At 45.9% G+C, this 72,089-nt stretch overlaps 1 protein-coding gene across 1 annotated transcript; it reads right to left on the bottom strand.

Moving 5' to 3' along the window:
- Nucleotides 1-1,162: 1,162 nt before the first annotated feature.
- LOC149346427 (cytochrome P450 2J2-like) lies at nucleotides 1,163-58,776 on the bottom strand. The gene is made up of 9 exons (XM_089541326.1): nucleotides 58,511-58,776; nucleotides 43,476-43,733; nucleotides 41,289-41,413; nucleotides 40,757-40,863; nucleotides 39,459-39,763; nucleotides 34,642-34,754; nucleotides 23,366-23,672; nucleotides 9,966-10,156; nucleotides 1,163-1,341 (listed from the first exon to the last, which is right to left on the bottom strand). Exons 2-9 carry the CDS (start codon nucleotides 43,709-43,711, stop codon nucleotides 1,163-1,165), a joined length of 1,563 nt encoding a protein of 520 aa, XP_089397452.1. The 5' UTR covers nucleotides 43,712-43,733; nucleotides 58,511-58,776.
- Nucleotides 58,777-72,089: the final 13,313 nt, after the last annotated feature.

Genomic DNA, 72,089 nt, shown 5'->3' on the forward strand with positions numbered 1-72,089 from the left:
AAAAGTGCACTGAAGAGGAATCTGAACTCGTCTTTTTGCTGCGGGAACTCGATCTACACGTTCCGAGCATTCTTAGAAACTTCGAATTATTACTGTGTGCAGCCAATTGTCCTAATTTAAATCGGATTAAGGTACGGCTCCCGTCTTTTTTTTTTTTAATTCGCCGCTGCCGGTGGGAGGAGGCGACCAACGCTTGAGTGCCTTTAAGGCAGTCGCGTGGCGGCTTTGCTTTCGCTTTTATTTTGTTTTTTAGTCGTTTGTGAATAAATGGATCGTTTCAGAGACTACATAGCTGCAAATTAGGCCCACGGAAATAAAAGTACGCGCGGACTCTTCGCTTTAGCCAATCACTACGTATCACTCCACCGATGGCAGAGCGGCAAGCCACCACGGGACTGTTTAAAAAGTTGGTCGACTCCTCCCACCGTCTGCGGGGAATTAAAGAAAAAGGCGGGAGCCGGGACGTTTAATAGGATTTAAATTAGGGAAATTGGCCGCACAGGGCAATTATTTGAAGTTTCTAAGAAAGCTCTGAACGCGTGGATAGAGTTGCAGTGGTAAAAATACGAGGTCAGATTCTTCTTCAGTGCACTTTTAAGAGTCGGTTCAATCATACCTCTCTCTAGCAATAAAACTCTTTTATCATTAGCATCCAAGGAAAAACTCTGCTTCACGAACTCAGCAGTCTCCGCACAAAGCGGTAGCAGTACCTTTTTCTTTGCTGTTCTTGTATCTCTAATCATAATACAGTAAATATATCAACGCTCAACATTACCTTTCAGTGAAAATGAAAAATAAACAATGAGCCATCTAGATATACGTTTACGGGGAAATTAGCTGCCTGCTTTCTCCTCGAAGTTATCACCTAAGTCTCAAAACAATGTCAACACCGCAGTGATAATGGTGACACTCTCTTGCGCAAAAGTAGTTGAGCTTTCGCTTGCAGAGAGAATGTTTGCACGAACTTATAACAGAAAGAGATCTGTGACGTGTAAATTGTATTGCATGAGATAAAACGAGGCTCTTGCGGCATCTTTATTATGTCTTAATGAAATGGCGCTTCAAAATTGCGGTCTTCTAGCGAGATGGCTCATGTGGTGCTTTTCGTTGAAAGGAGCTTTATGACGACAGAGCTTCCGCAATCTTCTGTGGGGAAAAAGTATTACGCCCGTGGAATGCAGCGGAACATGTGACGACCTGGCTGCATGATGACGCCTTCACGGACGCTGGTGTCGAATTCGCACCCAGGCTGCGGACGAACGCAGAACTTCTGTAGTATGCTTGTCAGGAACAAGTAGATCTCCACCGGAGCTATAGCTTCACCAGGACACATTCTTTTCCCTAGACGAATGCAAAAATAACGCCATTACTTTCTGGTACAGAGAGGCTGGTCAGATGGTTCTTGATAATCACAAAGTGAACAGGGGAGAGAAAACTTCAGAGTGCTTGCCGACGTTGGCAAGCGCCCTGTGGTTTTCCCTCCCTTGTTCACTTTGTGATTGTCATTACTTTCTGTTCGCTTTGTAGCATTGCACTAGGACGCTTGCGTGGCACTGCCTGCTTTTAAACTGTTTTTAAAATGATAATGATGATAATAAACGCGATATTAATTACGCACAGAAAAGGGGCAGCTTGCGCACAGTCTTTCCCACAGTAGAACCCTTTTTGTCCTGTCCCTCTGCAAGTGATGTCAAGCTCACCTCTGCGTAAGCGAAGTCAGCGCGAACACAAAAATGTCTAGCCACATCAAATGTAGCTGCGTTTTATCCGTTGTCGTCATCGTATGTAATCTATTTTGTACTCCGCTTTTTACGCTCGGCGGCAGTGGTGCTGAGAATTCTGAGCCGCTGCCTTCAGATGTCATTCCTTTTTCTCTGTACTTCCTAATGCTCGACATCTCTAGCACTTCCGCATAGTCGTGCAATGGAGTCTGATGAACCAAGATAAATAAAGGCTCCGCTACGACACCAACGGCAGCTCTACGAAACAGCATAAGCTGGTGAGAAAGAACTCGAATGCATCTCTGTAACTGGTAAGCGGGCAACTGCTGTGACACGTCAAGATGCGAGAGTAGCAAACGACGCCAAGCATGCTCATGAGCACGAAAAAGAGAAATGGCGGCACAGAAACTACCCAAAAGCAGCAATTGAAGCAGAGCGCGCTGCCCGGTTAAGTAAAGTATATTGTGGCGGAGGCTCTCCAAGCCGGAAAGCTGACGCGCGTGGTTAAACTCGAATAGACATCCCTTATGACACTATTATGCTCCTTGGCCTCCATAGTTTATGGAAAACAAAGACACAATTCAACAATGCCGAAGTAGTTGTGAGATCTCCTCGCGAGCATTTCATTGAAGATGTCATACGTCTGAGGGAAGTGTATCAGGCTCTGCCTGATCAGCCAACTTGGTTAAATGTGTTGGATGACTTGGTTGAACTGAAAAAATTTTACCTGCCGTGTGAATGCAAATCTTGCTGACATGTTTTCCTTCTTTGTACCCGTTGTGAAAATGCAATAGAGAGAAAAAAAGAAGGAAGCCTAGACAGGATTGTGTTCGGCAGCTGAAAGGCCTGGCTCCTTCCCGAGGAAGGCTGCCACCATCGGTGAACGGTCCTAGAATATGCTGCGCGTTTCCGGTGAAGGTTTTCGTGCTTACACCCACCCTCGACAACGGCATATACTACAGTTGTCCTACTTAGCAAGCTCTTTTTAAAAAATTGCCCATGATTACGTTACTTCCTAATGCGAGATTTGAGAGCAGCTCATTACCTGTTTCAGCTTTTCGATGGACTGAGGCAAAGAATTCGAGCAAGACAAGTTTGTACAAGTACAGACAACTTGTTATTTTTCACACATATTCCTCCTTCAAGAAACACTCCACTAACAGTTCTTGATTGTCATGAAGGAAGCCTTGCCGTCGGAGAAATAGATGGACATATGCTCGACTTGCTGCACCAATGCTTGGTTCTCAAAGACGAGGTGTGCGCAATTATTGCGCCGAGGTTGTCACAGCTGTGGGAGCCGTTACGAGCCAGAGGAACGGGTTATTCTCCCGCATAAGTGGTAGGAAATTCCCGCCAGTCTTTATATCTACATTAAAGTCCTCACTCACCCTGCCACCCTGGCTGGTGGCAGCGTTTCTGGCACAACCCTGTCAATGCCAAAGCATGCAGCGCACATCTGTCGCTACCGCCACGTAGCTTAAAGTACGAGTGAGGTGTCCACTGTTCGAAGAGGGCAGTTATGTGCCTTCCCTCTGGTTAAGGTGTCCACCTAGATGTGTGAGACAGATACTGCGCATTTTCTTTCCTCAAAAGCCAATTTACAAATTTTACCCTCTGCTTCCCAAGCCCCCGCTCTATTGGTTTCGCAGCTGTGGGAGACAGAGACTGCGCATTTCTTTTCCGCAAAAAATACCGAAAACACTTTGGAAATTCTAGAGTGTGCTTGGCGAAAGCCTTGTGGTCAACCAACTGCAGCTTCCCCGAACCGGTTGGCGCGAAATCACTGGCCCCTTCGGAGCCATGCGTCTCACTCACTCGACTGCAACGAGACGTGTGGCGAAGGGGCGGCAGTGTAGCTGCCACCGCAGACGCGCGTGCGCTCGTTCTACCGCAACTGTGTGACGTCGCGGTTGCTATGCACAGCTGTGCCCCCCACTGGCGCTTCGATTTCTAAGGAGGGGAGGAGGTTGCGCTTTTACTTTCTGCTTTCCAAGCTCCCGGACAGCGGCGACGGCAACGGCTACGGCGACGCCTCGAAACGCTGAAACGGGCGCCTAAGAGCTCCGCTCTAAAAAGCATACTAATATAGAAAAGGGCTAATCTTTAGAGAAACTACCACACCAGAGTGTAGTGCCCGTTTTGTTGCGAAAGCAGCACTACGCGAGTCACCGATCCATTTCGCGGAGCTGAGGAAAGGCCATACCGCGCAAGCACGAGGAGCAGCGACGTCACACGGCGCACAGCTGGCGCGCAGCCGCCGTCGCTGCGCGGGTGACTCAGAGGTGCCGCTGCAGCGCTCGCCAGTTGCGCATGCGCAGTAGCGGTGCATAGCTAGCGTTCCGGGGCCATCACCGCTGCCGCGCGCTCTCAATCCCCTCTTTCTGCCTCTCTCCTCGCTGCTTTCGCAGTCCTCCAGGTTTAACCAGAGCTAAATAACTGCTAATTTCTTTTTCTCCGGTTGATCTCTCCAAGTTTTTATTACACATGTGTACCTTGATGATTTACGAGGAAGAGGATTCATCTGGCGGTTATCATAAAGTTTCATCTATTATTCATGCGTTCCAGCCGTGCACTTCATCGAAAAGGCGTCGGTTAGATAATTAACATGCGAAAGAGAAGTTTTGATTTGTGTAAACAAAGTTGATTGCCCTAATTTTGAAGACATAAGTCGTTCGCATGATATGCTAGAGTACGTAAAGTTCACATTCCTTTTCGAATTCCAGAGCATGTGCGGGCGGGCAGTCTAATTCTCTCTCTCTGCCAAGAATGGCTTCCCTTAGCGAAAAATAATACGTTTGAAATATGTGCTTGGAGATTTATATTGGAATTGTAAAGATATTTTGTATTCACAAACAGAATAAAAATGTGTAGGAAATAGGTTCCTGAAATTGAATGCTTGGTGTTTGAAATATATACGTTAAATTTGCCAAATATAGCACACTTAAAGCATACATCGAGCACGTTTCAAATATGTGAAAAAATATGTATGCGGTTTTAGCGCCTTGTAAATATATTAAAAGTGTACTTTCGTAAATATGAAATTAATTCGTCCGACGTATACTTCAATTCTAATAAACGGACAGTCATTTAAATGTATTTCCAGCACACTTGTAGCTGCCTTAGAACAGTCTATTGCTCGAAATCGCCTTTCGAGAATGGCACTTGCGTGTTGGCAATGTATTTGAAGTGAACTTTCGTAAATACGCTATTAGTTGGTCAAATGTTTAGGGGAATCCCCCAAGGTTGAGTAGATTTGTAATAAGGGAGTAATTTGACCAACAGTGTTCCCACTTCGAGTTATTGATCAATTCGCTCTCGCCCTACCATAAGCTTGCCGTCCCGGTTAGCTCATTTGGTAGAGCGACTGCTCCGGTGAAGCGGTGGTCCCGGGTTCGAACCCCGGACCAGGACGAATTTTTCTTTAACTACGAAGTTTCTGAGAAAGCTGTATAGCTTTCCTTTGTAGCCGTGTGGCTGCGCTCGGGTAGATGCCAATGAGTAATTACTTCCTCATTACAAATACGCTATTATTTCGACCAAAGTATACCTAAATTCTAACAAATTAGCAGACCGCGTAAACACATTTGCACCACACTTCTAGCTACGGTGTAACAATCTAGGGCTCGAAAGGACGTTTCGAGGAAGTGAGAACTGTCCCTTTCGTGTCGTCCTTTCGTGTATGGTAACTTCTAGCAGGAAGTCAATCACCACCTATTTACATTGCGAGTGGAGAACGTGATAGCATGATACAGGCAAAGGGGCCTTGGACACTTCCGGGCCCGAATATTCCAGCGAAAAGGACCGCAACTGGCTAGGCGGACCGGCTCCCTTTGACACCCGTGTACTTCTTGGTTGACAGTTCGACTCCTGACTTATGCTTGACGCAAGTTTCGACTAGCAGACCGGTACTAGATGGCCTCCTCATTCGGACGTGACCAGTACAGCACTTGTGCGAAAATTTGGGGGCTCACAGTCTTTGCACAAAAAACTCCTCACCGGGCAAGATAATGCGTCGTCTCTAGGCGGGTATATATAAGGCAAGCGAAGTATGGCACTTGTCGGAGCACTTCTTGTTTGCTGCGTCACTTTCTGTAGGAATTTGATAAGTGGAGACGTCTTTCCGGCTCAAATTCCGTCACGTGACATTGAAATGTCATAGACTTCCTGATTGCTGGTAACTACGCGTCTTATCAGGAATGGGTTGCTTTTCGCTCATAGCCGGGTCAGTTATTAGTTCTCGTGTTGAGAACATTAACACGTCTCGTCACTGGCAAACTTTTTTTAAGCCGAACTGCATACATTTTAATGTGTTCGATGTATATTTTAGTCTACATTTAATGTAATTTAATGCATTTAATGTATATTTTTAGTATATTTCAATGCTTTATAAATATACTAAGCGATCACAAGTGCATTTTTGCCTTATTTGCAAGCAAGTTTTAAATATTCCAAGTGTACTTAGAAAGCATTCGTATTAGAGTTTAAGCATAGGGACAAACAATAAGAAATAAATATAAAATTAATATAGTATGTTCCAAACGCATTCTTAGCATATTCATTCTTCGCTAAGAGAATTCAGATGAACCGATATCCCGGCGAGAATCTGGAGGTCATTCATCTTGATTTCATGCACTATCGAGCCATAACTGCTTCCTATATATCGCTTTTAAATTTACAGCATGTAACGATAGAGCGGTTTGAAATGAGATTGATACGAATGCCTGGTCGCTGAGAAGAAAAGCTGCGGGAAATTTGTCTATTGTGGTGAAAATACCAAAGTCAGGTACAAGTGAAGAATGCAGCGGTGAATACCCCTGAAAAGTGGCCCTGCAGCCAACTCCGTCGACTGGTTTCCATGACGTCGCGGTTCAAATGTAGAGAAGCTAGGCCGGAAAGAATAGGTGGCGTGCGATTTAGCCTGCTTAGGCAATTGCAAATTAGGTGTGCTAGCACATCGGTTTTTCGCTTCAATTTCAGTTCAAGGCACGGTTTTCAAGGTCAAGTAGGCGTCAGACAAAAATCAGTGAAATCAATGAGTGGGGGCCTCAATACTAGCGCACAAAAGCTGGTGGGGACGCTTAAGCTGTGCATTAAAGGCGATGACGTCCATGGTTTAACGCCCATATAGGCGGAATCGGTCAGTCTCCTCTTTACGTTTATAAATCGCTGGGAGTCCTCATACGGCTTCTGGCGCCATGGTGTGGGTGTTAAGCGACTCGCCATTGTACTGCGATGGGAGGGGGCGCCACCGGTGGTATCCGTGAGATCCAGGTTGCTCCCTGCCGTGCAACCTTTTGCGACTAATAGTTAATTAAAGGGCCGCTTGTCACGGTGCGCAGGTTTTGATGACGTCACAAGGTTACTTGACATAGGTGGCCAGCGTGCCACATAGGTCAAGAGTAGCCAGAGACTGGCGAAATCGATGAGGGGGCGCCTTAGTGCCACGAGGAGCGGGTTGTTCGCTGTTTGTAATAGGGGTGCGAAGGGCTGGAGGGCGGAATTTGAATAGAAGGTGCATTGGTCGCTAGTTGTCGGAAGCGCACTCTGCACGGCATGGGGACAAAGGATGGTTTCCTTTCCTGCCTAGCCTCTGCTGCATTGCAACCGCGAAGCCATGGGAACCTGCCAGAAACACTGGCAGGAGATCTTCCTTCGAGAGGCACCCGACTGTGTAGACAGTGACAAAAAGGTGTAGAAGAAGGACGTCGGGGATGGCGTCGAGGTCGGCGAGGAAGCGCGGCGATCAAAACCAATACGATCTGCGCGATAGCAATCCCACAACTGCTTCTTCTTTTTTTTTATTCCAGAAGCAAAGGGGTCCATCTTCTTATTCACAATGCCCCCCCCCCCCCCCCCCCCCCCCCCGAGAAAAAAGGGAGCCATCCTGGCGACTTAAGGGGACGGAGATACAATGGGGTCGTAGAACGGCTTAAGGCGCTGCACATGTATAGTTTCACGGCCACGGTGCCGAAAATCAGAAGGTGGCGTAAGAGGCTCAACGATGTAATTGACTGGCGAAGTGCGCTCGACGACACGATAGGGCCCATGGTACTTGGAGAGCAGTTTTGTTGAGAGGCCGGGGCTGCCGGACGGAACCCATAGCCACACGAGTGAGCCGGGCTCGAAGTGTAGTGCATTCTTCTGATTGGTGTCATGGTGATGTTTTTCGCGCTTCTGGGAGTCGGTCGTGAACGACCGGGCAATCTGGCGGCATTCTTCGGCGTGCTGTGCAGCTTTGGTAACTGTGGTACATTCAAACGCATCAGGGTTGTAGGGGAGCACAGTATCAAGGGGAGCCGATGGATGCCGACCGTAAAGCAAAAAGAAAGGAGAGAAACCCGTGCTGGATTGCGTGGCAGTGGTTATGCATAGGTGACATGAGGTAGGATAATGTCCCAGTTGGTGTGATCGGATCCGACGTACTTCGCGAACATGCCACCGAGGGTGCGATTAAATCGTTCAGTAGGACCATTTGTTTGCGGGTGGTAGGCGGTGCAAGTGCGGTGAATGATTTTGCACTGAGCGAGCAGGGCTTGAACGACGTCAGATAAGAAAGCACGGCCTCTGTCGCTGAACAATTCGCGAGGAGCACCGTGACGGAGAATGAAGTTCGTCAATAAGAAACCGGCCGCATCACGGGATGTTGAAGCTGGGAGCGCGGTGGTTTCGGCATATCTTGTCAGATGGTCGACCGCGACAAAGACCCAGCGATTGCCGGCAGCTGTATACGGAAGAGGGGCGTAGAGGTCAAGGCCATTGCGGTCGAAGGGATGAAGCAGACATATGAGAGGCTGCAACTCACCAGCCGAACGGTGAGAGGCAGGTTTTCGGCGCTGACAAGGCAGGCACGATCGAACGTACCGAAGAACCCAGTTGTACATACCGCGCCAATAGTAGCGAAGACGGATTCTAGTGTACGTCTTGAAAACTCCGGCGTGACCGCACTGCGGATCGGCGTGGACAGCTGTACATATTTCGGTCCGTAGATGGCGCGGGACCACGAGGAGCCGTTCCCGTCCACTTGAATTGTAGTTGCGCCGGTAAAGGAGGTTATTCCGAATCTCATAGTGGGAAGCTTGGCGGCAAAGGGCGCGTGAACGGGTAATCTTGGAATGGTGGGAGAGGTAGTCAATAAGAGAGGCGATCCATGGGTCCTTTCATTGTTCGGCGGGCATGTCGCTGACGTCGAGCGTAAACGCCGCGGGGTCCAAAACGTAGAGGCTGGCAAGGTCGGCTGGAAGCGGGGAGCGAGACAAAGCGTCGGCGTCTGTATGCTTGCGACAAGATCGGTGAGCGACACGGATATCATGTTCATGGAGGCGAAGAGCCCATCGTGCCAACCGGCCGGAGGGATCTTTCAGCGATGAAAGCCAGCAAAGGGCATGATGGTCAGTGACCATCAGTGACCCCGCACCTCCACCAAATGTAGCACTAGGACGTCGGGGGCGGCGTCGAGGTTGGCGATGGAGCGGGGCGATCAAGACCAACCCGATGCGCGATGGCAATCCCACCACTGCTTCTTCTTCGTCGGCGTCTAGCGAAGGGGTCCATCTTCTTCTTCACAAGGGTCAGATGCGACGCCCAGAAATGCAAACACTATAAGAAAGTGTGCGAAAATCTTTGATGCCGTCTGAACGCGTAAACTAACAATTACTCGGTCTTTATTGGCAGCTGTATTTTGGCCAGTTATCAATTCCAAACACAGTGGCAGGGCTGCATATTACATTATGCCTGACGTTCCATGTAAAATTACTTCATGGTTTGCTTTTCAATCGAAGAAATTGTATAGGGGACATATCTAAGAAACTCTAATTCATACGACTACCACAGGGAAAAGGCATTTTGCTGTTACGCAATATCCTTGACACTGGTCTGAAGAGCGATGTCCGTTGTTTCTCAAGAAGTAGGGTTTGCACGCAGAGTAGCAAAACTAAACAGAGCTATTAGCAAGAACTTGTCAGCAAAATGTCCCCTCACCCAATCCCATAAACACGACGGCAAGTTTAAATAACGGCAATCATTACACACACAGCAAAAAGATATCAACATGCCAGCAGTAAGTAGTACGTCATATCTGTGGTGTACGCTTCGAGCAATTATGAGAAACACTGCACATGCACAACCTTCATGAAGAGAAATTTTCAGACTTGAAAAATGACTTCCTGATTGCAGAAGACTTTCCCGCCGAACTAGAAAAGCGTTCTGTTCACAATGCCTACAAGTGCGAGTGAAAGTCCTACTTGCCTACAGAAAACGGGACCACTTTTTTCAACATCTCCAAGGCCAGTGATCCGTCCGTATTTAAAAAACGAGCAGGATCAAACTTCTCCGGCTCAGTCCAGTCCTCAGGATTGTTGTGGACTGCCCATATGTTGGCGACGACGGTGGATCCTTTTCCTACAAAGTAACCTCCTATCACTACATCTTGACTTGCCCTGCAAATTAATGAACCTTGCATTAATACACAATGTCATCCTTTGTTTTTCAGGATGCGGCATTTGGCGAGCTTTATGCCAGAATTTTTGTTTTTGTAGGGGGGGGGGTGGATGGAGGGAGGGGTCATGAATGAGGCCGCCACTCAATTTATAGCTGCTAGAAAAGAAAATAATTACCAGGCGAGAAAGTTATAAAAATTTGAAACCTCTTTAGTATGATGACTTCATTTCCCGAGTAAAACATTGTAGTGGTACGTTTCTTTTTTGTTTACCAGAATAAAATTCGGTATAAAAGCCACCAGCAGTACCAAAAGAAACCACGTACAAAAAGCCAAATGCTGGACACTCCCAAGCAAGTTTGCGTTAAAAAAATTAGCTCAGGTTTAGCTTTGGATAAACCCGGTAGGTTGCGTAAGCGCATCGCAAAGCGGGCCCGTCTAGCAACATCCTGAGCTCGCCGTTTAGCAAGCCGCTGTTCACGCTCTTCATCGGTCTCTTGGGCCCGCTGTTGCTTCCTGGCTGCTGCAAGGTGGCGTAGCTTCTCTTTCTGCTTACCGGGTAGCATGTCGAATGAATCCAGCAAGCAACCGAACGCGCTTTATACCCATTCTTCCCCCTCTCCCTCAAATCTGGCGAGAGAGCAGCGCAACAGCGCCTCCACTCTATAGCGACGGCAGCTGCAGCGCGGCGTGCCTACCGCCGCGACCACCCGACGGCTTGAAGGGGGGGGGGGGGGGGGGGGGGCATCCGCAGCCGGTCTTGTTGCTATGGCAACGACACTCCATCTGTAGCGCGCCGTGCCTACCGCCACGATCACCCGACGGCTTGAAGTAGGGGGCCCATCTGTGGTTGCTCTGAAGGTCAAACGTGCCTACCGCCGTGGCCACGCGAAGAGGCTGAGACCTGGCGTAATATTGATTACGTAATAAAATCTAATTTGAGACAAATTACGTGACATGCTTTTCTGAATGCTTTATGGCACGAGTTGTGCTTGTGAATCTGTGTTTTTTAAATACTTAGTATTACTGCGATCACTTGTTAAAAGTCAGTACTCTGGTACTAGGTTATGTCCCACCATCCACAATACTTTCGCCCACTGCCCGGCCATTTATACCCCAGATCTACCTTCACCGTCCAGAAGCCGCCACCCACCGCTAACAGATATATTCCTACTCTAATAAAGCCTAACCCACAGCCAAACGACCTCTCCGCTCTCCAGACGCCTTCACCCTCGAGATGGCCACGCGGAAATGGAATGTAAAAGCGATGACGAAAATGTAACTCAGGGGCGGAACGGGATGGCCAACACTGTTGCAGTGAAGAGTACATACAAACAATTACAACCGATTAGTATGCTTACGCAGGTTGCTTACTTTTTTTTTGTAAATATTACATTTAAAAAACAATGGGGCCACTAAAAGAATGTACGGGCGAGTAATGCAAAACACTCCTTATTTTCCAATTCTAGCCAATTCCATTCTAATGATATTTCAAATCTGTTTTCATTTTGTTCAAAAGCTATTCACACTGTATTCTGTACATTTTCATTTGGTGGAGTTGCAAGTTCGCGCACCGACTATTACTCTAGGCACTCCGCGTTTTCCGGCCTTTGATAAAATCAGACAGTCTCTACCACTCGCTAGTTTTGTAATGCAGCCAGTTTTTGGACGACGCAGGATTTTGGTGTCAATCAGCCAATTATTGCTTTCGCATTAATAAACGGTGGTGTTCACAGTGGAAGATTAAACAAGGTATTTACTAGTTCGTGTGCTTCACTCTTCTTTTACCTTCTGTAACAGATTTTTCCCTTGCTGGTTTCTAATTTCTGCAGGCAAGAATTTTTTCTTCTAATTATTGTAATATACAGGCATTTGAAAACCTCACGACCGTTACCTCGAAAACTGGCCATATCAAGCTTTTGAAGTGCCTTATAATGTGTAATTTATTGAGCATATTATTAAGAAAATACCTGAAAATAATAAGACAAATACAGTACCTACAATGGCGCTTCCTGCTCATCAAAAAACAAAAGTCAGGGCCACTGCGTGCGTCCTTTATGGGTTCGTTCTTGTGCCTAGGGTTGTTTTCAGTCGACATGTAAACTCACCGCAGCCCGCGACAACTTTTCCCGGCCTTGGAGCGCTAGCTAAGGAGCCACACACAGCAATAAAGTTCTCCCTTGATCTTTTTATTTACTTTCATAGTTTAGTCTAAGTTGCGTCGGAAAACTGATGGAGAAAATGGCTCACGTCCGTTTTAGCTGGGACCTGGCGAACAGGAGAATTTGTCCTGCGACCACGTCTGGTTTTCAAAAAGGACGCAGCAGCATTGACAACGTTATTGCCCTTGCCAATTGGGTCAAACGTAGCAAAGCAGTGCGGTCTAGGACCATTGCTGTGTTTCTTGATGTGAAGGGAGCCTTTGATAACGTCACACATGAGGCAATTCACTTAGCTTTAGAATCAATTGGCATTAGCGGACGAATGCATAACTGGCATCGGGACTATGTTCAAGATCGATTTTTATGTCAACAAGTGGAGGTAACACAGCTCTGCATCAAATATCCCGCGGAGTACCTCAGTGGCGATACTAAGTCCCACCCTTTCCAATATCTAACTTGTTGGCTTAGAAAAATGCTTGCCAACACAGTTGAAATCTCCCTTCATACAGATGACATCTGTGTATGTTGTTCCCGACGCAATAGGCGCATTGTGCATGGCCTACTACAGAGGGAAATAGGCTGCATTGATTCATTCTTAAGCAAGCGCGGTCTCGCAGAGTCGTCAGATAAAAGCTCAGCAATTGCATTTTCAAGGTGTGATTTTTCGCGCTACGTGCTGAAAGTTGCTGATAGTCCTATACCGTATGTCACAAGCCATAAATTTCTGGGGGTAACGCTTGACAGGTGGCTGTCATGGTCCCCTCATGTGCAACAGCTGAAAATGAAGCGGTGCTCTTACGCCTCTATCTTTTCTATTCTCTCCACTAGCAGAAAAGGCTGTTCTACAACTTCATTACTACGACTGTATGGAGCGCTCTGTGAAGGTCTTCTGCGCTACAGTCTCCCAGCTCTTGAGGGTATTTCGCAAACAAATATTAAAATCCTCGAAGCTATGCAAGCTAAAGCCTTGTGAATCTGTCTCGGCCTTCCCAAAAAGACCTACATAGTGGTACTCTAGCAGAGAGCTGGCGTCTATCTGCATGAGTACTTTTAATCCAGGAGGTCCTTCGTGCCCAGGTGCGGTCTGTGGCTCGTGTACCTAACCATCCACTCTCTGAGTACCGCATAGGGGAAGTTTCTGACATTCTCCCATCACAGCACCAGTGTCCTGTCACAACCTCCACCGCAGCTTGGAGGGACGCAGCATGGCAAATCAAGACCACAATCCCTGGCATTAAAACAAAAACAAACACCCCTCATCCTGCACTTAAACACTTTGCACTTGAGAGCACTTATGATTGCTACAGTGTGTACCGCCACATCTACACTGATGGCTCTGTCACGTCCTTATCATCAACGATTGGCGTCTGGATTCCGCCAACGTGCACCACAATTTCAGCGACACTCAGTCACCACACTTCGACTACTGCTACCGAGCTGGCTGCTCTGCGTGCTGCATTTACTTACACTCTATAACAACCACCAACAGCGTGGGTTATCTTCAGTGACTCTCGCTCTGCACTAGAATTGATAAAGTCCTCAGGAAGCCTTCAGGAGCAGGTCGTCGATGACTTGAACAGACTACACACCGAGGCCCGTGAGCCACGTCGCCGTCTTGTGCTTCAGTGGTTACCCGGTCACTGCGGCCTCGCAGGCAATGATCGTGCTGACGGTGCAGCGAGGTCGGCGCATGGCGACACCTTCTTGTTCCTACCCATACCCTTTTCTCGTAGTGATGGCGCGAGACTTCTGGCTACTAAATCTTGGCAGATGCAACGCTCTTTGTGGTGTTATCCGCGGCGTCAATACAGATCCCTCCTCCAATCGACCCAACTTGTGAATTCCGCATGTCACGGAATTTAGATAGACGTGATTGTAATTGCCCGCACCGAATTTGTCTGAACGCTGCATTTACCAAATTCTATCTTTACAGAATTGATATATCAAGTAGCCTCTGTGCTTGACATGTCGTGTGCGCGAGGATCTTCAGCCCTTGATCTGCCGCTGCCAAATCTTTAATACCCATGCAAGGCACTGTTAAGTGCTTTAGGACTTCGTCAGAACAGCCCCGTGCACATGGAGCATGTCCTTGAACCCTGGATTGATGCGACTTTAGCTGCGCGAGAGACAAAGGCATTTTTAGTGTTTCTAAGGGCCACGGGTTTAGTGGACATACTTTAATAATCATGTGTGATTGTGAGTGCGTGAGTGTTGAGTATTCTTGATGTTACCATTCTTCCCTTTTTCTCTCTTTTTCACCCTCTTCTTTCAGCCTAATCTGAAATAGCATACCAGGCTCATAACCAGCAGAACTCTCAATTATTCATTAAAGTGTCTCTTTCTCTCTCTGAAAGTTTAGTACAATATCAACACAAGTTATTTAGGGCATATTTCTAACACAGCTGCTAACTCTCAACGTTCGATACGAAGTAAAAAACACTTTTCTTGAATACAATGAATTTGCTAGGCACGTTTTGTTGAACCAACTTAGATGGCCCGAGCTTCGTTGGCATCAGAGTGAAGGCACGTGTTGGAAGCAACGCGCCTGAAGACAAACCACAATGTTTAAAGAATTTTAATGCTGATGCGCTCCAGATTTAGGCATCGGCTTGTAATGACCTCAGCGAGTTAACATGGGAGGGTTTCTTGGCTCTGATATTAAAACTGTATCTTTTTAATGGGCTTTTCACCTTTTCATTAAATTTTTTTTATTTCAAAGACTGAGATACCGCAAGAATGGAGCGCGCCAAATGTACTTCCAATTAGCGCCAAGTACCAGTAACCATTAGTTGCATCAAGTTGCTAGAGCACGCTGTTGTCAACTCATGTGTTTATTTTTTTGGATGAAAACTAAACCTTGTTGAGCCACAAATACGAATTTATGAAGCAGTCAACTCGTGTCTGTGGTTGATTGTTTGCCAGGATTGCTTGATGTATCCTGGAAATTGATTTGTTGTCTTTAGGATTTAATGTACTGTTCTACATGATCTCATAGGCCAGATGGGAAGATGCTTTAATATCAGGGCAAGGGATGACTTCCTGAACGTAGATATAGGGTCTGGAGGTAATCTCGCAGACCACTGCAACCAGCCTCGCCACAAGTGTAAACCTATATTAGGTAATACATGGTTCCTAGCAACGTCAAAAAACATAACAGAAAGCGACGTCATTGAGGCTTACTTTATTGCTAAGGCAGGAGACACTTGCGTAAGCACGCCCTCACTTTCACTGCACGAAAAAGAAATGTGCTTCCTTGACCATGCCTAAGAATTCCCGTTTTTGCATTATCGCCTGCCACTTCCTGTCTACTCATGAAGTTTTCTTATGTTTGCCGGTGCGCATACTTCTGCTCAGGCTTTTGGCGCGGCTTATAAGTTGTAATCGTAGAAATTGTGTTTTGCTTGTGGACTAATAGTTTTCTGTCTGTGTTTACCGCTTTGCCCTCCTAACATTGACAAGTTTTTGCTTCTCTTTTAGGTTGTATTCGTTTGTTTTTAGCCGCTTTTTGTGGCATCTGCAGGATTGTAGGAAGTTTTTGCTGATTTCAGTTTCGTACTCTCCTTGTGCTTCGCTTGCTTGGGCCCATTTCGGCTCGCTCTTTGTTGCTGTTTAAGGGTTCTTGACACCGCCCCTTGGCCACGATGTTGTTTGCACGCGTTTTTTCCTTGGGGTTTTTTTATGCTGGTTATAGCGCTTTTTGATGTAATCTTTTTATAAAGTTTTTCGCCCCCCCTTTTTTCATAGTTGGTTTGTGTCGGCCGCCCTTTGATGACTGTGCTTTATGTTGTATTCTTTGGCCCCCTGACTGTCACATGGTTTTTGGCATGTATTGCCACCTGGTGTTCTCGGGTGGCGCTGAAGTGTCTTCGAAGACGTTGAAGTGTCTCGCGCGGGCTGGCGGGCTGCTTGCTGTATTCTGCCGGTTAGCGACCTGTCGCCCTATTTTCCGTTACATTTTTGGTGGAGGTGCGGGGTAAAGATCCCCGTATATGTCTCATACTCCTCCGGATACCGTGGGCTCCAGTCCTTCGCTAGTGGACACCCCCGTGCACCGTGCTAGCCGGAGAAACCAAGGCCTACCTCCCGAACACGGGCTTTTGGAGTCTGCCAGAGCACCCACCCATCGACCTGCCATGCCAGCTGCAGCCTATTACACCTAGCAGAATCCGCGACTGCCCAAACCATTCCACGGCAGTCAGCTCGAAGACGTTGAAGACTGGCTTCTCGAGTTTGAACGCGTGGCCTCATTCAACCAGTGGGACGACGCCGCCAAGCTTCGAAACGTCTTCTTTAGTCTCGAGAATGGTGCGCGTACCTGGTACGAAAACCGAGCAGACGCCCTAACATCATGGCACGAGTTCCGCCGACGCCTGCTGGAGACCTACACCAGCACGGATCGTCGAGAACGGGCTCAACGGACTTTGCAGTCTCGCATTCAGATGCCGAATGAGACTGTAAGCATGTACGTGGAGGATATGACTCGGCTCTTCCGGCGAGCTGACCCGGCCACGCCCGAAGATAAAAAGGTGCGCCAACTCATGCGCGGCGTTAAGGAGCAACTTTTCGCTGGCCTCGTGCGCAGTCCACCTGGGACTGTTGCTGAGTTTATCACGGAAGCGGTCACGATGGAGAAGATGCTCTGCGGCGGTCTACCACCTACGACCGGCCGGTAGTCGCCGCTTCCCTTACAGAGCCGCTTCCGGCCTTCGGGGCTAACCCTGGTCTTCTCCGTGACCTGATCCGCTCCGTTGTGCGCGAAGAGCTCCAGGCGCTTTTCGGTGCTCCCCTGCCGACGGCCGGCTCTCTCGCTAGCCTCGTCCGCGAAGAGGTTCAAGCCTTGAGACCTTCATTCCCGTCCGTTGACCCGCCGCCTTTACCCACGGAGTGCCGTCGTCCAACGTATGCAACGTCCTGCGCCCTCTTCGGCGCAGTTTCCTCCGTCCAATCAAGGCTCCCTGTTTTCCGCACACCCCGACACGTACTACATGGACAATCGACGATCACCCCAGCGGAAGACGGACCTGTGGCGTGCTCCAGATCGGCGGCGTCTCTGCTTTCACTGCGGGGAACCCGGTCATCTGTATCGCCAGTGCCCGTATCGACAGCTTGGGCTGCAGGGGTTCCCTATCGACATGCCCCGTCCACCAAGAGGTCAACGACCCCGGGAGATCGAGGACTACGTAGCCCAGCAGCGCATGGCGACAATTCCCCAGCGGCAGTCTCGGTCTCCATCACCACGCCGACATTCGCCACAGCCCCAAAGCTCCTCCTGGATGGCGCAGAGACGGTCGCCAAGTCCCCGCCGGGAAAACTAAAGAGAGCGACCTCAGGGGGCGAGGCCGCTGGCAATCGATGCGAACAAGACCCCCCGACAACGCGAACAGCGACCGACCGCGATTTAAAGGCAACGACTGCAGTATCTGAACTCGGAGATCGATTCTCGTTGGATATACCCGTGCTTCTCGATGGCTATAAGGTTAGTGCTTTGGTGGACACTGGCGCTGATTTCTCGATTTTAAGCGGAAAGCTAGCGGCGCTTCTTAAAAAAGTAATGACGCCATGGTCCGGCACGTAGATTCGCACGGCTGGCGGACATGTCGTAACTCCGCTTGGCCTATGCACAGCAAGAGTCCAAATTCGCAGCTCCACATTTGTTGTCAGCTGCCTAGTTCTACCTGACTGCTCCCGTGACTGTATCCTTGGCGTTGATTTTCTCCGAGAGTATGGAGCTATTATTGACCTCCGAAAGCGCACTGTCACATTTTCTACCGAGAAAGCTGATGTTTACTCCGAGGACTGTCCACGCCGCGCCGCCCTTCGAATATCCGCCGAGAGCGTTTGGATTCCGCCACGCGCCAGTGTTTTTGTGAGTGTTCACTGCGACGGACTACGTGAAGGGACAGCGGTCGCAGACGGCAACCTGTCCCTCTTGCTCACCCACGGCATCTGCTCAGCGCGAAGTCTCATCCATCTCCGCGACGGCTGTTCTGAGCTCCTGGTGACTAACTTCTCTAACGAGCCCCGGCACCTTTTTCGTGCTACTGCCATCGCATTCGCCGACCCCTTAGCGGAGGTTTCTGAATGTTTCGCGTTCGAAGCTGTTAGACCTGTGCGCCCATCCCTTGACATCAGCCCCGACCTTTCGGTGACTCAACAGCGAGAACTACGTGCCCTCCTACTCGAATACGCTACCTGTTTCGCTTCTTCGTCGAAAGTCCGGCAGACGGCTCTTCTCAAGCACCGCATCATTACGCCTGACGATGCCCGCCCCATCCATCAGCAGCCGTACCGTATCTCACCGAAGGAGCGTGAGGCGATCCAAACGCAGGTGAAGGAGATGCTTTCAGATGGAATCATTCAACCTTCCAGCAGGCCCTGGTCTTCACCTGTCGTGCTGGTGAAGAAAAGGATGGGACACTCCGCTTCTGCGTGGATTATCGAAAACTGAACAACATCACTAAAAAAGACGTCTACCCGCTGCCTCGTATCGACGACTCGCTCGACAGACTTCGTCGCGCCCAGTACTTCTCCTCCATTGATTTAAAGAGTGGGTACTGGCAGATAGAGGTCGACGAGCGGGACCGCGAAAAAACGGCGTTCGTGACACCCGACGGTCTGTACGAATTTAAAGTGCTACCTTTTGGGCTATGTTCAGCGCCGGAAACTTTCCAGCGGATGATGGATACCGTTCTCGCTGGACTAAAATGGCAAACTTGTTTGGTTTATCTCGATGATGTCGTCGTATTTCACGAAACCTTTGCCGAACACCTTGAACGCCTGAGGACAGTATTAGATGCCCTCCGATCGGCCGACTTAACGCTAAAGCCAGAGAAGTGCCATTTTGGGTACAAAGAGTTGAAGTTTCTCGGTCACCTCGTGAGTGCCGATGGCGTTAAGCCCGACCCCGAGAAAACTGCTGCCGTCGCCAACTTTACTGTTCCTGCAACAAAGAAAAGTGTGCAACGTTTTTTGGGTCTGTGCGCATATTACCGCCGCTTCATCGCCGACTTTTCAAAGATTGCCGCACCCCTGTACCACCTCACGCGCAATGATACACAGTTCGTGTGGGCTGCCGAGCAGCAGGAGGCTTTTGCCGAGCTGCGCAGACGACTGCTAACAACCCCTGTTCTTGCGCACTTTGATGAAGAGGCTGAAACCGAAGTCCACACCGACGCGAGCAACGTCGGCCTCGGCGCCGTACTCGTCCAACACCAAGGTGGCGTGGAAAGGGTCATCGCGTATGCAAGCCGCACGCTTTCTCGCGCTGAAACAAACTATTCGACCACAGAAAAAGAATGCCTTGCGGTTGTGTGGGCAACCATGAAATTTCGTCCGTACCTCTACGGCCGCCCGTTCAAAGTAGTTACCGACCACCATTCGTTGTGCTGGCTTGCCAATCTTCGCGACCCATCGGGGCGCCTAGCCCGATGGAGCCACCGCCTCCAAGAATTCGACTACACCATTGTGCACAAATCTGGCCAGACGCACGAAGACGCTGCCGCACTCTCTCGCGCACCCGTCGGGTTAGCGGATGATAGCATAGAGGACGAGAGTGGTTTTATTGGAGTTGTCAGCGACTTAGACCTAATGACCCGACAGCGAGCTGACCCAGACCTGCGACCTATCATTGATTATCTGGAGGGCCGAGCTTCTGTCCTACCCCGACAATTTTCTAGAAACCTGCCGGCCTTCTGTCTCCGGAACGGCATTTTGTTTAAGAAAAACTCCAGCACTGTTGACCGAGCGCACCTCCTCGTCGTTCCGGCAGATCTCCGCGCCGATATCCTTCTTGCTTGTCACGATGAGCCGACCTCCGGCCACTTGGGCTTTGCCCGCACACTTGCATGCGTGCGCCAGGCGTATTATTGGCTCAAACTTTCTCACGCCGTCCAGCGTTACGTCAGAGGCTGCCGCGATTGCCAACGTCGTAAGGCGCCTCCTCTCAAGCCAGCGGGCTTGCTCCAACCTATTGAACCGCCTCGGACGCCGTTTGATCAAGTCGGCATCGATCTTCTGGGCCCATTCCCTGTGTCATCGGCCGGCCATAAATGGATCATAGTCGCGCCCGACTATTTAACAAGGTATGCGGAAACCAAGGCGGTGCAGCGCGGTACGTCATCTGAGATCGCCCAGTTTTTTATGCAAGAAATCGTGCTGCGTCATGGCGCACCTTCCCACGTAATCACTGATCGAGGTACGGCGTTTACGGCACAGCTCATGCGCGACGTGTTCGAGCTCAGTCACACGAACCATCGCAAAACCACTGCCTATCACGCACAGACGAACGGGCTCACAGAGAGACTCAACAGAACGATCGCCGACATGATCGCAATGTACATAGACTCGCAGCACAAAACCTGGAACGAGATTCTCCCGTACGTCACATACGCTTACAACACGGCCACCCAGGAGACGATCCGATTTACACCATTTCGTCTGGTCTACGGACGTGACGTTCAGACGATGCTGGATGCAATGCTTCCATGCTGCACTGATGACCACCCACTCACGCCAGACGCCGAGCAGTTCGCTCAGGGCGCCGAGGAAGCACGTCAACTTGCCCGCATTCACATTCAGCGGCAGCAGAGCACGGATGCGCGCCGCTACAACCTCCGTCATCGGCACGTCGAATACCATCCGGGTGACCAAGTTTGGGTGTGGACCCCGGTACGCCGCCCAGGCTTGTCTGAAAAACTGATGTGCCGTTACTTTGGACCGTACCGAGTTTTGCGCCGCGTCAGCGAAGTTACCTACGAAGTTCTTCCTGACGGGACTGTGCAGCCTCAGCGTCGTCCACCCCGCTCTGAGGTTGTGCACGTTGTCCGCATGAAACCCTACTTCACGCGGTAATGGGTAGTATGCTCAGTGTTCCGCTAGTTTTCGCGTGGGACACCTTCGCCCACCTCCCTTGTACATTTTTATGTGCTTGTGCTGTTTTTTTTCTCTTTCCACTGCCCGTACTGCAACCCCGCTTTTATGTTTTTTCTATTTTTGGGAGGGGGAGTAATGCCACCTGGTGTTCTCGGGTGGCGCTGAAGTGTCTTCGAAGACGTTGAAATGTCTCGCGCGGGCTGGCGGGCTGCTTGCTGTATTCTGGCGGTTAGCGACCTGTCGCCCTATTTTCCTTTACAATATTGTGCTGGGTTTTCCTCGAAAATAAACAGTTGTTAGCCAGCGCCCTTTCTGTCGTCTTTGTTTCTTCGCTTGTCTCCGTCTTTTTCGCGCTGCTCATTTAGAATTATATCCCACCAACTCGCCCAAACGCAAATTTTGAGGCGAGCATTCGCAGATAACCTTGCTGGTGAGTCGGGTGACCTAGATTGCTTAGCGTATTTTGTCGCTAGCTGGCATTGTTGTTGTAGCAATAAATACCTTGTTTGCGTCAGCCAGAGTGTCCTACCTTTGTTCCCTCAGAGCAAAGCCCGCCGTGGTCGGAGTGCGTTCGGTAACGTACGCGATCGCGGGGTAGGGTCCGGCGGCAGTGAACTGTGTCAGCCGCGGTTAAACGGGGAGAATATATTTATCTCCCGTATTAAAATCCCTCTATCTGACAGCCTAACAGGGGACCTGCTCTTGGAACATTCGACGGCTGTCTGTTTGGTTTGCGGAACGCTCTTTGTCCGGAGTTGACAAGTGCTAGACCTAGCGTGAATTTTGATCGCTAGGACCTGCGGCATGCTTTCTTGAGTAGGAGGTGTGTTGTGCTGGAGCGTGTTTTTGAACTTTTCGACATGTTCATTAAATTTTATCGCCTGGAGTTTCTTCAGAAAAGCACGAGAACCACTCGGTCCGCGTCGAGAGGACGCGAGGCCTAGCGCCCGCGGAGTTGCCTAGCCCGAGGCGAGTGAGTACGGAAGCCACGTGGGTGGTCCGAGTTTTCTGTACATATTGCTCTCTACTGTCTCTGTTCCGACTGTGGGATTAGCGGCTCCAGGAGCTGGATGGCATGGCGCCATGGTGCTGCTACGAGCTCGCTGGTACTGTAGCTCGGCACAGGGCGCTCCGACACCGTCCAATACAGTGGGCGCCACCGCTCAGAGGCTGCTTTGAGCAGTGAGCAGTGTAGGACCACCCCACACAGCTGATGTCTCCTCGCGGCTGCGCGCACGTACCCATTTTCGGGTCTTCATTTGTTCACGGTCGTCGAGTGGTAGTTAGGCCTATGGCTATTAGGAGCTGTCTGTACCACGTCGGAAGTGACACGACCACCGGACCGTGGTGTTGAGAGGGCGCGCACTTTGCTGCCCACCCGTTTTGTAACCTCGCATGAACTGAGCACTCTCGTTCAACTAATTACATAAATGGCACGCTACAAGCAGCTGCTGCAGGTCCCCAAACACGGCTCAGTTCAACCACACACTTGACATAGCACGACCCTCTCTCCTTGCATTCCGCCATTAATTTGTGTCAACTTCTGAAGCCACTCATCATCTGTGGGTGGAGTCGGTGCGTGTGCGATTCAAGAGTGTGTCTCGGAAAAATTGTGTACCTTTCACTAGTGCATGCCGGGGCGGAGAGATAAGAGCTCATGTTTTTATGTTATGTGTGTACATGCACTTGCATTTTGAAACTTGAAGAAAATTTCATTATCATCCACATGAGATGAAAGCTTCTTATATTTGTACCCGCCTTGGTTTAAGGGTAGAATTTTGGTGATCTGCATTTTTTTTCTGATGAGGTTATTGGATAATGCAATTTATATTCTCAGCTAGATTGAGTAGTCTAAAATTAGGGCAGGTGCAAATATGCAACTAAGCCCATCACGGCCACGGCGGCTGAATTTCGATGAAGGCGGAATTCTAGAGGTCCGTGTGCTGTGCGACGTCAGTGCACGTTAAAGAACCCCAGGTGGTCGGAATTTCCGGAGCCCTTCACTACGGCGTCCCTCATAGCCTGAGTTGCTTTGGGATGTTGAAACCCAATAAACCAAACCAAACCAAACCAAACCTAAGCAACTGCGCTCATTGTCAGCATCGATAAGGTTTAGTGCCCCATAAAATCACGTTCTGCTACTGCGGCCCCAAAGGATTTCCTGATTTCATACTTACCACCTGGGTAGCCCCAGTGGGAGCACCGTGTGCAAGCGATGCGACTCCCAGATGACTGCCATGGTATAGGGTGTAGAGTAGCGATCTTCCCACGTTAGCTGCCGTTCGCTGCCGGCGACGGCGTCGATTTCCCTTTGGATGCGTGCTTGCATTGCGTCTACATTGGCGGCCATGCGCAGAAGTAGGCGCGTCAGGAATGCGGACACGGTCACAGTTCCAGCGAGGAGCAGGGCAGTGGTATTGCCCATGAGATCCAGGGCTGCACCATTATCCAACCGGTTTGCAATTTTACCTTCACGGAAGGTTTCTGAAAAGTAGGTAAAGATACATGTAGGTAAAGATACATCATCAAAAAAATACAGTGCTTAAAATAAGCGATGTAAAATTAAGCAACTCACACAGCGCTAACGCGGAGAAGTGTGCAGAAGAAATGGGCTGAACAAAAATGGTAATTTAGGCTAGTAGGGTAGAATGCATCACATTTTGTCATCATGTCTTGTGTGCTGTGGTTTCTTTAGCGATAGATCTGTACCGAATAGCCCAAGTCATAATTTTAGCAGGGCATGTCCAACATTGTCAAACAAAATTTTTGAATATCGGAAAAATGTAAGGCAAAGTGATGAAAGTATTGGATCTAATTCTTCATTTTTCGGATATGTAGCAAAATCTTTCTTTTAAAGTTTTTCCATCGCTCTAATCGAGGCGTTAAGACTGCCATAGAAAACCTACGGGAACGCTTTTCACGATAGCAAAAACGTTCATAACGAACAAAATGCAAGCCTATCGACGGCAGATTTGTCGATATAGTGATTGTTATAGTAAAATCTACAATATATTAAAAAATTGCGTCCTTATACACTTTGGCGTTAAACAATTTTTGACCAGAATTATTTGGTGAAAATGGATAAAGACCGAATTTTCGGTGAAATTCCTTGCGCGAAGGTTATTTACAAAATTTTCCCCATAGCACAGCACAAGCAGCGACCAGAATGTGACAAAGTTTTGGTCCGCTGACTTTCACAGGGATGTTGAAAAACTAATTTTATTAAAAAATGTACTACTTCACCTCTTATTCAACCGCATTTTTGATTAGCGCTTTGCGTTGAAGGAAGTGGTGGCTGCATATTTAAACAAAAATGTCTCGTTCTTTCTGTACCAGTAAATGCATTCTTCGCGCTGCATACTTGTCTTATTCTTCCTCTTGTGGCGCTTACTAAACCAGGCTGTGATAACTTAGCTATGTCAGTCGTCTTTATTTACTGTTTTTTGAAGCGGTGTCTTATTTTTCCTCAAATCTTTTGTGGCGCTTAATAAACCAGGCTGTGATAACTAAGCTATTTCAGTCGTCTTTATTTACTGTTTTTTGAAGCGGTGTCTTATTCTTCCTCAAATCTTTTGTGGCGCTTACTAAACCAGGCTGTGATAACTTAGCTATTTCAGCCGTCTTTATTTACTGTTTTTTTAAGCGGTGCCTAGACGCGAAAGCCACCATTGAAAACGGAACACACATGGCAGATGGCTTCTTAAAAATTGACAGGAGTGCGTAAGGTAATAAGTTAACTTTTTATTTTTTTATTTCACGCGAAACTAAAGGAATTGCAGCTTCACTGCGAAAGCATTACTAGTCCCATTACTACAAAAGCCAGCGGCGTTTGTGTACTCGCAGATGGCGCAGAAAATCCTAACGATGGCAACAAAAATAGGGTGACGTCATTAAGCGGCCGCATGACGCTTAGAGCAAAGCGAACACTACCACTTCAGAGAATTTTGTACATGTCGTTCGTCTATATGTTGTTACCACTGGCCGACCTTCATGTGGCGCCAGTTCTCTCGAGATTCGTGCCGAATTTGCGACGGGACAGTTTCTGATAGAGCGTTCCTGGTGCTGGTGTCATATGATTTCTCTTGACACATAGCCTACACATGCTAGTCAAGTTTGTGGCTAGCTTGCGACAGGGAGTTAAACCACTGACATATGCCACTTTAATTACATGAATTCATAGAGTTATCGAGAAATTGTGATGCAATCGCCTGTACAGCTTTCCAGGTGGTGTCATACGCGCGCGCGCGCGTGTGTGGGTGGTGTCATACTTAGAACAAAAAGCACACAAAACTCATCGTCTGAAATAAACTCGGATCTTAAGCAGCAACCGAGCGTTTACATGTTGCCTCCAAGACATGGTTTCGTATTCCCACACATAAGGAGTCTTAAGTGTCTGTGCCTAATATTAGTCACTAAGAAATAACACTTCGGCACGTGGCAGTTCACAGAACATCCGCCAAAGTAGAGAAGCTTTAGTAAAGGATTGGTTGAACATTTCTTTTAGTTTACACACAGCGAGTTTCCTTTCCGTAAAGTATCAAATAAGCTTCGAATGGCTTTGCATTTTGATTCCATTTTAAATTTCGGTAGCTACACTCAGCTCAGCTGGATGGAAACTTTCCTTGTCAGCCGGAATCGACGAGATAAACACTAAACTACTAAAAACCCAAATGTATTAGTGCAGTGTGTCTTGAAGTTTTGTTTTCGCAATCACTCTCTACAGGTCTCATTCCGGAAAACTGGAAAGTTGGAAGGTCGTTCCACTCTACAAATCAGGTGACAAAAATTCTTCCTAAACTACCGTCCTATTTCTCTAACTAGCGTCCCCTGGAAGATCATGGAACATGTCATATGCTCTCAGGTAATGGACTTCTTAGGCGCTAACAATTTCTTCCATCCATACCAGCAGGGTTTCCGCAAGGGGTATTATGAAACAAAACTAGCCATGTTCCTCAACGACTTACATGTCGACCTGGACGATAACCTTCAAGTGGACGCCATCTTTCTGGATTACGCTAAAGCATTTGATAAAGTTCCACATCAACGAATAATACAAACAATTTCTATTCTAAACCTACATCCTATACTCCGTTTCATACATAGCTGTCAACGCAGCCAAGGCTACGGCGCCTGTTCGCGCTCCTCGTCCGCATCGTAATGTAGTGCGTCGAAAGTGACAAGAGTAATGAACTCAAAATTAAAGTTATTTTTGGTTAATATTGCAGCATAATAATAATGGTGTTTTATTTTGCAAAAAGATTGCTTTTTCTTTAATGTTCTTCAAAACAGAGTGCCTTAGTTTTCTGGTTTTTTTCGGCTCCTCCTGTATCAGGTTTTCGCAGCTAGGCCGGCCGGTGATGTCTTCCGCGTTCGTCTTTCGGTTTCCGAGTATGGAGAAAATGGCAACGCTATCGCCTACTATCGCTATCGCTATCCACGCCCTCTACTTTGGCTCTTTTGGCGTCATGCAGGTCTCTTTCGCTAAAGGCATTCCATTGAGGACGAAGCGTTCGATGGCCTGTGCAGCGGAATCTCTGCTCAGGGCCTAAAAATGCAGAGCTTTCAACAATCCCCATCTCGCCGCACTAGCTCACTCCCATAACACACCGAATCCGACATCTAATACAAAACATTACTACGACCGGAAGGACTTCAAAGAATTTTCCTTGTGACAACAGCTCAAAGAGGAGACCCGAGTCAGACGCTCCTCACTTTAAAGCCGCCGAGTACACCGATCAATACAAGGTTGCCGCTAGCCGAGGCTGCTCCGAATAATCGACACCACACTGAATTCTATCACCACACAATGATTCATTGTGTGCCGCATGCTAAAAAGTCGTTCAGTACCCGAGAAAAGCACTTCGCAATCACGTCCGTCGCCAATACACTACACTGCCTTTTCCCTTCGAGACAAGTAAACAGCGCTGTGTTTTTCAAAGTAGGGATTAGAGTTTGACAGTTTCGAGTTTCTACCTAATGAATCTTTTAAGAAAAATAAAAAAAGTAATAAAAAAAACCACCCGAGCCGGGAGTCGAACCTAGGCCCTTTGTAAAATGAACAGAAAGGCGCGCGCTTCGTACCACTCAGCCACGACGCGAGGCGGACGGATATATTTTGCTTGTTTTTTGCAGCGGACTACTTTCGTACCTTTGGCAGCGTTGACAGCTATGTATGAAACGGAGTATAACGTGCTAAACTGGATCAAGGCCTTCTTAACAAATCGCTTTCAGTCAGTGATTGTAAATAACCAGTCTTCCAACCCTCTCCCTGTAACATCCGGCGTCCCTCAAGGCTCCGTTTTTGCACCCGTATTGCTTTTAATATATATTAACGATCTCCCACAGTATGTATCCTGCCAGATTCGAATGTTCGCGTACGATTGCGTAATGTACCGCCAAGTAACAAACATAACTAATCAAGAAGATCTCGAGCAGGACCTTAACCAAATTGAACAGTGTTGTGTAAATTGGCTCATGACCCTGAACCCTAGCAGATGCAAGCTTCTTTCCATTACCCGTCGCAAAAAGAGTCATGCCTTTCAATTCAAAATCGCTAACGAGTCCGTAGAATCTGCATCATCTTTCAAGTACTTAGGCTTCACATTATCTAATGACCTAACATGGAATGCACATGTTGCTAACGTGTTATCATCTGCTAACAAAATTCTGGGATTTCTTAAACGTCACCTTCGCCTCACCTCACATCACGTGAAATTGCTCGCCTACAAGTCGCTCATTAGACCTAAACTTGAATATCGATGACGCGCATCATGTTAACCTCGTAAACGATCTAGAAGTCGTTCAAAACCGCGCTACAAGGTTCATTCATTCTTCTTACTTCTACGACGTCAGTGTTTCAGCCCTAAAAACTAAATCAGCACTATCGCCTCTTTCCGTTCACCGTCGCATAGCCACGCTATCACTGTACCACAAGTTCTATTACTCATCACTTAACCGTGCCCCTTACATCGTACTATCGCGCTCAATATGAGTTGCAACGCGCGGTCATCGACCGGGGCTCGTTCCGTGGTGTGCCTCCTCCAAACAGTCGCTCGGATTCCTGGGAAAACTGCTGTTCCAGGAAACAACAGCACCCCCGCTCAGGGGAAAAAGTTTCTCCCAGAATTCCGAGCGACTGTTTGGAGGAGGCACACCACGGAACGAGCCCCGGTCGATGACCGCGCGTTGCAACTCATATTGAGCGCGATAGTACATTTCTCACCGCACTGACCACACGCTTCAAGTTTTTCGCACACGTGCCCGAACTGTAACTTTTTCAGCCTCCTTCTTCCCACCTGGAGCTAAAGATTGGAACGGCCTTCCCCAGCACATCGTCGACATCATCTGTCCTTTATCATTTGCTCTCAACATAAACAACATTTTGTGTACATGATCACAAATTGCATTGTCTTGTACCTTTTCCGCTCATTCCACCCCTTATGTAATAACGCACCAGCGGTCTTTAAGGTAATAAAATGAAATGAAATGAAATTTGTGGCCGGAAACGCGGCCGTAAATCGGAGAGTGCAGGTGGACAAAAATCTGCCTGCTGCACCTGGATGCAGCAGCACCATGCGGTAACAGCAAAGAAACAAACCATACGCAGCTTACCAGAGGGTATTGAGAGCAAATCTCTGATGACTAACTACAGAAATGTTGGTTGAAAGCAAAAGCCTGGCACAAAGTTCAGTGGAAGCACACAAAAGGCGAATGGTTATTTAATTCATGTCTCGTGCAAGTATGCAATGACAATAGCTCGAAAAAGAGAGAACAAAGGATCGAATGAACGCGTTATAGCTGCGTGAGAGGAGTGAGTAGCGTGTTAAATGGACGGGCGTCTACTTGGGCTGTGATTTTAAGACAATGTCGCAGAAAGACGGACTGAATCGCGGTGCTCTGTTCGAACTGCAGTCACGCTAGGAAGACGCTACAAGAATACACAGTGGCGAAATGGACGACATCGATCAGTGTGCTTTGTGGCAGATATCTTCACGGTCTGTCACTCCAGATCAACGACAACTAGATAGCAAATGATTACATGTGTCCGCAGGTCACAGCAGGAGAGGCCAGCGACGAGAAAAACTAGGCCGGTGTAGGGTGTACCAACAGTCTCGGCCATGTCAGCTGGAGAGCTAATGAATTGGCATAGAATATGCGGATATAGCCTGGAACCCACATCAAAACATTTTAATCAACAAATTAGAGCGCATTCAAAGACTAGCAGTAAGGTTTGTTTACTCTAAGTATTTGCGCCAAACTAGCACTTCCAGTCTAATAATTCAATCAAATTTACAAAGCCTGTTATAGCGAAGAATTTTTTTTTTTTTTATGGGGTTTAACGTCCCAAAGCGACTAAGGCTATGAGAGACGCCGTAGTGAAGGGCTCCGGAAATTTCGACCACCTGGGGTTCTTTAACGTGCACTGACATCGCACAGTACACGGGCCTCTAAAATTTCTCCTCCAAAGAAATTCTAGCCGCCGCGGCCGGGATCGAACCCGCGTCTTTCGGGCCAGCAGCCGAGCACCATAACCGCTGAGCCACCGCGGCGGCTATAGCGAAGAATCATTTCAAGATTAAGTTTTTTAGTTCCAACTTCTTCACGGCCACTTCAAGAAAACAAATTCACAATACTTACTCCCTGCTTTCAAACGCTCGTCTAGAACTAACCGTAGTACAACAGTTTGTCAACCAGTCATCCGTGTAAATATCCACAAGTACTCTGTTTCCAGATGCGATATCCTATTGGAATAAATTACCTGAAGATGCGGTGAAGTGCAGTCCATGAAATTATTTATTAATTTTACTGAAAAAAATTTACTTTTCTGTTTAGTTCTCCTCTATTCTTTTTGTGTTTGGATCAGAGAACATGTCTGTTTTTTTTTGTATTTTTTTTACTCTGTTGGACCGCAGTGATGCATTCAAACACACCTGCATGGGCCGTAAAAGGGCCGGAAGTGTGTTTAAATAAATAAATAAATACCCAAATAAATAAATACACAAATAAATAAATAAATAAACAAGATTTTGGCCTCAAGACATAAGCGCTTTTACATTTCTTTTATAAAATACACGCAAAACAGAGCCTTTGTTACATATGATCTGCCTTCGGCGCTCACTGAAATTAAACGCTTTCCGTATCAAAAGGGTGGAAATTTGGGAATTTGTAGGTATACTCGCTATGAAGGCGGGCCCATTTATTAGCGAGTAGGCTTAATGAATATGCGCAGTTTAATGAATATGCGCAGGAAGGATTTAGGTATTTTCAGAATGCATAGTGACCGGATGTAGTTGCGTGCGCAGTGGCTTAAAATAGATAGCAACATACTTTATATTGTAGAACGCGCATGAAATGATGGGGAAGAGTCTATGGAGTGCAATGTCAATTAAATGGTTGGCTGCCGAGCATTGCTCAAGACGGCCGACGACACATGTACGCCTCGCTCGTATGAAGCTGTTTCGTTAATTTTCTTAAATAAAAGCGCCTGCAAAGTATTTTATTGAACAACAGTTATTCAAGATCCACTATAAGTTAAAGTGAAGGGTGCGGCACGGTGTGCGAAAACAGCCGAATCGGTTGCAGTAACTGGACAGGCTCTCAATATTTTGTTATGAATGCGTTCACAATAATCAGTTTTTCTTTCAGAGTTAGCGCGTTGCATAAGAAAATTTTCTGTGCTTCAAATGTCACGACACTCCTCTCCTTAGCCAAGCACCGTTTACTTTACATCTTAAGTCAAGTAATGAACTAGACTTGGCTTGCACTACGTAACAGCACAAAAAATGAGTCTCGAAACATTGCTGTCACCATCACCTGCAAACTCTGTAGCAGCCCTAATTCTGCAGCAGCCTTTCTAAATATACATTCAGCTAATATAATATCTGTCTGTGAAACAGGCCTTACATGAAGCTACCAGCATATACAAAAGTCGCCACTAACAACTCGTATGGAAGCAGAGCAGCCGTGGCGGCGTGACTGTGGGCGGAGAGATGTACAGACGTCTGTGGCCATTGTTATCATGCAACCGGTGAAGCGTAATGACGTGGTCCTCCCGACGATTTCGATTTGGCGTGCTCTGACAAAGTAGCCACCCGGCATATGCAATGCCTTATGGCCTAGAGCGTGCCGAAACTTCGAAGAACGCTAAACTCCATAAAAAAGGGGGCGCCAAGGAATCGCTAATAGAACGAGGACAACCTTAGACTTCAATGAACCAAATGATCAGGCAGGCTTTCTTAAAGGGCACTCGTCAATAGACCATACTCACACTTTCAATATGGAGATAGAGAAATGCTGAGGATATAACCATCCCTTGTATATAGCCTTCATAGATGACGAGAAAGCATTTGACTTTGTCGAAACCTGAGCAGTCATGCAGGCAATGCGGATTCGGGGTGTATTAGCTGAGCTGAGCATTATGTAAAAATACTGCAAGGTATCTATAGGGGCTGCAGAACCACCATAGCCCTAGATAAAATCAGAAATAAAATTACAATAACGAAGGATGTCAGGCATATATACTCAACCTCGCCGGTGCTGTTCACACCTGCTTACAGCAGGTATTCTGAGGCCTGGATTGGGTATAGTGGGGGTGCGAATTAATGGAGAATACTTAAGTAACCTGCGATTCGCTGATGACACTGTGGCGCTAAGTGAATCACGGGATGAACTGTATGATCAGTTACTTAGAGGGCGAGAGCAGAACACTGCGTTTAAAAATAATATGCAAAAAACTAAAGTAACGTTCAGCAGTTCGGAAGGAAACGACAATTATGATTTGTAGCGAGGCGCTGGAAGAGGTAAAGGAATACGTCTACTTAGACAGATAGTAACCGCGGATGAGAATCACGAGGGTGAAATAAATAGAAAAATAAGAATGGGGTGGAACGCATTTGACAGGCTTTCTCAGATAATGAATGGCAGTTTACTAATATGCCTCAAGAGAAACTTATATAATAGCTGCGATTTGCAGGTAGTCAACTATGTGGCAGGAACATGGAGGTTAACGAAAAGTGTTCAGCTTAAACGATGGAAAGCAAGCTATGGAAAGTAAAACGAGAGGTCTAAAGTTAATTGTAAAACATTCAGGCGCTAGCAAACAACGACATAGAGGGGACACAGCGCTTACTCGCAACTACAAGAATTTTTATTCAGAAGCTTCTATATATACAACAAAAACCAAAACAAACCCAGAGCAATCACACGCCACATGCCAACTAGCTCAGCTTTCTGCTCTGTTGCAACTTATGTCTAAAGTTAAGACAGAAAGAGCGCCGAGTTGGTCAGAGAACAAGCGCAGGTTTAATGATATCCTAGGCGAAATCAAGGAAAGATAACCGCTGGTCCTTAATGGTGACTGAGTGGATTCTAAGAGAAGGCAAGCGTAGCAGGTGGCGGCAGAAACTTATAAGGATGGAGGATACTAAGAAGTTTGCGAGGATAGGGTGCTCGCAGCTAGCACCGGACAGGGTTAATTGCAAAAAATATGAGGCCTTTGCCCTCCAGTGGGCGCGGTAAGGCTGGTTATGATGATAATATATCGGTAACGCAAGTGAATTGGCGTAGCCTCTATGAATGACGGACCCCAAGCAATAGCTTTTCCTGTCGCGTCAGCTGATCGCGATGCGGTTTATATCACTCATGTGGCGGTCCCTGTTAACTACATATTGCAGGTACGGAGCAGTACGTCCACTCCTTGACAGAGCCACTGAATCCGGCAAAAAGCCCCCACGCCACATCAGCGTTCGGAACACTTCTTCTTCGGGCGGGGAAAGCCTAGCACGCCGCTGACGAAGAAAAGTATCCATCGTTCCTTGTGCTCTTAAGCGCAGATGTCCGGTCAAGACCACCGATTTTGGCGGAGCGGTCGCAACTGCTTCACGGAGCTATCTTGGCTGGCTGAGTGCTCCCGATCTTCCATTGGAACAGGTGATCCGTGACCCGGTACTGCCATTGGAATAGCCTTGCACCAAAAAAAGCAGAAAAAGTTGATCCGGAAGCACTCCGAATCGGCGATTGGAATTCATCATAAACTTTAATTGATGACGGCAGCACCATTTCATCGTTTCCCCTATGTTTGCTCTCGGAGCATTTTGCAGCAACGCTTTTATATATGGCTGCGATCACTCGAGGCTATGATATTGCGCATGCACCGATTGCTCACGATGGGCGGATTTCATTAACCCTACGTCCGCATGAGATTAGACGACACGTTGTAGACATGTGTGGCTGGCTTGTGGAAACGGCACTAATTTAGAAACTGAAGTCGAGTAGTTAGAAACTATCCAAACGAGAACATAAACCGGTTGAAAACAACGATACGTTCCACGGCACCCAAGGACAATGCGTACAACAGGAAACTAGCTCATTCGAATGTGGTACCCATACACTGCACACCATGTAACTGAGTATTCTTCCTTGGCGCCTTGATGTGCTTGTACTACGGAATTCTGTTTTGTTCTTTCTTGTGTCGCTCTAAAGAAGCATGTGTAGTTCTGGCTATCACTTGTCGTTGTTAGGCAATGAAGAAACATATTACTTTGTCCGGATGGACGAAGCTTTCCTCATGTATACGCCTTCATAGAGCTTGAGGCTATGTGTAAGTTACGTTGCGCACAAATAGCAGCCTCGTCATAGTCTGGAAAGCATGCGCCGTCGGTCTGGAAAGCAGGGAAATTTCTGAATTCACCAGGTGTGTCCACTATCCAGTATTTGTTCAAATTGTACGCCTGTTATTGGACAAACACGATCCCTCTATTGTGTACTGGCAGCCTTAATTACATATACGTCATAGAGAACAGGATCTATAGACGGTGATCCTGGTGATGAACGACCTGCACGGCTGCCCTGCAAAGTCATGCGGAAAAGATGCATCGAGCTCTTCCCTTATATCTTGGCCTTCAATTTTTTCTCGCATTTTGCCGACAGAACGGTAACCAACTGGAACCTGTTTCTGGGTGACCTCTCTGAATTTTATTTTCTTTCTGTCTTTTATTAGAACCCGCATTCACCTTAAATTACATGTACAGAAGCAAATTCCTCTATTTGCGCATACATCACTTGCAATTTTGAGCATCATGTTTGCCTAACTATAATTTAAAGAATTGTGCGGTGCTTGTTAACCACAGCCCGCATTAGCCCTTCTAGCCCTTTGATGCACAATAGAGTACAGCAGCGCTTTTTGTGAGTGTTGCATACCAAATAAAGATAACTGTGACTGTATTTTCTGGTTTGAAGGCATTCATCTTTGGAAATCCACTCGAATGACTGAAAACGGTTTGTAAAGTTCATCCGGTAGCACGGAATGACGCTCTGTTCGAGGCGGTAAATTGGCTTGGTGGGCATTTGAACCTTATAATAGAGCAATAAAGAAAAATTCCTCGCCATATGAGAGACATGGCCCGAGAAAGTCAATCAAGTCTTTCAAATGCTTGTAGTGATGCGCTCCACTTACGCGTGCGATTGATGTTGCCATGGTTCTGGAGTTCCCGGTTTCGTCGCAGGTACATCTCTGCATAACTGGCTTTGCCAACGCTCATATCTTCCAGGAGCCTCAGGATGTGTTCTCTGAAAGGGATGAAGCAGGTGTTTCTTAAGAATGCCAGGGCTTGTAAAAAACATGGAGAGGTTTAGCTGTATTGAATTATGCGGTAATTAAAATGGGAAAACTTCTACATTTACAATAAGATTTGCCGGGCTTGTTCGTTCATGCTGAAATATGGGTTAACTGCACGAAAGGGTAAGACAACAGGCAGAAACACATCGTTCCGCACTTTTGTGTGTCGTATGTGTTTCATCTTATTGTCTTACCATTTCGCGCTGTTAACCCTTAGTTCTAATTTTTTAAAGGAGAAAGTGATCGTGCGTAAGAGAAGAGTGCGACACAGGCTACACCACTCGAGCTTGGATACATGTTCACAAAAGCTAGTGCACTCAGATGCTGCAGCGGCGGCAGCACCGTCAAAAGGCACTTCAAACTATGAGCAAACACTTGCGGATGCCTGATATCGCTAGAACGCTTTTAAGTAGCCTCTGCGGTGGCTGAGCGGTTACGGTACTCGGCTGCTGACCAGGAAGGCGCGAGTTTGATCTCGGCCGCTCCGGTCGCATTTCGATGGAGGCGAAATGTTAACAGGCCCCTGTGGTGTGCGATGTCAGAGGGCGAGATAATGAAGAGGGAAGGGAGAGATGTTAAACAGAAGTGTGTATTGGTTGGCTACCGTGCACTCGTTAAGAGGGGTGACGTGATTGTGAAGGGAAAGAGAGAGGGAGCGATGGGAACAGTCACAATTGGTTCCTCAAGCCTGTCGCTCTCTGGAAGCCAAACAGTCCCTTGTAGGCCTCGAGGGCAGTCGATTGCTGTGGCCACGGTTCCAGAAACCTATCTGCAAACTTGTGAGGATCGAGGCGGTCTAGGCCACAACGCAGTGTATTTCTTTCAGCCCCCAAAGAAGGGCCCTCACGTAGAAAATGTACCATTGTCTCCTTGCAGCCACATCTTTCACAAGCAGGCCTGTCGGCCTTCCCAATCCGGAACGAGTATTCCTTCGTAAATTAAACAACGAGACATAGATGGCGTAGCAATGTTGCTTCGCGATGCGGTATATTGCGGGGAAGCCGAAGGCGTAGTCCAGGATCCAATGCTCTGAGGCGACGGTTAAAAAACTGGTCAGTGTTCCACGCAGAAAGTGTATACACTTTCTTAGAGCTTATAAGCTCTAGCGCCAACCTGTCTAGGCCACACGCTGCGCCAACTCTTGATATAGGAATACCGACTTGAATTGCGTCAGTATGGGCAGATCGGGCAGCCTCGAGCTCTTGGCGGTTTCTTTGATACTGCAGTGTCCGGGCGTGTAATGCGAACGCAAGATGACTTAGGGGCGTTGGGATAATCTGCTGGATTCCATGAGCAGGCAAGCTAAACCATAGAGCGTCAGAGGGACAGGCGGGCGGATGAAGTTAGGAAGGTTGCAGGGATGAGGTGGCCGTAGATGGCACAGGAGAGGGTTATTTGGAAAGAGATGGGAAGACCTTTGTTCTGCAGTGGGAGTAGTTAGGCTGATGATCATCATCACTAAGTGAAAACGTTATAGGCTATCAATACGATTCATGCGGCAGAGACTGGGTTAGCATTACTGTTTCTCCCGTACGGTACTGCCACCGCCGCTGACGGGTTCAGACCGTACGGGTGGGTGGCGTGATCGAGTCCGTCCATCAACGTGTCACACGCCGTACGCCCGCTTCATACACCCGGTTCAATACGACAAACACAGTATAACACGTACCCCCTTCCACTCTCTCCCACCCTCTACCCGTCCCCCACATTTTCTCTCCCTGATGTCAGCCTTGAAAGTGGAATGGGGAATTTTTCCATCCACACCCCGCACCAGCAACCACTCAAGAAAGCTAGAAATTGACAGACCATTGCGATAGACATAATGCAAAATTTGAGAGCAGCTCTTCACATGTCACCTGCAAACGCTGGCAGGTGGCGCGTTATGCTGCTAGCCAACCTCGGGGATCTTCCCATGGCACCCACCTTCCTGTTGTTCATTCTTTCGCTCTCTCTGTGGCAAGTGACATTTCGCTTTGCTGCTACCTCCCGCCGCGGTGGCTCAGTGGTTACGGCGCTTGACTGCTGACCCGAAAGATGAGGGTTCGATCTCGGCCGCGGCAGCCGAATTTCGATGAAGGCGAAATTCTAGAGGCCCGTCTACTTTGCGATGTCAGTGGACGTTAAAGAACCCCAGGTGGTCGAAATTTTCGGAGCCCTTCACCACGGCGTCTCTCAAAGTCTCAGTTGCTTTGGGACGTTAAACCCCAATAAACCAAACCAAACCAAACCAAACCAATCTGCTGATACCTTCCAACTCACCACCTGCCACACGCCTACACACTCCACCTGCCAAGTGACGTGCTACGTCGACGACGACTACGACGCGGAACGAGGAACAGGCGCCTAAGAGCTGCACCTTAAAACAGCGCTGCGACAACGGGCACGGAAGAAGACAGGCCCGGCGCTGACTATGAAATGAGGGTTTATTTGAAAAACACATGAACGCTCAAGTGTACTCTTTTGTTTTTTTTTCCCAACGCAGGAGCGCATATGTTACGCACAAAGAGAAACACCCGCATATTCATCATGGGAATTAAGGTACTCAAGTTTGCAGTCACAACAGGTACAAAAGGAATGCTTGCGCCCATGTCGTCGTTTTTGTGAATATGAAATTCTTTGCTGATTTCACTTGTTAAAATATTTGTACAGTAACTCAGAGTTATGGAAAAAGATGTGTACGGTTTCCAAGAGGGACTAGATGGTGTTACTACAACATTTCCTGTAATGCAGTGTTAGGTTTGAGGAGGCAGCAACTCAAAAATAAGTGTTGTGCTCACGTAGGCCGCTATTCTGGCATCTTCCTGTGTGACCCAGGTCTATAGTTTTTCCCGCAAGTGAAAAGTGAACATTTGTCCTATGTGCTGAATGGGAAACACTTCATGTTCAGCACATAGGACCAATTTCAAGCCATTTTTTACATTACACTCTATTTATTTTTCTTCTTTTCTTTTTTTTCTGCTCTTTTATGTACTATGGCACAAATAGCACGGCGCAGAAAAAAGAACGTCTGCACCGTATCTGCTGCCTACTTGCTTGAAACTGAGACATTTGTTGAATGTACGGCAACACAGCAATTCTCTTTGATGCCCGCCACGGTGGCTCAGAGGTTAGGCAGGTCGGCTATTGAGCCGGAGGACCTGGGCTATAGCCCGGCGCGGTGGTCGCGCCTCGATGGAGACAAAAAGCAAAAAGGTGCCCGTGTGCTGTGTGATGTCAGTGCACATCAATGATTCACCGGATGCCTTCTATGGCCCCGGACTAGAGGTTTTGACAATAAATCCACCACTTCCAATACAGCACCTTTTTCCTTTTTTACTCCTTCCTTCGTCCCTTCCTCGCAGTTGAGGTGTCAACCGCGAAGTCAGACAGTTACCGCCCTTTCCTTTTCATTTCCTGATAACCAATCATTTCTTGTTCCCTTTATTAGAAATCTTTGGTGGCTCCTACCTACCATATGACTGGGCCCTGTAGAGCACTTTACTGCATGACTTGAACTTTGCCCTTTGTGGTGAAGGTGTGGCGTATAATGATACTTTATTTTTCGGGAAGAAATATAGAGTCATAGAAAAAGGTACCCACCTATCTACTGGATTCCAACGCTTCTTTACAAAGCTCTGTTCTCAAATGAAGCATTCCTTTACAGAGAACGTCGCTTGTCGCAGGACAAAGGGCAGTCACGAGCTCGTTCCGGAACATGACTACAGGACCAGCGAATGCCCCATCTCCATCCCTAGAGTAGGTGTCATTTTGACCTTCCTGATATTCCCTAAACTTCAGCCCATAACCTGGCTCTAGCAAAGGTGTTTGCAGAATTAAGCACTAAATGATAATCCTGTTCCCCTAGAGGGCCACGCAAGGCATTGTGGCAACAGAGCTCCCTATCTTGAGGCTGGGAAACCAATAGTGCTAATAACGTGCTGTACGTTTCAGTCAGTTTTCCATCTCGCTTGCATCCACTTGACTAAAGGGCACATTTTTATCGCGGTCCAGTGATTACATTTTCGGGAGTTAAATGGGCGTTTATGGGGTTAACCCATTGCGCTATTGCGTCATGCTCTTAAGGCGAAGGTAGAGAACACCACTGTTTTTCTTGTGAATATTCACAAAAAAAACAGAAACAGGTAAATATACGCCCCCGTCTGAGAATCGAATGAATTTTTTTTCAGAGAATAGAGTTGAAACCGCTTAACCACAATATTCTCTTTGCACCTGGGTTGAAACTATTTTGGAGTCATGGAAGAAGAACAGACTCTGTATTACTACTTCAGAAAAACAGCGCTTGCAGACGAAGGACCAAAACAAGAAGGACACACAACTGCGCTAACAACTTTTATTTCGGAAGCGTTGTTGGTGATCAGTGACGATAAGAATAGTTGGTATATGTGTTGGCTCTTTCCGTGCTCCCACTTTGCTGATCTTTGCGCGTGCGCATCATTCCCTCCAGTTCGGTATAAAAGGCGCGGATCGGCCCGCTTCCGAAATAAAAGTTGTTAGTCAGCGCAGTTGTGTGTCCTTGTTCTGGTCCTTTGTCTGCAAGCGCTGTTTTTCTCAAAATGTACCCCAACCAACTCGCCCAGCAACACACCTTGCTCTGTATTACTAAACTTAATTTGCCTTTTTTTTATGCACTAAGGGCAGCTCTTGCTTAGACTTACCTCGCGAACGCTCGGATAGACATCATGGTGTTCAACAACTTTCCCGCCTTCGTGAAGGCTAGGCGCCTGACCAGCGCCAGAAGAGCGAGTGGGAAGGAGGACACCATGCTCCCGCTGCGGCTGCTCGAGAATTCGTCTCTGATGGCTCTTCTGAGCTGCTCGTGGCTCGGGTCCCCCACAGGACAGCGGCAGGCAAACAGCAGCCGGCACATGACGGCGTTCACGCTGGCCAGTACCAGTTCTGAAAGGTCCAGTAGCTGCTCCTCCTTCTGGCTTATGCTTTTTCTGAGGTTCTCGCATTCCTTCTGGAAATTAGGTTAGATATGATCAAGGGATATTTTCATGTGACAAATTTCATTTTATCTTTGTCAAATGGCTTTCATTTTGTGTAATCTGTATAATTTTACCCAATATAATTTCTTCCACTCGGCCTGTGCTCATGTCGTTGTAAGAACACTGTGCCGTAGCTACGTGGGCACACAATCCAACCCGCGCGACGCGCGCAGCGAGATAGCAGGCAAGGTGCCCAAACATGTACTGGAGGATGTTCATTAATGCGTAGGTTGTTGTGAAAGCAAAGTAACACGGCCCTTTCTGATAACACCTTTGGGGCTTTAAAACCATTAAGTGTAACACGAAGAGAGGTGTTTTAGAAAACGAACATGCTCTGGGCATGGTCACCATGATTGTGACCTGGTGTATTTTACCTGAAAACCGCACTTGCAGTCATCGAAAAGTTCACAACGAAACACTAGGGAGAAGTAGTGCTGTGCGGAGTATGTGAACACTCGGCAATATGAAAATCAATTCAGCCGCCACGGGAGTAGACGACAAGGTGAGTAGTTTAGATACGCCTCTGCAAAATGAGTGTCCAATTATGAACGAAAGAAACCAAGGGAAGTTACAGAGGTGGTATAGGAAGACTGGAGAGATTCCTCAACTCCTTTCAGTGGAAGACGGCGGAATTCACCTACTTACCCACCAAATATGTACACGGCTTTAAAGGGCTTTAATACTTTTCATACTGAGCATTAAGTTTTTGTTAGGAAAGAAAACCCTAACACCAATTACTGATGATGCTTTCGTCACAAGCATACTAACATCGCTTGCTGAAAATAGCCTGGCTTCTGTTGCAGGTCTTGTTGCAGGCAAACTGTCTAAATTCACATCATAGCCTTGCTTCCTTACGGAACTACAAGAATGGTCTTCTCATCTGTCCCATTAGGCGATACCCATTGAGCGGCTGTAGTGTTTCGCCGAGATAGTGTAACAAAAAGAGTAAACAAAGTCTCACTCACGGCGATAATCTTTTCCATATCTGGCTTGCCATAACCCACCATGCGTAGGAGCTCCAGTGCATGGCGACGGCTTTCCTCCCATGCTTTGGCTCCGTAAACCGCGAACCCTGCGCAAGCGACGGTAGCATTTTCCGCCTCGTTACCTCGCTTCAAGAGACCCTTTCGTTTAGCAGCGCCCAGTCACATCACAAAAGATCAGTGAGAAAACCATCTTTATGTTCTACATGTGTAATTTTGGCGGGAAGTTAAATATATAACTCTTCACTCTTGGGCTGAAAAATATCGAGCAAAATATAAGCGTACAACTGTCACGGTCGATGCCACAAAAGGTAGGTCGATTGGCTGCTGAGTACTTGCACTCACGTTACACGAAGTTTTAGGACGGCGGAGATCCAACCGATTAGGTACGGGGGGTTACAATGAGGGTTGTGCCCCGACAGACAGAAACTGCCTAGGGCGCAATTATATCGGCGTTCATGTTCGGTAGTCCTTCAAAACATGTAACGAGCCCAATACATTCGCTACGTCTTACCTAAGTCTACCGTGCCGCTCAAGATCCAACTCGGTGAGCGGTAGAGCATGTCTTTGTGATTGAAGAACGCCTTAATGCTTTCCAGGTCGTTCAAGATGACTGTTTCTGTGAGGCGAGCTTTGACTCTGTGCACAAGAAAGGACACAGACAAGAATCCTGTGCACCCGTACTCCGTGCCTGCCTGAGATGCAAACGGCTTAATGTGAAGCGCGTGTAATTCACTGCGTACCTAATCATACCTAGCTCTTTGTCATTGTCGATTACGTGCAATCTTTCCTTGTTTAGGTTAGGTGCTTCGTCTCTACTGCGCAAATTATAGGAGGTGTGAACTCTGCAGACGTTCAAGGACGCTTCAACAAAATAACAGCAAAAGCAGTACGGTCAATAAACTGAAAGGAAAGTACTGCATGGAGGCCAGATATGAATTACCGCTGTATAAAAATATGGAGCATTCGGCTCCGTATATTTAGTGACATGTGCTGCCCATGCAAAAGTTGCACGACCGACATTCTGAGACCTAAAGACTTTTTTCTCATGCTGCTTTCTCCCTATTTCTTCGTAGTCGATTTTTACGTCGAGAAAATTCGCTGTGACTTGGTCTAGCTAAGGTGATTAGTTCGTCTCGGTTTTACAGCCGTGCCTTTTAATACAACATCCCCGAATTTCATGTTTCGTGGTGCGCACGCGCTCACGCCTCTCCACCAGTTGACGGGTTTCGATTGTCAGAACAACGCACCGCCAGTGTCCTGGGGAGCCGCGGCAGCCCAGGCGCGCTGTACGGCTGTGCCGCCCCCTGGCCCGGCAACTGGCTCATGTACAGGCGTAACCCGTTGGGGTCGTTCGCATGGGGGCGAATGTACTGCTTGTCCACGCGCACGGCGTGTGCGCTACTCCGCGCGTGCCAGTAACAACGCTACCGTTGCAATGCCAGTCTGATAATTTCTTATCAAACGCGAGCACTTGCTGCAATTCGCATTGCAATAGGAGTACAAACATCGTATATTTTGTCTTGCCTCTCAGTGCGGCTTTCTTTGTTTGTATGATAGTGAACTGAGAGTTCACGTTTATCTTGGTTTATGTGTGCCCAGCCCTGGCCTTCTTTCTACGTCCTGCTTGATTTCCACGTGCCACGTTTCTTTTATATTTCCGTCTGACTTTTCCGCCTTTCTTCGGGCGTACTGCCGGGTATATGAATGGAGACTGGCAGTCCCGTAATAAGGCTCATTGTTAGTGCTCCGCGGGAGCCATTTTATTCTCCCTGTGGCTTTCTCCCTGCGCGTCTTTTGAAGTCGCTCCGAGAAATAAAATTTTAATTTTATGGGATTTAACGTCCCAGAGCAACTGAAACTACGAAGGACATCGTAGTGGAAAGCTCCGGATAATTTCGACCACCTGAGGTTCTTTAACTTGCACTGATAACACACACTACACGGGCCGCTAGAATTTCGCTTCCACGGAAATGCAACTCCTGCGGCCGGGCTCGAACCCGCGTCTTTGGGGTCGGCAGCCTAGCGTCTTTGGAGCCGGAAGCTCTTCCCCCCTACCTCGCGCCTTTTCTGCAGTATAGCATGGAAAACAAAGCACAAGAACAGTTAATTAGAAGTACTTCGCATATTTCTCCACTGTGGTCTTCATTATTAACGGGAAGCAAAAAGTAATAAGTGAAAGTAATACTTATAAAATTACGCATGCAAAACAACGAGCATTACCACACCTACGGATAGAAAAACTGGCCGGGAACTTCGCTTGCTTCATTGAACATGCTGCTTAGTGCTTAAAGAAGCTCACTTTATTTAAAAGTACAAATGCTGCGGTAACTAAGTTCATCTGCTGTTCGCTAGTCAATATTGACGGCTAAGTGTTCGTATTTGATGCACATTGGGAAAGTGAATATTTGTGCACTCGTACAGCCGTCTACATAATTGCATAGAGCACTCAAACTGCACAACCTGTCCTGCTTTTATGACCACTGTCAGTGCATGGTGAGTCAGATATAGCTTTTAAATAATGAGGAGTTAAACACAGTTTATCGGAATGTGCATGCACGATAGGGTCTTGTTTCGAGCAATGGACAATTCATAATAGGCGCAAGTGTACTAACTAGCGCGCAGTTCGAGCACTCTAGACAGGTGTGTGGATGACTATACTGTTTAATTAAATAGTGACTTTATAGCCCAGAATGCCCACCTGATGATGGGTCCACATTTGCGGGACCAGGCGAACGCTTTCTGGGCGCTCACATTATACACGAGGGCCTCCAGGCGGCTGAGCAAAGGAACGCTGGCAGGCCCTACGGGGGCTCGAGGTTCTTTTGTCGCACATATGACTGCTCGCCTCTTCGTGTGATCTTGCAACGCTAGCAGCAGCCAGGTAAGAAGAACGACAGCGCCAGCACACGCTACAGCGCTGGTAGGCACCTCCATTGATCCAGTGGGGCGTAGTCAGCTGGGAAGAGAATGGAGAAAAAAAAGTTGGGGAAGCCTTAGCCACATTCCTTGAGAAGAAAATGCGACAGCCTTTCGAAGTTCGCCTCCTCAAAATACTCCAAAGGGCCCCTAAAACTTTGGAAGTATAGCCCCACCCATAAAATGGATTGAGGTGTATTGTCGGCGAATAGTGAATGTATTAAGTTGTTTTAATAGGATTAGTGGATATATAATGTAGATAAGTGGGTGTATATAGTACAGCTTAATCAAGTAAAAGTTACCGCGTTAGCCAAATCTTCCCTGTTCTTTTCGAAAAGAATTGAAAAGGTATAACTTGAAATGTTTACACCAAAAAAAATTCAGCACAGAAACTTCGGGGTGTAGTACTTGAGCAGGATGTCTATGACGTTTGAATATTCCAACGCAAAATCAGTAATAGCCATGATAGACACAAATTGGCAGATTAGGGAGCCCCCAATCAATAGTGGCTCAGCAGTACAGTGATGTTGGAAGAGTTCGTAACGATTCGTAGTGTCAATGAGAGATTGGACGAAACACTAGAAAAATGAGTAGACATCTTGGGCGCTGACCCTCAACTGAGGCCTTATTCGCAGAACCTTGCGTTTAATTGGGAATAAAACAGACTTCATTTGACATTCTAGGCCGGATACAGCCCGCAGACTGGGCGATACTTCAACACGTGCCTTGGAGACCATGAAAACCACATATCAAATGGCAATAATCTATAACATCTGGTCGCTGATTACCAAGGGCGCAAGAACAAGCGCAGGGAATTGTTTAATCGCACATCGGTGCTCTGTGCGCAAAAAGATCAGACCTATCTAGAAGTAAGTCGAGCATTTTATATCGAAAATGAACATCATAATTGCATTAATGCACCCTGGCGATATTTTGCTAATAAAGACCACGTTTGTCTTGCCGCTCTCCGTCAATGTTTTACCTTTGTTTTTTTTTTGCGTTATTTCCTAAGGTTCCTATTCGTACATTGGATCTTCCGTTTATTTTCTATTTACAGGGAAGTTTAGTGATTAAGAGAGAAGACCTTATTTCCACCATGCACAGTACACAGATGCAGGACGACGGAAAAAAGACGTCAATAGGCGGCTTGACGAGTCCGTCGCCCCATTTAATGAGCAGCGTTTGGTCAACAGCAATGAATTCAACAGTCAAACAAAAGAAAATGAAAACACTTGATCAGTGCAGAACAAAACTGAAACAGAGTGGTCCGAAAAATGAAATCCCAGGATAAGTAAAATCAGTTAATCATCCTCAGTAAACATAGATCGAAGCTTAGTAGTGGAGCAAATAAATAAATCAAAGTTAGCAGATAGATAATGGTTTAACAGCGATGGTAAAGAATAACATAGGCGTTCCATGCCAGAGTTCAAACGGAGTGCAACGATTTTCCAATATTCTCTGCGTCTTGTCTTATTGACAGAGTTCGCTACAATTGGGACGACGTGTCGAATGCTCTTATCAGAGACCCGAGGTTTTCCATTAATCGCATTTGCCGATCATCATCTCGCGATGCCTCTCCTACAGATAAATTTTTTCAGTCACCCCGTTCCGCTTCCCCTCATTGACGGCCACATAATTCCGATTGTAACCTTTCAGTTTTGAACTTAAATGCCAGAAGCATAACTAACAAGTTCGCAGACTTCCTATCTTTAATTACTGCACACTCACCTCATGTAGTTGGTATCACAGAAACTTGGTTGCATGACGACATATTAGACTGCGAATTCACCCCTCCTGGCTACGTTGCGGTTCGCACAGACCGACGTCACACTAAAGGTGGTGGCGTTGCGTTGCTTTTTCGGTCTGATCTCAAGTTTTCAATAATGTCACCGCCAGGTGACATAGAATCAGTCTGGTGTAATCTTTATCTGGATAAAACACATGTCGTAATAGGCGTATTCTACCGTCCGCCTAGTTCCTCTGTAAATGAAGTTCAATCTCTTATTCAGTATATTAACGAGCAGCATTTCAACGCGGGCAACCTTATTTGCATGGGTGACTTTAATGCCCCCGGCATCCACTGGCCTACCTTAACGCTGGTAAAAGAATCCCCATAAATAGAGAACTACTTTCCTTTTCCCTTTCATTTGACCTTATTCAGATTACCAATCAACCTACAAGATGCGACGCTCTGTTAGATTTGATTTTCGTTAGTTCTAACATTGTCAGAAAGGGCTACGAATGTGATGTCATTGAAGGAATTTCCGACCATAAGGCCGTTCTTGCCTCCTTAAATTTTTCTATTACTAAACAGAATTACGTTTTTTTCACATTTCCCGATTTTAATCACGCTGATGACGTTTCAGTAATTGACACCCTAGCTGATGGATTTGAAGAATTCGTTGCACTGAGTTCTACATGTGATGTCAACACATTGGTGAGCTATTTTGAATCCTTAGTTACAAAATGTATTCAGTGTTTTATTCCTCAGAAAACAAAGAAGAAAAATACGAAAATTCCCTGGATGACACGAGATATACTTCATCTTACACGGCGTGTACATAGACTTAGGCGTACGAAGTGCTTAGGCAATAAGGCAGCCATGACACGTTTCATCAAAGCGAAAGAAGAGCTTCGATGGAAAATGAACTCCGCTAAGGATTTTTTCTTCCGAGTACAGCTACAGGATCTACTAAAGACCAACCCGCGTAAATTTTGGTCATCTGTTTTTCCACGGCATACGACAGCTACTACAATGAGGATTAACAATGAATCGACTAACGATCCATTTCATATATCCAATGCATTTAATGAGTACTTCCACTCTTTATTTTCTCGTGACAATAACGTCATCCAACCAGTCACCATTGCTCGTAGTGCCGTGCCAATCAATGATATTAATATCAGTGAAGAAGGTGTTCTGAACCTAATTTTGAAACTTGACACTAAGAAATCTGCTGGACCTGATGGTATCCCAAACTTGTTTTTGGTATGCTACTCATTATGGACCTGTCGCTACCTAGCTGTCATATTTCGCGAGTCTCTTGCTTCCTGTACAGTTCCTTCATCCTGGAAAATGGCCCAAGTCGTCCCTCTATTCAAAAGTGGTGACAAGCAAACTATATACAATTATAGACCAATCTCTTTAACCTCTCATGCATGTAAAATTTTAGAGCACATTATTTACAAACACATCATGGAATACCTCGAATCACATCATTTATTAACCAATGTTCAGCATGGCTTCAGACGCGGTTTCAGCACTTTGACACAACTTAACGAATTTACTCACGACATTTGCAGTAACCTGGATGCAGGCAATCAGATAGACGCAATATTCATTGATTTTTCGAAGGCATTCGATACAGTGATTCACTCAAAACTTATGTATAAACTTGACATGATCCTCAATAACCCCCGCCTTCTCAATTGGATTTCAAGTTTTCTTTCCAACCGTTCTCAATTTGTGTCCTTCAACCGAACTAATTCTAGGGTAGCAGACGTGCCCTCAGGAGTTCCACAGGGTTCTGTATTGGGCCCATTGCTTTTTTTGATTTTTATAAATGACTTACCTTGCAACATCACCTGTAACCTACGTTTGTATGCTGATGACTGCGTGTTGTATCACAAAATTTCCTGCCTTGATGATCACTTATACCTTCAGAAATCATTTTCAGAATTTAGCTCTTGGTGTGCTACATGGCAAATGACTATTAACATCTGCAAAACCGTTGTTATGACTTTCACTAATAGAATGACACCTTCCGTGTTTACTTACTCAATTAGCAATACCCCCATCGAGAGTGTGAGTCAATACAAATACCTTGGTCTTATTTTCACACCCAGTATGTCATGGTCCAAACATATAGATTTCATAACCTCAAAGGCACTCAAAAAGTTAGGATACCTCCGTCGCACAATAAAAGCTGCTCCTAGAGATACGAAACTACTGATGTTTAAATCGCTAATCCGTCCACTACTTGAATACGCCTCCCCTGTATGGAACCCGCACAAACAACGCGAAATTAACCAAATCGAGGCAGTGCAGAAGAAAGCCGTTCGCTTCATATGTCACAGGTTTGGTAGAGATTTTTCGCCTTCCACAGCACTTTCATCACTGGGCCTGCAACCACTCTCATCTCGACGAAGGTCTGAGTCTTTAAAATTTTTGTATTGCATTATTAACTCTTTCTGCCGGACCTCTGCAAATGATTACCTAATCCCTGCTAACCATCTAAAACTAGAAGTCACCACAGCCTAAACATCACGCCTTATTTTGCCCGCACGGACACTTTTAAATACAGTTTTTTTCCGCGTGCAATCGAATATTGGAATTCTTTACCCGATTCTACTCGCTCTCTTCCTTCAGAGCTGTTTTTAGCGGCTATTGAATAGTTTTTTCGTTTTTCTTGTTTTCACTCGTACTGTTTCGCATGTTTCCCATTGTTGTGCTCCATGTTTTCCTAAACTGTTGTTCACACCCACCCCTGCAATAGCCCAATAGGGCTGCAGTATGTATAAATAAATAAATAAATAAATAAAATACATAAATAAATAATATTGCTCATTCTTTTCTAAATATGCCAGAGTACCAAGGTTATGTATATTATATCTGACTTAATATTAAAATCTAGCACTCAAACGGTAGAGATATAGTTTATGAGCCGGAATAACATGCGTTCTATGAAAAAAACCTGCAGTTGGATTATAACCAGCGTTGTACACATGACTTAGGTATCGCTTCTGCATGACTAATTTTTTGTATTTTAGAGAATGTAGTTGTATCCCAGACAAGTTGGCAATAGTTAACATGTGAATAAAAGAGCGAATTATAAATCAATAGTTTAAGTTTTGTAGAAATAATGTATCTGAGACGACCAATTATTCCATTTATCCGAGCTAAATTCGTCACTAGTAAGTTCACATGAGTTTCCCAGGACATGTGAGCAGTAAATGTCACACCAAGGCTTTTGAAATGGTCAACAATGTCAACAGGACGAGAGTTAAAAATAATATCGGCATGAGGAAGGAGTGGCTTATTCTTTGCCCGAAAGATAACCGCTTTTGTTTTTTTGCGTTAATCGCCATAGAATTATAGGACGGCCATTGTTGTAGTTGAACTATTGTGTCATTGCAACTAGAGATAAGTTGATCGATATTATTACCAGAGAAAAATATGCTGGTGTCATCTACGTGTGTGATAAATTTGGCATTCTGGTTAATATTAACAATGTCATTTATATAAAGGTTAAAGAGCAAAGGCCCCAATATGCTGCCTTGTGTGACACCACAAGCCAGTGGTAGGACTTGTGATCGAGAGTTATTAATTTGGACTACTTGTCGCCGGTGGGATAAATATGACCGCTGCAAATGTAACGCACATCCGCGTACACCGTAAATATCCAACTTATTCAATAAAACTTCATGATTGACTAAGTCAAAAGCCTTGGAGAAGTCGACAAATAAGCCAACCACGATTTTCTTGTTCGCAAATTGTGTTAAAATATATTCTTTTTGGTGAAGCAAGGCTAATTCAGTTGACATATTATTCCGGAAACAAAATTGGTAAGGTGTTAATACATTGGAGGTTTCCATGAAATTCAGTACCCTGCAATGAATTATTTTCTCGAAAGCGTTTGAAAATACCGGCAAGATAGATACATTCCGATAATTGCCCAATTCGTTTCGATTCCCCTTTTTAAAGAGGACTACTACTTTGGCAACCTGCAACTTTACTGGGAATATAGACGTAGTTAAACACATATTAAAGATATTCGCAAGAACTGGTGCAATTACATCTGCGACGTATTTCACGAGTTTTATTTGAATTTCATCGATATCCCTACTGCTGCTGTTGTTTAAACTTTTAATTATTGAAATCCCTTCCTGCACTGTGACTAGCTGCAGAAATAAAGTTCTATCATTCCTCCCGTTCATATATTAACATGCGTTGTGGGAACTACCTGGTGTACTCATATTTGTAAAAAAAGTGTTGAAAGCATCAGCCAGTTCCGCCCCTTCCAAGTCCTTACCCTTAATAGTCAGTTTGGACATGCAGCTCCTGCTATTACCACGACGTAGTAACATATTTAGTTTGTCCCAAAGCAGTTCGCTCGGTGCATTTTTGACATCCACAAAGGATGAGAAGTAATCTCTGCGCGCAGTGCACAATTTCTTGGTTAGTTTGTTGCGATATTGCTTGAAAATCGTCAAGTCATCAAGATTACGCGTGTGAAGAAATTTTCTGAACAGCCTGTCGTTTGTTGTCATTTGTTGGTAGAGTTCGTATGTTACCCACGGTTTCCGAATTTTCCTATTTCTTTGGCGCTTTTTTACAGGAAAGTGAACTTGGTAAAATCCTTTAAAGATATCTAAAAATGCATCATAAGCATTGTCAGCATCGACCAAAGTCAGGACCTTTCGCCAGTCTACTTGAATCAATTCTTTTCTGAATGCATCGAGAGCCGCGTAAGTTACTGGCTGGTAAAGGTTTTCAGCAGGCGGATGTTTAGGAATGCTAGCAACATTTAGGCAAAAAAACAGCTGAAGATGTTCACTAATAGAACATGCTAATGCACCAGCTTTTACATCCGATGATACAAAATTTGTTATGAAGACATCTAATACTGACTGGCAATCAGTTGTTATTGTTGTTGGATTATTTGTAACTTTATTAAACCCATTTGACAGCAGAATATTAGTAAAATTGGTACAAACAAGAGTATCAATACCGATATCAATATTGTCATCACCTGCAGCTACCAACATGCACCTGCTTTCCACAACAAACGAAAGAAAGCTTTCATAAAATTCAAGAAATTTCGGAACATGCCCACCTGGCGGCCGATAACAAACCGAATACAGTACTTTATCCGCAAATAAAGATAAAACTTCGTAATCGGGAGTTACAATACTGAAAGCGTCTGTTAGTTCGCAGTCCATTTGTTCTAAAGTTAGAATTGCAACACCACTACCGCGACCACAAGGTCAGTTGAGATAATGTGTATTATAGCCTTCCATTCTAAAAACGTCACAGTCATTTTTGCTCCATGTTTCACTGAACATAACTGAAAAATTGGAAGAAAATTGGCTAAAGAATTCATCGAACATAAGTGCTTTGTTTCGGACAGATCTGGCGTTTAAATGCACAGATTTCAACGCATGACGGCCCAAATCAGATACCACATTGTTCAAGTCATCTGGTTAATAGAAATCGTGTTCATCCATCTCTAGATTCTCTGTTCAAGAATGATACTGGCTGAGACCATCATTTGGGCTGAAGGCGGTCGAGGTCATCACGGCTTCTAACGTGAATTGCGTTTGCACCATCAGACATTCTTAAAAGAACCTTTCCATGCGTACGCCACACGTATTGAAAACCAGATTCTTTGGCCCAGTTCTTTGTTGCTTGTAGCAGGTCTTTGTTGTGACGGGTCAGGTTTTCCTGGATGAAGATGCGTGGATGGCTATCATTTAGCTTGTTCTTTTTACTTAACCAAGATTCCCTTGCCGACTGCCTTGTGAAACGGACGATTATTCCGGGAGTTTGATCTTTCTGTGCGGGTAGCCTGTGTACTCAGGGAATGTCATGCTCGACCAAATGTGGTGTTTCCAGCTGGTCTGCAACTCCGTTTTAGCATATTATGCAAGTTTTCGCCTTGCACGAGAGGCACCCCATGGATTTCTAAATTAAGCTGCCTATTTCGGAATTCAAGTTCGTTCACTTCCCGCCGAAGCTGAGCCTGAGCAGATTGGTTCTCATCCTCCTTTGTCTCCAGTTCCTGTACCTGCTTTCTAAGCACCTTAATTTCATTTTCCTGCACGCAAATAATTTTTTTCAGTTCCTCAAAAATGGCAGACATGTGCGTAACAGACTCTTCCATAGTTTCTACTCGAGCGGCGAGGGAAGGTCGCCATTGTAGCTTTAGATTAATATATCCAAGGATAACCTTTATATCCACGTCAGTCTTGTTTTCGTCAGTGCTGCTACCACTTTGTACCGAGCTCCGGCAATTTTGGCATCGCCACGTTCTCTTTGCAGCTTCGGATTTTCCTTTGAATGACTTTTCAGCCATTCCCGCGCATTTTCCAAAATGGTATTCGTGTACGCACTCAGAACAAGCTACACGCCTCTCATTTTCATGGAATACTTCATCACAAGTGAAGCAGACATGGGACATTGTTTTCACTAAAGCAGAAAACCACAATAGGCCCTGCAATACAGCAAATTATACAAGTCTTTGGCAGCGAAAGCAGAACAAGCAGCGCTACGCGTACATTAAATAGGGGAACATACTAACCTGCACAGTTGAAATAGCAGGTCAAGAGATGTTCGCTGGATGCTGCCGCCGCTGCCAAATGACTGCCTCCTCGTGTGCTCTTGATTTATCCGCCTTGGATTCCTTCGTCAGGCGCGCAAGCGCAGTAGGGGCCTGACCGGTGATTGCTCCGGTGATCACGGTCGTGACGGTGTACGCAGCAGGGGCCTGGGCGTCACACAGCTCTCGGGAGCGCTGTGCAGTTTGAGCGGTAGAAAAAAACAAGGGAAATCCGCAATGTCCGATGGATCCTTCACCGGGCAGCGCTTGAGAATCCGGGAAAGAATGCCAGTCGTTGTATGTGCACAATTGATATAGCAGGTCAAGAGATGTTCGCTGGATGCTGCCATCGCTGCCAAATGACTGCCTCCCCGTGTGCTCCTTATTTATCTCTTGATTTATGAAGGCCTTACTCAACTGAGAGTTAGTGCCCATTCTATGTACTTTTTTTTTTCTAGCTCCGTCCTCTGCGGTGTTTGACGTTATTAATGGATTCTGAATTGTTCCGATCAATTGCACGTAGCCCAGACACATAATTGGTCACCAGATGACGCTTATTCCCACAAAGGGCGTTCGTACAAGACACGAAAGTTTTCAGAAACCAAATATAAATTCAATTATCAGTATACCCTAAAAAAATTCTGTTTGAAGCGGGCAGTCAGAAGAAAGCAAACAAAGGAGATTTCTTAACAGGCCTCAGTGGGAGTGAGACAGGTGGGAGTGAGATGCGCATTCGGCTGTCTGAATCACAGTAATCACAGGCTTCAGGAGTTGCTCCTTATAGGCAGGAAAAGCTGTTCATACAACCGCGAGAGACTATATGGATTGCAGCAATAATCTAGACGTCGTATTGCCTCTCTTTGTGCTTCCGACGGTGTTGTGGCTCCCCGCTGACAATTTATGGTCAGTGCGCATGCGCTATTTGCAGATAAAAGTAGCGCACTCCGATGAACAAAGTCAGTTCGTTCCCCAGCACTTGGTGAGTGTCTCTTTCCATATCAAATGGAGACGAAGATGGGCGGCAAACTGATAGCCTGACTGGAACAGAAAGTACTACGCAGTTCGAGGAAGCGGCGGCACCATGTTTAGATTCTGCGATTTGGGCACCAGCAAGGAAGGTAGAAAAAAGGACAAAAACTCGTACGTGGAACGTTTGGCCCCTATTGAAAGGTGACAGAAACTGAAGACAACAGTCTATAGAAGTACATTTTGATAACTGCGCTCGTATGGAAAGCGTACAAGACCCTATAAAAACTGCTTTTCGTGCAAAATCGGACCACAAGTTGTTCCAGAACTTAGTGAAGGCACTAAATGTACACTAGCCACATGGGAGCCCAGTAATGACATACAGCTTCAAGTACAACCATCCCTGCCACCTGGAAACGAAGCCATTTTCAACGTTTCCCGTGCAAGTACGACACTTAGCTGTGAAGTGCGTATTCGGGAATTTTCTCGATGGCACATTGCTCGAGAGGTTCGTCGCGTTGCAGCGCAACCCTGCAGTTCAAGTAGCACTACTGTGCCGCCGCGGTGGCTCAGTGGCTATGGTGCTCGGCTGCTGTCCCGAAAGACGCGGGTTCGATCCCGGCCGCGGCGGTTGAATTTCTTTGGAGGAGAAATTCGAGGCCCGTGTACTGTGCGATGTCAGTGCACGTTAAAGAACCCCAGGTGGTCGAAATTTCCGGAGCCCTCCACTACGGCGTCTCTCATAGCCTTAGTCGCTTTGGGACGTTAAACCCCATAAACCAACCAACCAAGTAGCACTACTGCAGAAGAAAGAGCTGATCTTCAAGACAGCTTGTGAATCGGCAAAAATCGCGGAAATCGTTGAGGAATAAAAAAGATGACGACCATCTGAAAGCAGCGAGTCTGCAGAGAGGGGAGTAAACACAATCTGCAAGAAAAGCCAAGCACCTCAGGTGAGCGCACCGCCAAATCTTTTCACGAACGGAATTTGCTATGAAGGTGGGGGCAAGCACGATGCTAGCCCATGCAAGTGTCGTAATGCAAGACGTCACTGGTGCAAGAACGTGGGATACCTAGCTAGAGCGTACATTAAAAAGAAAGGAAAGCCGTGAGCGTGCTGGTAGTGTAGCATGAACATGACCAATTAAGTCTTTGTCACGTCCAAAAAAAGCGAGCCCTCGCTGCATCCCCATAAACCAAACATAAAAGTCTTTCAAGTACCACTGGCTATCCAAATAGGTGCCTAAGCAGCGGTTATCCATCGGGAACGAGTAAGTGTGCGCGAAGCTGCCGGGACAAGATATAGCGGAGCTGGAAAGCTGCACGCTAGAGCTAAAAACTCTGCACGCTAGAGCTGCACTCAAAAACTTGACACTAGAGCTAAATCAGCGCCAGTCCTGTTGGTTGTGTGTCTCTTGTGTCCCCGTCTTTTTGCGCTGCTGTTAGCTTCCTTAAAAAAAAGTAAAAACTTACGACGGCGCACAGTTCCAAGCGAAAGGTCAAGGAAACGTCATTGTGAAATACGAGGCCGAACGAAAACGTTGCCTGCTGTCGTGGTACCAGGATCACTGCCATCCCTCTTGGGCTGGCAGCGATCCAGCTCGCAGCTGTCAGCTTGCGCAGCTGACACTAAACTGAAGTAGCATCATCAGCATAGAAGAGGGCCAGAAAACTGCGTACTTTCTTCAGAAGCACCACGACGTGTTCTCATCAGATGTGGTTCGATAAAAGCCTAGCAAGCTCGGATAGTTTTAAAAGAGGGAGTCCGACCAACATTTTGCAAAAGCCAGAGCAATTTCTTACGCGCTGAGACCCTTTTGATCTGAAGCTTCGGACATTGGAAATACGAGAAGTTATGGAGGCAGTCCTGCAGGGTGACTCGGCAACACCACTCGGCAACACCACTCGGCAACACCACTCGGCAACACCACTCGGCTGCACTCGGCAACACCACTGGTGACTGTTCCGAAGGAGATGAAACGATGAGACTTTGTGGGTACTACAGTGTTACTCTTAAGCAGGGTATAAAGACTAACCACTATCCGCTAGCTCTAATAGAAGGAGGGAGAATGTTTACGGTGTTCGACCTGACCACCGCGTATGAGCAAATTTAATTGGATGGAAAGTCCCAAAAGCTACAATTAACGCATACCTAGGGTTGTACACGTGTGTGCACATTCCTAATGAATTTTCAGGGCTCTTTGAAATTTTTCAGTACATTATGGCCGAGATGCGCCAAGGACTCGACAGTGTTAGCCTGCTACATGTACGATGTCCTAATTGCGGGAGGTTCGATCGACAAGTGCCTCTCTCGGGTGGAAGCAGCTCTTTTAAGGTTAAAGTGCCATGAAATTCAGCTGAAGCAAGAGAAATGTGTTTTTCGAGACTCTGTGAGGTACTTAGTTAAGCCACATTGTGTGAACGGCCGTCATCGGTCAGTGTGCAGAATAAGCGGATGCAGTGAAGAGAACGCCTTTTCCAAACAATCAAACAGAGCTGAGAACGTACCTGGGCATGTTAACATTTTACTGAAAGTTTATTGCCCAGATGCGGGCAAACTAAGGCCTTTGCACCGGCTACTTCAGAAAAACTAGCCCTAGAATAGGTCATAAAACACAGAGCGTTGTTTTTTCGTGAAAGCAAAAATTTTCTCACCTAAGATAGTCCTTATATTCTATTATCTATCAAAGCCGCAAATATTAGTGGCCGACGCCCCTGCCTACGCAGCAGGCGCAGTGCTATTTCATGCGGTTGACGGCCACGAAAAGCCAATGGGCCACACCTCGCGACCCGTAGAAAAGCCGGGTATTCAAATTAGGAAAAAGAGGCTTTGGCAGTTGTATCTCGGATAAAACGATCCCACGAATACACATTTTTGGCAATGAATTCGCAATCTACTCAGATCATTTGCCGCAGAAGGGCGCACCAGGACATTCCCGCGGTACTTGGCGAGCGTGTCGTTCCATATCAGGCGGTGATAAAGTAATCTGAGAAGTGGTTAACAATGACTGAGCTCAGCATAATAAATTTGTATCTCTAAACGGTGGTACAGACCCCAATGACTGAATTTTCAACTCGGATTCTAGCCGATGGTGAAGCTCATAATGCACGTTTTGCTTCTTCTTCTGGGAAGGGGTGCTCTTGACGTCACTGCTGCTTTGTGGCATGCATACTTTTTGTAAAAAATTAATGCTACCAGTGTGGCTCATCGTCCGCTTTCTAAATGCTCCATAACCGCCGAAAGAGATGAAATAAAGAATGACAATCTGTGACAGAAGCGAGCCGCGATACACTCACATTGCACCGAAGAAAGGCATGTTTTTGTTGCCGCCTTTGTTGAGTTTGTTAATCAGGCTTGGAGACATGTGACCTCAGAGCGATAAGGACTACGCCAGTGCTAAAACGAAAGCATTTTTATTGAGCTAATGATATTTCTAACAATGAGTTGGACAGATATCCGCAGCTACATGCTTCTCCAGCCTCTCAAGATCAACGCCCCCCGCAACAGCCGCACCCTGAAGCCTCATGATTTGTGCGGCCCTATTAGTGTGTTGAGTCTCAAGAGAATTTTATTGGACCCCATGGTTACACAAAGAGAAATTTATTGTGTACAAGCGGAACGTAAGAACACATAATGAACACATATATACACAGCTCTACTTCCCATGTTTCGGATATCAGCGTTATGTGTTGTAACATAAATCGTAACACAGTGGTTACATAATAAAACATTAACATGCGGGCCACTTAGTACCGACATTCGTGTGAAATTTGTGGGCCAACCGTTTGCTCATAATGTTCAATATGGCGTCATAAGATTCAGCGGCTCGTGCAGAATAAACTTACTCGTTAAGTTGAAACCTAGCTCGTGGCAGAGATTCAAACTGCCGGCCTATGTGCCTCCAATTTCATGTCTTTACGAATCTTCATAAGAGCATTGCGGCTCCACAGTTTGCCGCAGAATGTTCGGAGTGGTGGCATACAATTTTGAGTTTCGTGCAGCCTAAACTTACTAGTTAATTTAGTGCAGCTGGCGGCAGGGATTTGAACCGACAATTGATGTTAGGTGTGTTAACGCTCGATATTCGATCGCTGCCTCAGCGTGGGCTCATTTTTTAATTAGCAGGTAGCGAGTAATTCAGGACAAGATTGAGGGCATGTACTGAGAAAAAGGATTGTGGCGTACTCTGAGAGCGTCCAGTTATCTGAAACGCTAGCGCAAATGCGCTCACGCAACTTGCGCAAATGGATCAAGAAGCGTCACTCGGAAATAAGTCGAGGCCTATAAAAACTACGCAAATGCACAGGCTGTCATGCGCTTTGACGGGACAAATCTGCATTGCTGTATCGGTTGTTCGTCTTTCTGTCGCATCGCCTTCCTGCCTGCGTCACAGAATTGTATTTCGCTGCCGCTTTTTGTATCCAGTGACGCATTGGCTCCTCGTCGGTGCAGGCTTCTGGAGGAAGGAGATATGTGGACGGGTGGTGGGTAAGGCCCATTCGGAGGTTTGATGTTGGTTGTTTGGTGGCGTGTGGCGGATTCTCGGTGATGCATAAGGGTGGAGAGCATATATAGATCGCTGGTGGACGCAGGCATCAAGAATAGTGGCAGTGGCATCACACAATAGACGGACATATTTTACAAAAGTGAGGGTAAAAATTCTAACAAATAAAAACCACTTGGCAAGTCTGATGTGAAGGACAAAATTACGCACCAGAGACTGATATCCTATCATGTTCAAGTTTATTTCCAGGCAAAACTGCAGTGCGTCACAGTATGCATAACATAAAGAGGCCCCGAAGCGGCAAGCTGTAGTTGGACCTCTTGTGAGAAATAGAGGCACTTAGTAAACGTTATCTACGGAAGAAATTAAAATCAATTAGAGCGAATGAACGAAGTATAACAGCAATAACAAATACTAAACATGAATAGAATAGCAGAAAAAACATTTAGGAGCACAGAAATAATAATCCAGCGAGGAAATAGCACCGATGTTCTTTGTTAGCGAAAAAAAAAGAGATGTAGGTACAAATTAAAGAACGTAACACCCAGTTCAATGAAGTAAAGCATTTAACTGTGAAGGGTAAGCTGTTCCAGCGGTTAACTGTTGCAAATACAACTCTCAGTTTACTTTATTTAGTACGTACTTTTAGTAGTAGAAAGTTGTGTAGAGAAAACCGTGTGATATTGCGATTATTTAGGGTAGTTTCACCTATAACATAAATCAAGTTACTATTAAAGACGAAATTAAAGGCACTGGTTCTCAAGTTAAATTTGATTAGCAAATTAATCGGAAGAATGCGCAGTTCATTGAAAAGGGAAGTGACATGAGCATTATAGTCACAATTTGTAAAAAGTCGAACAGCTTGAGTTTGTATGTGTTCTAGAGGAGATAGATGAGTCTGATACGAAACACTCCAGTAACTAATGAAGCAATTGAGATGACTGTAGTTGAAGCCATAATAAAGCGTGATTAGCGTCGGGGGGCTGAGGTAATTAGGTACATGGGATGCCGTTGCCACTAAAACTCACCGTAAGTCGTTTGGAGGTTACAGTTATCGTACCGGATGACTAGCTGGAGATGCTGGGAGCCCACAGAGACACACCGGTTATGGCTTGAGGTGGAGAGCGTCTACAACTTCTGACACTTGAAGCGCGCGCGTGTTTGCGACATGTGTCGAGGCCCCATGGCTAATGCCCCCTGTCGCATCGTCGACCCTACGTAGCTCTCCATTCTGGAACCCTTAACCTCAGTTTGGCGGAGGGGCCGCATGGACGACCCTCCGCATTATTGGATGGTGTGCACGAAGTCTCCTGCGCAGCTTCCGTGCAAGACACCGGCGATAAGATCGCAGCTAAGGCTCTAAAGATGGCACCGCGGGCGCTATCTGCAAGTCGTCCCCATGAATCACCTGGAATTGCGGCAATCAGAAGTTGCGAGATAACACGATGGGTGCGCTTCAACCAGAGGCTGCTGACTGTACAATAAAGGTTCAACAAACCTCGTTAAAGACTGTGCAGGCATTTTCAAGCATGAGATCTTCAAACTCCCGCCATTAAGAAATTAGGGTGCACATCGTCACGAAATCGCGCCGAGCCTGAAGCCACACAAGGCTCTGAAGATGAGGACGAACTTATCCGAAACACTTAAAAACTTCTTGCCCGAATAGTATTTAGCTGAAAAAAAAAGCTTCAGCCACTAGCGGGAACAAAACCATTCGTGGCGTAGAGAGAGTTTCTTCGTTTCTGGATGTCAGACCATTCGGCCATCGCAGAAAAGTCTCAGCCGTTTTGCAATTTATTACTATCATTTGTTATAGAGGAAGTGGCGATACACAGACCATTTCAAAAGTAGTCAGCCAGTGGCTCTATTCCCCTGTCAGCCAGTCAACCTCCTCATGCACATCCTGACGCTGCAGCATTGTTTGACTAAAATATATTCCGGGGGCAACTGAAGCGTCACCGTGCAAAATGCTCAGTTTATGTAACATTTTTTGTTGCAAACGACCAATGCACTTAAATAAAACGTACTGCCGCGAATCTTCGTTGAGTTTATTCATTCTTCAGAGCTGCTGGCACGACTCTTTAATGTTTTTTTTTTTTGTGATGCTAGAAGCGACCAGATTTTTCGATATTGATCGCCTCACGGCAGAACCGATTCTACGTTCTTCCAGAACACTGTGGTAACTTTGCACGCGCGTTTTGGAAGTTCGTTATTAGCTTTAAATTGAGTGCTGCAGAGAGCGGCAGGCATTCTGCTCGACGATCGCTGGGCACGCTTGCTGTTACATCACCGCCGCCTAGTCATTCAGTTGTCTGTGGGCGCAAGTCAGCCGAATAGATTTTTATTTGCAAAGCCCCTTTCGCTCTCATCTTGCACGCCGCACTGCCGCCACCACTACTCGTACGCGACATACAAGCATTTTATATTTTAAACAATGTGCGCGTAATGAGTCTTCTTTGATGCTGGACGTAGAGTTTGAGTATGTTAAGGAAAATGCCTTAACTCTGTGATCTCTTTTAGACTAGCGATTTTGTTTCATGTGTACTTTTTTGCCCATCCTTTCGTCGTGGCCTCAACCTCAATGTAACGCTTTTCGCAAATATTTTGTGCACATAATTATGTGTTCGGTTCATAGTGAGAACTTCCACGTGTTCTTTCTTCTTCGTGTTGGTCTTGTGGTTATACACAACATATCTGATCGCCCTCAACGCGACCAGATTTCCATTCTTTCGCAACATAGGCGAACATTTTTATCCCCCAGCTAGTCTCGAGAGGCTGAGCGCGATGCCCCGCACAACGCATTTTCCTCTGCCCTCACTCTTTTTACAGCGGGCTGCGCGCCGCCCCGATGAATGACAACATGACTGCACTTGCGGCAGATCGCGGTAGCTAGAGAACGAAAAGAACGTTGGTTCAGAGGGAATGAAGGGCGCTGTAACTCACGCTTATCGATCGACACCTAAACCACGGCGTGAGTCAAGGAAGGAAGGTTGGCATGGACGATGAGTGGGAGAAAGAGGTGCCATAGTCGTAGGCACCGGAATAATTTGGACCCCCTGCTCATCCTTAACGTTCACTGACATACAGCACAAGGGCGCCTACTGCGACTGTCAACCAAAGATACGCGGGCGCTGTGGCTGGGTTAGAACTCCCGTACGAAAGAATCCATCACCGCCGGCGCGCTTATTACGTAGTAACACTGCCTCGCGCAATGCGTTCGCTTCTCTCCACACGTGACAATTATGGTGCGTAATGTGGCGAAAGTTCACGCACGCCGTTAAAAACCCTGAATACAGGAGACATAAACTAAAGATAACTGCAAATGTCTGAGTCATTCTCTCTGAAATATACAAGCGCAGTTTTGTGCGTCAAATCGAACAGTTGAAAGAATGCCAGTGGATGCATTACTTAGGTGCGTTGTGCCATGTCGAGTGTGGAGTGGACGTCCTCCCAGTTTACTGCTCCCACGCATACAAGTGGTGTAAGATGACAAGGGAAACGTAAACATGCGCATTTCTCAGCAAGGAACGCATCTCAAGGTTGGTCAGAAAAGATGGAATCATTGAGAATCGGGATCCCTGTTGAATGTGTATCAAATATACCACACCATAGAGGCAGGACATAAAAACAGGAAGCGAAAAGACATTGGTCTAATTAACGATGGAGAAACGTTGTTTCGGGAGTGAATGTGTCAACTAAATCATCGTCAAAAGAATGGCAACTCCAGGGCGAATGAATTTCAACACTAAATGAAAGACAACGGCTTGGCTCACAGCCCGTCATCTGCCATTTTCAAAGATTAAACAAGAAAAAGTAAACGACCTATTGCTGTGGTAGCCAACATGTGCGACGTCTTTCTGCCTGCACACGTAGTGTATTAATGCCGCATAAGTAAATGCAAAGGCGAGATATTCTGTGTTAAAAATTTATGCTTAGAGCTCTGTTTCCACTTAACGAATTTCAATTGGTACTGCACCTTTTGTACACAAACAGCATCTAAAAAGTTGTTCGTTTCCGGCGTGAGCTCGGATTACGGAGTTTGAATTTTCGGTCGAACGGCCGCTCTTGTGCTATTTTATTTGCGTTTGAAGAAATGAGCATGCTTGTTTCTGGCGTCAGTTCTAGCTCATTTTTAGCGCAGTCCTTTCGAATGAGAGAGAGAAACAGGAAACCTTTTATTGAAAACCAGAGACTTTAGCCGGCATAAAAAATCACTGCCATGATGTTCTAAGTGGGAAACGAAATTTCGCTGTTTTTTTAGATTTTAGCTGTTTCTTTGTTTGTTCTTGCTTTTCATCGTTGGCGCTTGAGGCTACTACACGTTACCCTTGCACATGCACCGCCGTCACTCCCAAGTCCCCAACAACGGCCGAGAGCCATCCCTTATTCAGAATAACGGATTCATTCATTGATTCTCTTTCCTGGCGTGCTTCTCTTCTAACTCAATGTTCAATCGCCACTCTCTACTGGAATATGATCTGGATATTTTGTACCGGTTTTATGTTTGCAGGGCTAAGCCACACAGAAAAGCAATTTTGTTGTTTCGATTCTTGGTTGTAGAGTACAGGCACAAAGAAGCATATCCCGTAATATCGGGACTATAGCCCGCACCCGGTGTATAGTCCGCAGGGCAAATCTTCGGCTAAAATATTAACTTTCGAAGTTAATATATTGCTGTTGATTGCAATCGCAGCTGATTTCGCTGTTATTTAACACGGTAACATGTTGTAGGCGCCCAATCGGGGCACGTTTTTTTTTTCTTATAGCCACCGGAAGTTTTCTCCGGCTCTGACAGACGATATGGAAAAATAATGTCACGTTTAGCCCGCACAGATACACAGTCCGCATTATGCAAAATTTCAGCTTTCAGACATATATAGTCGTTGTCTATTGTACGGAAATTGCGGTAATATGAATTTACTGGCTGAATTACGCTACTACGTGGGATTGGCCCTGTGGCACACCAGATTGTGTCTGGTGTGCCACAGGGCTCTGTTCTAGGACCAACGTTGTTCTTATTATATATTAATGATATCGTCAACCTTCGTCCAGCAGACAACATTATAATCTATGCAGACGATACTAACGTATTTTTTTCAGGGCAAGATAGTAATATTTTGCAAGCAGCCTCCAATAGTTGGTTATCCCAATTGTCTGTTTGGTTAAAATCAAATAGGTTAGAGCTTAATGTCAGGAAAACAAAGTACATACTGTTTAGAGCCAAAAATAAGGAAGTTCCGAACAACTTCCAAATTCACTTCGAACAAGCTCCTATAACTCGTGTCAGCTCTACAATGTTCCTTGGAGTCATTTTTGAAGAACATTTACTCTGGACAGATCATGTAAACTACGTTTGCACTAAAATGGCTCGCTCTGTTGGTATCCTAAATAAATTTCGCACAATACTGCCTCGAAAATTCAAACTACAAATTTATTTCTCTCTAGTCTTTTCGCATGTACAATATTGTTTGTTGATCTGGGGAACGACTACCTCAACCAATCTTGTGAAAGTACTTACTTTACAAAAAAGAGCTGTACGAGCGATTGATAATTTACATTATAGTGAGAGCACAGGTCCTTCCTTCCTCAACCATAGACTGTTAACCATCACGGCGGCTTACCACAAGAAGCTTGCTGTTTATATCAGAAACCTTATGAAAGGAAACTGGCAGACTTTCGAGAGCACATATTTAACTGCCCAAACAGCATACAGTCTTAGGCACCCTCAATACCATGCATCAAAATCCCGTACAAACTATGGGTTCCAAAAACTAACTCACATAATTCCTCATACATTAAACACCTATCCATATTTAACAGAATTGTCACTACAAAATATGTCTGAGGTCAGATTTAGGAAAACTGTTCATGAATATTTTTGTTATAGCTAGTTGTGGTGTGTTTCTACCTAATCAGTTTTTGTCTTTGTTATGTTTTGATCTTAGTTTGTTGTGCTTAGCTCTATGCATGCCTGATCTCTGTTTCGTTGTCAATATATCCGCAGTTTTTTTTCTAGTTTCTGTTACTTATGGAAACTTTGTACCATTGCCAAGTGCCACTTTGTTTTGTTTTTTTACATGGGAGGGCAGGCCTCTGTCAGGCGCTACTAGGCGCCTTTAGCTTGCTCTCCCTTGTTTGCAGTCTCTGTACTGGCCAAACAAAACCAATAAATGAAATGAAAGTGTTTTGCTCAGTCACAGATATTATAAAAGGACGTAACAAGTGTAACAAACCAGGAAATACAGTTTGAATGAGACACACAGCTCTTCGCGCAATATATCAAGCGAGAAGTGCGTCTTACTCCCATTCTTGTCAATATCAGTTAAACGTGCAGCCAAAATCGACGCGAATTTATTTTGGACAGGTACTGACTTGCGTTTTAAGTAATTGTATGGCTACCCAAGGTGAATTGGAGCCCACAGCAGCATGAATCCAGTACACAAAGCCCAGAAAATCTGGAAAAATGGAAGTTTGCACTGCGGGCGCCATTTGCTTCATGACGGCGAACACTCCGTATTACCGGGAAAATTTTAAGGCTCAGTGCACGCCACTGATCTTCTGCGGCCGTCGGAAATAGTTCCTGTAAGAGGAGGAATTGTTACATATTTCAGGGTTTGAGCCAGGAGAAAGAGTCGGTCATGCATAACCTCTCCTGACTCTGCAGGTAACATTATCAAAATTACAATTTTAGATAACCCCATGTCAGTTTCACTTTTCTCGCTACTGGTAGCCAATTGTTTTGGGTACTTGCTGAATCTCCAGGAAGAATGGTTTTCAGAGCACAAGGCCATTGTCGCTTCTTTCGATATCAAACAATATGAGGAATACTAAACTGGTATCTGCGGTATGAGTGAGGTGCAAAGGTTAAATGCATTAATTGCCTTTAAAATGCTATTGAAGCATATTCGACGCGCCGGTCTCACTGCAGCTATTATTGGTACATCTTCTTAATAGTCTATTTAAAGTGCTCTCAAATTGGTGTGTGTGAAATTCTTTTTTCACGCCTTCGAAAGTATCTAAGCTAAAGGAATATTGCGGTCGCAAAGTACACCATCCTTGTTCTGAGTTCGAATGTACTTAATGTCTTGGGCACTTATGGCCACTTCACTCGTAATTATTATATACCCAAAATTTTTAATTCTGGGCCTAACTCTATCGGTTCAGTTTCTTCGCTGTCACAATTACAGCATTTCTTAAAAGCTGTTGTGTCGGTAACGTAAACGGTTTCTTAGTTCTCGTTTTGTTATTAATGTTACTTTGGTTTGCTTGTTTTGTCACGTCTGTATTGGAATATCTTATTCATTCACCAACTGCCGGGTACTGCCCTATAAGCCTTTTTGCATGTACAGACGTGTCTTAAAAATGTGAACATGCTTTCTGGAAAGTATTGGCGTTTATCATTATTATGCATCGATACGCATGTAAACAGTTTTCTATGCCTGCGGTTTGCTTCTAAAGGAATTTAATTGCATTGATCTCAACAGTTTCAGCTAGGGATCCAAACGTTAGCGCAATGATGCTTCTGTAATGACTATTTGAAAAATCAAAATCAATCAATCAATCAATCAATCAATCAATCAACCAATCTTTTGCCAATCAAAAATTTTCTCTCCATTGCTTTTAGGCTATCTGCCTTCTTAAAAACTGCTCTATCCTTTTCATAATGTACTTCCTTAGGTAGTTTACCTTAGGCTCATTCATAAGCTTTTGCTCTTCTACCAGCTCTAGGGTTTTTGGATTTACAGCCTGTCATACTTTGCCGTTCTTTAAGAAGGTATTGCGTTTCATGAGAGAGCTTGGAAGCTCTCTCTCTAGCTAGCGAATATCCTACATTTACTATCGTTGCTCCGTGATATTTTTGGGGCTATCATGCATGTTCTGAGAACTGAGGTCAGTGTCCCCAGTTTAGAGCAGAATACCTTTTCTCCAGCTATGCCCCAAACTCGTTTGCTTTCCCACTTACAGGGAACTCGGTGTTGAGATTCTTCCCTACTAGTTATCTTCTCGTTTCTGTTCAAATTTAGAATAGCAGAGAGGGTTTTGAAAGTCATATTGCGTGAGCACGGTCTAATAAAGTTTTGGGCGCTTTTATGACGTTGTCAACAGACATTGCCCACTTATTCCAAGTTTCCTTCAGTGGTGTCAGGTTTAGGCGCGTCTGCACCACAAGCTAATGCGTTTGTGGTGCAGATATGAGCTACGAGCAGTGGGAGGTGCAGCTGGCTCACACATAGCTCTCCCTCACACATAGCCGGGCCTGGGTGAACCACCCGCGTAATTACTTTAACTTAATAAAATTTATTCTCTCTATCTTTTAGTATCCGATTATTAAAAACAACCTGGTACGTGGATAAAAATCAGACCGTCTCACGGCAACCTCGAGGTGGCAAGACTCAGTGCACCAGGTACGTAATGCCAGCAGACTTCTGCTCTGATGAGGTGGTTGCGGGTTGCGACTCAACTGTCCTGAGCAGTAGTGGGACCGTTCAACCGACATCGACCTTTGCGCCGTTTTTGGCCGCGCCCAGGGGAAAGCGTACCTTCGTTGTTTGGCCAACATCCGGCGCTTGGACCTACGATGTCTGTAGACTGTGTCACAACAGCTCCTTTCGGCGCTTCATGAAGGGACATTTGCTGGTAGGTGCGGCTGCACGTGTCACACATCCTCGCGATTTTCATTAACGTGCAGGATAACCACGGTTCCGTGCGGCACAGAGCCGAGTGCATTCTTGCTTTTCAATGTTAAATACTTATATGCTTATATGACTATAAAGAGTGGGGATAAAAAGATTATTTTTCGACCCGGCGACTAACTGCAATAGAAAGGTTGCTATAGGAATTTTACTGCTTTAACAATTGCAGTGACACTGAAAAAAAGCCAGGGTCGTGGGCGTTGAGTCAAGACTCTGAGAAAGTTCAGAGCAGGAAGCAGTGAAAAAAAAGAGGAGCGGGTACAGAGACAGAAACTGCAGCGGCCTGGCGGAGCCCTCGCGGGATGTGAAGAGAGATGGGAAGAAAATTATTGCGCCCAATCAAAATGTAGTGTATAAGAGTTATGGGGCGAAGCGTAGTGGAGAGGATGATTGCACAGTGGAATGTGTGGAGTCGGGAGGAGTAAAGTAGAATGGGACACATCTTAGGTGAGCGCGAAGGACGACAGTGAACTAACCGCGAAGTGCATGGGTTCCGCGAAGTTTACCACTGGATCATACAGCCTCTACTCTTTCTAGCATAGTTTAAGTAAGACATGAACAAGAAACGATTTTTCGTTGACACAATCAGAGGCAAAGTGACAAATTGTGACTGCGCTCCTTGCCCCTTCTCCCTTTCCTTTCCAATCCTCTCATCCCTCTATCCCAGTGCAGCGCACTCATCCGGAACAACCTTCTCGTTAACATCCCTGCCTTGCCCCTTTGTCTTTATCTCTCTCTATGAGCACAAAGCGATGTGGTCTCTGTGAGTCCGGAGCAGCCATCGAAAGGACGTTTGATTGTTTGATAAGTGTCATGACTTTCTTCAGCTTGTTCAGAAAATCTGACCTCATCGAACAGAACAAGAAACCACACTTCAGACGTATTTTTCAGGTGGAAAGCTAGGGCCACATTAGAACTCATTCGAGATAAAAACCAGCCGAACAGAACGCGTTCATTAGATAAGCAGCGTGCACAGTTCCTGTGCACAAACATTAGGTAAAAAAATAAATAAAAAACAAATAAAAAGCAACCCTCCTTGACGGCCGTCATCAACGCGAGCCCACTTTCAGCCAGGAAATGAACCGTGTTCTTCATGTTCCCGCTGTTTCGTTGCATACCATGGGTTCTGTTCAGCACGGTAACACATTCCACAGTGCACCTCGGGCGCATGTCCTCAGGAGCCTGATACCTGATACCTGAGAGACACAAAGAAGTGTTGCGGATGGGGCCAAAAATCGCCTTTGAACCTCGCCTGAAGCCTGCAGAGAAGGTGGCTTGTTTAAGAAACATCATTCGTTTGGCTCCTGAGGACATGCGCCCGAGGTGCACTGTGGAATGTCTTACCGTGCTGAACAGAACCCATGGTATGCAACGAAACAGCGGGAACATGAAGAACACGGTTGATTTCCTGGCTGAAAATGGGCTCGCGTTGATGACGGCCGATAAGGAGGGTTGCTTTGTGGTCCTTCCGGCAGGTACCTATCCGGATAAAGCTTCAGAAGCCCTGGGGAGAAACTTCAAGGAAGTTGACTTCAGTGGTTCTAAGGTGAAATGGCGGGCGGTCGAACTTTTGAGACACCACAATTTGAGCAAGCTGGCGGACGCAGCGAATAAGTCGGCAGGGCTGAAGCTCGAAGTTTTTTTCACCATTAAGACGCACAAGCCGGACCACCCTTTCCGTTCCATTGTCTCCGAACGGGGGACCTGGCAGCATGTGGTTTCAGGATATCTTCAAAGGCAACTGGAGGCGCTGGCCCTGCCGGACCTATTCGTGATTCCGAATTCGGATGTGCAGGTGGAGCACCTTAAGCTGGATAACCCTGGGATCAGCACGTTTTTCAGCGTTGACGTAGTGGACCTTTGTTATTCATTGCCACACAGAGAGCTCATGAGGGCCGTTAAAATGTGCATCACACAGGACAATGACGAAAGTGCATTCATTGAAAAATGTGGTGTGTCTGTTATAGTTTTTTAGAAATCTTGTCCTTCTACCTGTCGGCAACAGTTGTTGAGTGGGAGGGCAAGTCATTTGTGCTAGCATCCTGGGTATGCATTGGTTCCAGGGTTGCACCTGTATTGGCGAACATTTTTTTTAGTTTTGTGGACAGGGCGATTGAGCAAGCTTCGAAGGAGTTAGGGGTGCGTATTTTTCGTTATGTTGACGACTATTTGGTGTTTAGCACGCCAGGCAGCCTGCCTAGAATGATAGTCGATGTTCTTAAGGTGTTTAATGAGTACGGGCGTGGACTAAAGTTTACAACAGAGGTACCCACGAACAAGGAACTGCAGTTTCTAGATTTGGTTTTGTTTTCCCGAGACAAGCATATGTGCTGGTGTTATCGGCCAAGATCGGCTAAGCCCTTGTTAAACTTCCGGTCAGGTCATTCCAAGCTTATAAAAGAAGGCATTATCTTGTCTTGCCTGCAATCTTCACTCAAGAAGTCCTGCCATGAAATGATTGGGGAGAGCTTTGCAGCCCAATAGAGCAGATTATGCGCGAATGGCTATCCGTTTCACCTCACTTCAAAGGCAGCGGAGAAATTGCTTAGGCAGGTGGAGTATGGGGCTCGGCCGAGTGCAAGAAATGAAAATAAAAACAAAAGACCGGCAGTGGTTCCATATGCGCACAGCATGTCCCATGGGCTCAAAAAAGTGGCAGGCAGATATGGCGTTGACGTCGTGTTTTCTGCCCCGAAGAAATTAGGCAGGATGTGCAAACAGGTAAGGCAGAGGCAGGAGGGAAACAAAAGGGCTTGTCAGGTGCGCCATGTTTCCCCTTATGTACCTTGCGTGGTAGGGATAGTATACCAAATTCCCTTCTCGTGTGGCGCCACATATATTGGCCAAACAGGAAGATGCATCAACAAGCGACTCATGGAACATGAGAACACCAGAAAAAAACACCCCCTGTCACACGTGGCGGTCCACTGCAGAAAGTGCAATTGTAAACATGAAAAAGATTACGAAAAAAGAAAATCAGAAAGAGACCCTCTCGCTAAATGCGCATTCCGTGGTAAGAAATGCAAATGTACCCCCGACTAAAAGAACACCACCATCGTGTTCCGCCATAGTGATAAGATGACGCGAGAAGTTATTGCAGCTTTTCTTATACATGAGAAGGGCGCAACGTGCATTAGTTGCCCATCGGTCGCCCTTTCCGAAGGAGAGATTGGGTATCTGGCGTCACATGTGGCATGAGTTGACTATGGTGGCGATTAATCTTTCCTAACTTTGTCTATATATTTGCGTGCTTTTTTTCAATAAACCCAGTTGTTAGTCAGCGCCTGTTTGTCTTTACCCCTCAGTTTCCACGTCCCGTCTTTGTTGCGCTGTTTCAAAAATGAATACGTACCAACTTGCCCAAATTTCTGCTTTACTCAAGGAGTGAATGAATTAATCAATCAATTAATAACTAAAGCTGGAAGGGTTTTCAAGGCAAACGTCAGCCTCTAGGCAGCTTGACATGGTCACAGAAACAATCACTTGGCTTTACAGAAACGTCAAAGCAGTGAAAAATAGAACTTGCATACATGTAAACAGAGAAGCTAAGTGCATCTAAGGTTTTCTTAGATTAGATAGCAATGTAGTTAAATAAGTTTAAAACCATCCCAAAAATTGAAAACATGATTTCGAGCATCCAGTAATAGAAAAGAGCAATGCAAATTCCACATTTGGAATTCGCAACTCATAACACTTATATTGAAAAAATTAGGTTCAGCAAAAGTTTTCTCTCAAGCACACAGTAGAGGAAAAATACAGTAATTCAGTATCAAAGAGGAAACAAGCGAGCATGTCACACGTGTACAATACGTTGAAGGTGTACAAAATAATGGCCCAAATTTTTATTTGTTTATAGCTCATTGTTTTGATGTTGGTTAGGAATGGTAAGAAAAGTATAGTATAATGCTTACAATGTACAATTAGTACGGAAATGATGCGCAAACCAACGGTCGCTGGACGTGTGCGCGCACCAGTGCTTCTAGGTCTTAAAGATTCAGTAGATCATAATTACTCAGGAGTGTAGAATTTCGGTAAAAACAGAATAAGATACGATACCGGGTCAGGTCTTTCATCTCCATCAGTAGGTATTGCTGAAATATGAACGTATCCATTCCAAATATAGAATCTAGCTATTAACGAACAATTTTCTTTTGATAAACACTTATCGGCATTCTGTTTAGTTGGCGCAAACGCTGCAGTAACTAATGCATGGTGCAAACAATGCCTTGTAAATATGCCGTTTAATGCGCTCGGGAAGAAACGTTCGGCTCCGTGAGAAAGCCTCAGTGACAGAGAAAAGCTTATTGCAGAAGTGAAATTTGGGCAGGTCCCAGGTGATCAGCGAACAGAGAGTCACGCCTAGTCCCTTATGATCTTCGATGACATCAATAAGTTTCCGTTCAATCGTGATAGTACCTTATAGGTTGAGTTGCTTATATTTGATTGAAAAATGAGCGCTTTTTTATTACTAGACACGTTCTAAGAAACAAATAAAGAAAAAAAAAAAGATAGCTCTTTAGCGAAAACTGATACGTTAGGAATATACGGTGGGTTGTTTTTTATATTGCATTTTCAAAATATTTTCTATTCATGAATGCAATAAAAATGTGTAGGAAATAGGTTCCTGAAATTTCATGCTTGGTATTCGAAATATATTCTAACATTAGCCAAAAATACCACACTTAAAGCATACTTCGAGCACTTTTCAAATACATTTAAAAAATGTATGCAGTTTTAGCATCTTTTCAATGTATTAAAAGTGTGCTTTCGTAAATATGACATTAGTTCGTCCGAAGTATACTTCAATTTGAACAAATGGGTGGTCCTTTTAAATGCATTTGCAGCCCACATTTAGCTGCCATGGAACAGTCTAGTGCTCGAAATCGCGTTTCGGAAAATCACATTTGCGTGTTGGCAATGTATTTGAAGCATACTTTCGTAAATAAGCAATTATTTCTTCCAAAATATACTTCAATTCTAAGAAATGGCAGTCCGCGTAAGCATATTTGCAGCACACTTGAAGCTGCCGTTGAACAATCTAATGCTCGAAATCGTGTTTCGGGAAATCGCATTTGGATGTTGGCAATGTGTTTAATGTGTACTTTTGTAAATACGCAATTAATTCGTCCATAGTATACTTAAAATTCTAACAAATGGGCAGTCCACGTAAACACATTTGCATCATACTTCAAGCTACCGTGGACCACTCTAGGGCTCCAAATGACGTTTCGGGGAACAATGAAAAATTCTCTTTCCTGCCGTTCTTTATTTTATGGTAACTTCTAGCAGGAAGGCGATCACCACTTATTTACATTACGTGTAGTGAACCTGATGGCATTATACAGGCAAAGGCACCTTGGGTACTTCCAGGCCCGAACATGCCAGCGAAAAGGACCCCGACTGGCAAGGCCGACCGGCTCCCTTAGTGCTAGCATATTTGTCGGTCGACAGTTTAACTCCTGACTTATGTATGATGCAAGTTTCGACCAGCCATACGGTTCTATATCACCCCAAGATTCGAACGCGACCAGTATGGCACTAGTGGGAGACATTGGGGGCCGACACTATTTGCACGAGCGTGGAAGAAATGGAAGGAATGGAGTGTGGAAGAAATCAAGAGGAAGACATGGGCTTGGGCAGGGCATGTAGCGCGAAGGCAAGATAACCGCTGGTCCTTAAAGAGTAACGGAGTGGATTCCAAGAGAAGGCAAAGGTAGCAGGGGCGGCAGAAAGTTACGTGGCCGGATGAGATTAAGAAGTCTTCGGGATTACAGTGGCCACAACTGGCAAAGGACAGGGTTAATTGGAGAGACATGGGAGGGGCCTTTGCCCTGCAGTGGGCATATTCAGGCTGGTGATGATGATGACTCTTTGCATGAAAAAAGCCTCACTGGGCAACATAATGCGTCGTCTC

The sequence above is a fragment of the Amblyomma mixtum genome, chromosome 4 (genome assembly GCF_055824585.1).
Source record: "Amblyomma mixtum isolate Tamu chromosome 4, ASM5582458v1, whole genome shotgun sequence".
In the NCBI taxonomy this organism is placed as follows: Eukaryota; Metazoa; Arthropoda; class Arachnida; order Ixodida; family Ixodidae; genus Amblyomma; species Amblyomma mixtum.

What these genes read in the sequence shown, in the direction of transcription:
- LOC149346427 (XM_089541326.1), bottom strand. Translation starts at nt 43,711, where the DNA reads ATGGAGGTGCCTACCAGCGCTGTAGCGTGTGCTGGCGCTGTCGTTCTT. An exon ending in AAATGTGGACCCATCATCAG is followed by an intron (nt 41,414 to 43,475) that starts GTGGGCATTCTG and finishes TCTTGTGCACAG; the next exon opens with AGTCAAAGCTCGCCTCACAG. An exon ending in AGTGGTCCCGTTTTCTGTAG is followed by an intron (nt 1,342 to 9,965) that starts GCAAGTAGGACT and finishes GCATTCGTCTAG; the next exon opens with GGAAAAGAATGTGTCCTGGT.